General features: G+C 28.1%; 4 protein-coding genes across 6 annotated transcripts; all 4 read left to right on the top strand.

Moving 5' to 3' along the window:
- Positions 1-3,302: 3,302 nt before the first annotated feature.
- On the top strand, positions 3,303-9,908 carry LOC145828714 (uncharacterized). The gene is made up of 9 exons (XM_082936470.1): positions 3,303-3,591; positions 4,644-4,785; positions 5,780-6,012; positions 6,483-6,595; positions 6,821-7,051; positions 7,600-7,713; positions 7,989-8,084; positions 8,390-8,573; positions 8,820-9,908. The coding sequence occupies exons 1-9, from the start codon at positions 3,331-3,333 to the stop codon at positions 9,906-9,908; spliced, it is 2,463 nt and encodes an 820-aa protein (XP_082792596.1). The 5' UTR covers positions 3,303-3,330.
- Positions 9,909-19,893: 9,985 nt separating this feature from the next.
- LOC145828713 (solute carrier family 60 member 1-like) lies at positions 19,894-23,603 on the top strand. Its single transcript, XM_082936468.1, has 5 exons — positions 19,894-19,975; positions 20,315-20,414; positions 21,537-21,628; positions 22,490-22,673; positions 23,423-23,603. Exons 1-5 carry the CDS (start codon positions 19,894-19,896, stop codon positions 23,601-23,603), a joined length of 639 nt encoding a protein of 212 aa, XP_082792594.1.
- A 7,691-nt stretch (positions 23,604-31,294) lies between these two features.
- LOC145829911 (ATP-dependent chromatin remodeler CHD3-like) lies at positions 31,295-58,166 on the top strand. Of its 3 annotated transcripts, none has more exons than XM_082937786.1 (39): positions 31,295-31,339; positions 31,985-32,049; positions 32,861-32,932; positions 34,080-34,160; positions 35,688-35,916; positions 36,254-36,345; positions 36,648-36,822; positions 37,093-37,268; positions 37,926-38,024; positions 38,627-38,797; positions 39,232-39,438; positions 40,321-40,484; positions 41,063-41,197; positions 41,537-41,606; positions 42,052-42,159; positions 42,427-42,510; positions 42,728-42,928; positions 43,869-44,014; positions 44,260-44,373; positions 44,722-44,839; positions 45,047-45,114; positions 45,236-45,365; positions 45,665-45,796; positions 46,036-46,153; positions 46,436-46,653; positions 47,091-47,229; positions 47,579-47,748; positions 48,122-48,265; positions 48,532-48,640; positions 49,877-49,962; positions 50,693-50,826; positions 53,193-53,334; positions 53,584-53,701; positions 54,205-54,433; positions 55,376-55,481; positions 55,727-55,949; positions 56,443-56,591; positions 57,034-57,088; positions 57,930-58,166. In XM_082937786.1, exons 1-39 carry the CDS (start codon positions 31,312-31,314, stop codon positions 58,028-58,030), a joined length of 5,106 nt encoding a protein of 1,701 aa, XP_082793912.1. In that variant the 5' UTR covers positions 31,295-31,311; the 3' UTR covers positions 58,031-58,166. The 3 variants fall into 3 exon arrangements, with proteins under 3 accessions (XP_082793912.1, XP_082793911.1, XP_082793910.1); XM_082937785.1 differs by having other exon boundaries at positions 32,861-32,953; positions 36,660-36,822; XM_082937784.1 differs by having other exon boundaries at positions 32,861-32,953.
- A 10,622-nt stretch (positions 58,167-68,788) lies between these two features.
- Positions 68,789-70,084, top strand: LOC145828712 (ubiquitin recognition factor in ER-associated degradation protein 1-like). The gene is made up of 3 exons (XM_082936467.1): positions 68,789-69,098; positions 69,225-69,402; positions 69,628-70,084. Exons 1-3 carry the CDS (start codon positions 68,789-68,791, stop codon positions 70,082-70,084), a joined length of 945 nt encoding a protein of 314 aa, XP_082792593.1.
- The last annotated feature ends 2,005 nt before the right edge of the window (positions 70,085-72,089 follow it).

The raw sequence follows: 72,089 nt of genomic DNA, 5'->3' as shown, positions 1-72,089 counted from the left end.
AAGCTTTTTACGCTCAGATGTAACCTACGTGTTAATCGACCTTTGAAGTTCAACTTGCGTTGTTTATCTTTCTTCTTTCTTTTTTATATGTTTAAAGTTATACATTTTCTAACACATTATGAATTATAATTATTTTATTTAATAGTCAAAGTTGTCAATGCCATAAAATACACGAGGTAAGATTTAAAATAAAACATGTTAAACACATTGAAACAAAGTTTTGTGTGGTTTTTTGATTTTGATTTTTTTTTAGTACCTTTAACCTAGTATTCTCTTAATTTTTTTTTCATATACTACAGTTTTTTAAATAGTATAATTTTTGTTAGACGGTTAATTTTCCAAAAATAAACTGAAAATGCTAAAAGATTTTCTTAAATTCTTATATAATGTGATAGGTCAATACGACAATTGTGTTTCTAAAAATTATAAACTAAACTTATAAATTTTCATATGTTGTTTATAAATTTATTATTAAGTTTACTAACCGATAGAATAACACTACTTAAATTTATGTCGACAGAGTTTATATTTACTTGCCAGAGCTAAAATTACCACAAGATTTTTTTCTAGTAAACGATAATCAGTCGCTAAATTGAAAGAAACTTTGAGTGCTTTATCTTATAAAGGAGAAAAAAACACGCTTAAAGTTCTTGAAAGTATTGTTTATAAAGTATCCATCAAACTTGTAATGATGTGCGTTTAGTTTTTAATTGTAAAATGGATTGTTCAGAATTTTACTGATGCGTTTTTAGTTTGATAAGTTGTTATGATCCGTACTAACAAGTAGACATAAATGGAAATAAAGAAAAGCTATTATTAAATCCAACAAAGAGAATATTTTTTAAGTAAAAATAGTAACTAGTAGATAATTACAAACGGTGTTTAATTTATATATTTTTAAAAATAATGATTATTACAAAAAAAATAAACACGCATCAAAACAAAAAAAAAACTTTTAGGCCAATTCCGATTTCTTATTACAATGGTTATTAAAACTCACCTAGTTGAAATTATACTTAATAAAATCTATTATCTCAAGTGCTATACACAACAATGGATTGTAAACAAGCTGACGAAATGATATAAGTTGCATCCTTCATTAAAATTTGTTATTGTGCAGGTGTTTAGTTTGATCCGAGCAATAACGCTCACAGTCACGATTTTTCATCGAAACTAACGAATTTATGGTTATTTGACCGTGTCACCGTTTTTGTGACGCAATAATCCTGCCAAATGATGCTTTCAGTAGCTTTCAAAAAATTTCTTGCTAACTATTTTAAAGTAGCTTTATAAGCTATAAAAAAAATTATTATACTTTTTTTAAACATTACTAAAAATGGATACAACCTTAAAAAATTCAAACCATTTTAAAGTTGTGTTTTGTTATGAGAAAAACTTTTTTCTTAAAGTAGGTAACGATGCTAGTAATTATTTTATGAATAAAAAATGAAGCAATTAAGCAAGTTTCAAGAGGTCACTACCGATTATTGAACAGCGGATATATTAAGTGCACAATATACTTTCTCTTTATTTGAAATAAACTTATAATTTATGAGTATGGACAAATACACACCTTTAGAATAACAGCTACTTTCGAAAAGCGCATGTTAAATTAACAGAATTAAATTAAAGAAAAAATTACCTTTTCGAATTAACGTTGGGCTCTTGCAACCACAGCAAGGTGTAAATATTTAGAGTTCGGCGCTCAGAATTTCTGACGAGCAGCTTTTGATCCGAGAACATGTTGTTTGAAGGCACGCACTTGTTTTGCGCTGCTTACGCGATGCTGACTGCATTCATCCCGGTGTTTATTTACAGTTGCTTTCAACAAGCTCAGCGCTGTCGGATTAATGGCTGGCATATTCGACGCGCTAAGCGAGGTTCGCAGTTCTTTTATCTAGCCAGTGAGATGCAGGCGTTTAACTTTAGAATTGAGTTGTTGCGTCCAGCAGCCTACAGACCAAAAGTGTACTCTTTTTGTTGTGGTGTAAAATTTAGTATTTAATTTGAAAAAAAAAATATCAAAATGAGCAACTTAATTATTGTTTTAAGATGTATTTCTTAAATTTTAAAACCAAAAACAGACTTTATAACGAAATAGACTAAGTACATAAGTTTTTCAGGTATTAAGAAAAAATATTGGAAAATGTTGCTTTGGTTAACTTTTATATAACTGTTTTAAAATTGCAAAAAATAATGTTTTCGGTCTTTGAAAATATTTATAAAGCATAAAATTTTAAAAATTTCAAGTGCCATGGTGTTCTAAGCTCTAAAAATTTCCTTTAAGTTTACAAAATAGTTTGTTTTTGTTTTGAATGGTTGATGTAAATAAACCAAAAAAATGACATGTATTTTTATATATATATTTAAATTAGTCTAGCTTTTAATTTTTTTTTGATGTTGTTAAGTTTTTTAAGAAGCTAAACTAAATCAGCATAGTGGAAAAAAGTTAGTACTTTAAGATGTAGGATGCTATTGTTTTTATGTGTAGAAAAATATATATGTCATGGTTAGCATTTCATCAAATTTCACACTTGCGTACATAACTTTTTTCAATTTAAATGTAAAAAAAAACAATGTTCTATATTATACAACGGATACGAAAAGAATTTTTGAGAACGTCTTAAAACAATTATTCTGCAGACACTTGCGCAAGCTAAGCTCACCGGAGAGAAGAGATTTTGAAAAAAAGACTTTTCACAAAGACAAGCTTTTCAGTGAACGTTCGTGGAAGCACTATTGTTGCTGGCTTCAGTCTCAGCTTCCGATTCAGCTTTACATTTTAAATCGAATCTGCGCTTGTCAGCGAGCCAAGATTTTTCTAATTGTTTTAAAATTGCAAGAGCTGCTAAGTTGCTCGGCTCGTTTAACAATGTTTTGCACATAGTTGTTTTTTCAGCAGCGCTTTGTTTTCGTTTGGACGTTTTGTTGAACTTACATTTAGTTACCGATAGAAAAGTTAATTGATAACGCTCGTGTACAATAAGCTTTTTTGGTTACTTTAGTTATTGTTTAAGGTATTATGTTATTAACTTTAGCAGCTTAATATCACAGTTATTTAGATTTGTCTTAAATACTAAAACAACCGAAAATTTTATTTGACTAGTAAACTATTCTACATTATATATAGATTTTTTGTAAAGTTGATGACAAAGTTTATAAACAATTTATTGCTTTATTCAAACCTTATTTATGAGACTTAAAACTTAAACAAAAGCTAAAAATGTCATTAAAATTTATTTTTGTTCGCAATAGAAGCTTAAAAAACTTTAACAAACAAAACCAAACTTTTCAGCGATTTAGCTAAACTGAATTAAACTTGTATAATCTATGGTCTTATTTTCCCAAGCGACTATGAATTCAGCCTGCAAAAACCGCTTCAGTTTCCGAAGTTTGTCTCTTTTCGTTGTAGTGTCACTCTTGATTGTTTGCAATGTCACCGCTGACGAATGCACCATTTCATCTGGCCACACTTTTTGCGAAAACCTGGAAATGACCACTTTCAAAGATGACCTTCCCGATTCGAGCTTCATATACATTTACCAAACGAACATGACCAGAATTCCGGACGAGAGCTTGAAAAGACACACGGTAACAGTTGTTAATGTTTTAGAGTTAATTGACTTGACTGTATTGATTTTTTTTTAATTTATTTAAGAAAAATAAACCGCTTTGTGTTAAAGTTTTAATTTCAGGCATAAAAATAGTATTTTTATAGCTTCCTATAAACTAATACGTGTTGAAAAGATCAATTTTAGATAAAAAAATAACCGTGTTAAAAACGTAGTACAAGTAAAGTTTAATCTTTAAACAAAAAAATCATAATACTTTTATATTTTATATTTTTATTCGAAAATATTTTAAATTTCAGTTTAAAATACTAAGTTTACGTACAACAAGTGTTCATTGTCATATTTTATAACCCATTGTATAAAAACTAATCTTAAGTTAAACACATTAACTTTTTTTTTGCACAATGCAAATGTTCAGTCGTAAATTTTTAAAATTAAACGTGATTAAACTCAACTTAAGCCAGACTAAAACTTTATTTCTGCTAAAGACTCTCATAAACTTTTGTATGCTCAGTTTAATGACTAAATTTACGGTTAAACTACAAGTGCTCAATCCAACTTAACTAAAAGCTTTTAAACAAACGCTTAATGCGCAATTGAATTGAAAATATTTTTTTATTATTTAATGTTAACAAATTCAATTTATACAGATGCGTAATATTTTTTTTTCTAGTTAAAAGTTTTTAAGTATTTTTTTTACTGTCGATTTTAGTGTATTTTTCTACTTAACTTAAGTTTTTATATAAAAAATGTAGTCAAAATAATACAAAGTATAAGTTATTTGTAAGTAGCCATCAGAAAACGTAAAGCAAAATTTTCGGACTTACTTATAATAAATTAAAAACGTTTTTAAAAACAATATAAATAAAAAACTATATCACTTTATCAATTTTTTAAATGGAAAAACTATTGAACAACGTAGAATATTTCTTGATCGTTAATGCTGAAATATGCTTTACACAAACTTTTTACTTAGCTTTATGAGCTAGAACATGTCTTATTAGATAAAAAATTTATTTAAGATAAATATCGATACCGTTTTCTTTTTTATAACTTTAATTTGTCCATCAGAACTGTGAATCGCTGTACATATTGAGAAATCAGTTGAACTTCAAAAGTCTGGGCCAAAAGGGCTTCAAGCAACTCACAAAGCTGACCACCCTTGATCTGAGTCACAACAAGTTTGAAAGTATTAGGCCTCAACTAGTATCAGGTAAAACTTTTAAATCATTTTAAAAAGTTATTAAAAAGTTTTAGATAAAATATATTCGTCTTGTTTTACATATGTTTAAAAATACACTACAAGAGTACTTTTAAAAGCATATAAAGTTTTTAAAACAGTTGTTAATCAATTAAAATAATATTAAAGATGTATTGTAAAACTTTACAAGTACTTATGCGTTGCATGAATGTTTGTTTTTCATGACATTGTCATACCTTTTATAAAGAAGCATTAAATATGTAGTATAATCCGAAAAGTCTAACGAAACAAAAATTAAACGTTTGTGGAAAAGTAGTTTAAGTAGCGACTGTTTAAAAGACATAAACTAATCCGTCAAGCTGAGAATTTCAAGTACTGAGGCTCAAACAAGGGAAGTAGAAAGTTTGTAATGAAGTTTGTAATCGAAAAGCCCTCAAATTAAACTGCTCTACTTTCAGTCTGAAGCTTGTTAATTGAAAGCTCCTTTTCTTTCCCCTTTTTTTCCTATGGCGCATATGGCGAGTGAATTCGACTCGTAATCTTATAAGTATGTAGTTAGCTCACTAATTTGCCGCGACCGTTATGAAACATTGCTTCGCATTACGACTTTGTGTGCTTTATTTTATACCGTATATCGCTCATGGAAATATTCAATTGTTGAATAATTAATGCAAATGAAGTTTGTTTCTAAAAAAAATTGAAAAAAAGAGTTTAGTTTAAATTGATTTTTACGAATAATTGTTTGGAATTGTTGGGAAATATTAAGCTCACTATCTAAATTAATTATTTTATAAAGTTTATCTATATTTTTTTTTATTTGAATCCTAAAAATTTCCCTTTTAATTATATTCGTTTAAATCCATTGATAACTGACAAACTTTGAATTTTTTTAAGTCAAAACTCAAAATACAAAACCAAAAAGATTCATGTCTAAAAACCTAAATTAGAATATAAAGTTTTTGTATTATTAAAAAACTGCAGACAGACAAAAGCATCTTTTTTTTAGGAATGGTGAACCTGAAGATACTCAAGATGAATAACAACAAGATAAGCCGCATTTGGACAAACGCCTTCGTCAACATGACCGGGTTGGTCGAGCTTCATTTGAGCGGGAACCGATTGGAGTCCATTCCCCAGCTGATCGGGATTCCCCTAGTTGAAAAGCTGACGCTGGACAACAACAACATCAAGTCGCTCACCTACAGCTTCACTAAAATGCTCAGCCTGAACACTTTGGCGGTTCGTTGTTTTTTATTGTTACATAACAATTGAAAAGTAATATATATTTGTGTTGTGGCCGTTAGAATTTTTTTTTTAAGAATTTGAATTGTTGAAACTTGATTAGTCCTACGCCCGTAGACTTAGTCTTATTCACAACAGAACTTAATTAGTCTTTAACTTGTAAGTCTTTGTTAAAGTATGCGTTTATTTGTTTATGTATAAAAATAACATAATAGTTAAGCAGGGAAAAGATTCATAAGATTGTACGCTGAAAACATAATACAAGACTTAAAAAAATATTTCTTATAAATAAACATAATTCAGATATTATACTTTTATTGTTTGTCAACAGTTTTCGAAGTGTTACAAATTATTTTTTTTTTTTAATTTGCTACATGTTTGGAAATGGTTGATTTCAAATGGAAATACTCTATAAATAAAACATAATACACGTAAAATTTTGTTTGTTTACGTTTTATTAATTACAGCTTGGAAACAACAAACTAAAGTTACTGAAATTGGACTCATTTTCAAGATACGACACTCTCATATCTCTTGACTTGAAACGAAATGGGCTTGACACTGTGCCTTCTGCTATAAAGTAAGCTTTAAGAACAAAAATATAATATTTGTCCCTATATAGTATAATAAAATGTTCCTTTTAAGCTTTTTTGTGCAGCTTTTTCAAATCAAATATTTAAAAATATTAATTTTACTTAAAAAAATAAACTGTGTATTTCAATCACTCTTTTTTAATAATAAATAACACAATTACTCTATTTAAAAATTAGAAATCAACCTCAAACACCTAAACTCTACATTTCAGAAACTTCACAAAGCTTCAGCAACTCTTGCTGGAAGGAAACCCGATTTCCGCGTTCCCCTCAGACCTGCTCGCCAACCTTCCCGACCTGAGGGAACTGGACATTTCCAACATGAGGTTGTCCGCACTGCCACGTGATTGGCTGCCCACACTGCACAAGGCCAACATAGTGGACCTGAAGGGAAACCAGTGGGACTGCGGCTGCAGCATCGCCAGTGTTGCGAAACACTACGGGTTTGTGTTTGACTTTTTTGGACTTTAATAAAAGTATTTTACAAAAATATTGTTTTGTACTTGATTTTCGCTGTTTATTTCAATGCTATTTTAAGTTACAACAAATAAAAAAAAAATTAAGTTCATTTAAAATGTAATAGAATATATGCTGAACTAACATGCTTTATAATATAAAAATGTTTAAAAATTTTATATAGACCTGGTTTAAGTTTTGCTGTTTATTTCAATGAAATTTTAAGTTACAACTAATTTAAAGTTTTTTTAAGTTCAATTAAAATGTAATAGAATATATGCTGAACTAACATGCTTTATAATATAAAAATGTTTAGAAATTTTATATAGACCTGATTTAAGTAGTTTTATAATATGACTTGATTAAACTAAAATTTTGAGTATTTTTTTTTATAATTAGTTGCTTTTTATAAGAAACTTAAAAGTATAATTTTCAAACAAAAAACTATTTTTAATTCAAACACTAAAAAATACTTTATTAAACAAAAAAAAAAGTATTATGGCTAGTATGATTATGTAGCTACACCTTTTTACAGGGTTTTTAAGGGGTTCTACAACTTAGAAAAAACGTTTTGTGCAAATCCTACCCAGATGAGGGGGAAAAGCCTGGTAGCTGCGATTAAAAGTTACTCAGTTGAGAATTGTGGACCGTGAGTTTAAAGATTATAACTATTGTATTGAAAAAGTTTTAATTACTGTGTATAAAAAAACGTTGACTTTGTTTTACGTTATAAATAGATATATAAGCTAATAGTGAAAATTTTTGTGTTTAATTTGTTTTTACGTTATCATTTAACAACGTACCAAACACCTAAAATTTATTTACCTTTTGTGTGGTATAAAAATTTATTATGCAGTAAATAATACTAATTTCTAAACCTGCTTATATTTTGTTTATTTTTATTGTACTTTTTAATATTTTTAGGCTTACTAACATTGAACACAATTATGAAAAACCGGTTTGTTCAAAATTGTGCAAAAACGGAGGCACCTGCCAGTTTTCACCGTACCAAACTTGCAGGTATGTTTATATAAATAAAAACTAAAGTTTTTAAGAAGTTAATTAACTTATAATTGTTTCACGTTTGCACGATGATCACAACATAATAAACTGATAAGTGACAGCGGATATTTACTTTATATAGTATTAATTTAGTATTTAGAAAATTGAGTAGTTTAAAATAAATTTAGTGTTTGTGTTCAGTAATTAAGTTTCAAAAACAGTTGCTTTGAATTTTTCATACTAAAAGTAGTGTTTAAGATAAAATTAGAACAAACGCTCAGAATTCAAACAGCTTTGTATTTTCACACGCTCAAAATTTAAAGGTGCTTGAAAGGGTACACCGGATCGAGCTGCGAAAAGGAGCTGAACCCTTCTGCTTTCGACCTTCCCGATCCGATCTTGCCGGGTAAGGAAGGTCCTTCCTCCCTGCACATCAACCAGGACTCCTTGACCGAGTCGTCCGTGTACATAACGCTGCCACGAGTCTATATCGAGTACTTGGTACAAGTAAGTAGAAAAATATGTTGTTTTTATATCAAAAGTTACAAAATTGAATTAATTTTTAATTTTTTGTTGATTGTATTTTGGCTGAAACTACAACTTCAAACAGCTGTCGTTGTGTGAGTTAGCGCTTAAAACAAATTAAAACTAATTGGATAACAATTTTTCAGGTGGAGTAACTAAAATACTACGTTTTCTAAATTAGATAAAATAAACGAATTTTAATTTTAATTGAAACTTTTCTAAATGCAGGTTTCAAAGGAGCTGCAAGACGGCACTTACCTGCAAGAGCAGCACTTCTACAAGGTTATGAACTCGCGAACTTACAAGATCGAGGGCTTGAACGAATCCGGGAGCACCTACAAGATCTGCATCTGCCCCCCGAAGCAGTGCAAGGAGGATCAGATGTGCAACTTGGTCACCACCAAAGTTACCGAAATTGTAACCACAACCAGAAATGATTTAGACGTTGAAAAACAGACCGAAAAGCAACACGAAATCGAAGATAGAGTCGAATTGCGAGAAACAGTTGCAAGAGAAGAGACGATTCTAGACTACAGTAGCAACTACAACTACTTGGACAACAGCTACCAGCCTGCGTTCGGGGTCTCGACCCATGACCAGGACCGAAACGAAAAGAGCCCCTCGGTCTACCTGGCGGTCGGCGCCGTTCTGAGCATCCTGATCATTTTCGTCGTCGGAGCGGCGATGTTCGTCTTTCTGAAGCGCAAGAAAGGCAAGCTGGCTGAAAACCGAAACATGCCAGCAAGGAGCTCGGTCCAAGTGAGGTTCAGCCGAAAGTACAGCGTCGACAGGGGGGAGGTCGCGCCTCTTCAGAACGAGAGCGGCGCGAGGAGGAGCAACGGCTCGGCATTCTACAAGCCGCCGGTCAAGGGAATCAGTGCGCAGCGCAGGGACCCGGTGTACCAGACGATAGACAGCCAGAAGTTCAGGAGAAGCGGGTACAACGTACAGGTGGACGGCAGCAGACCGGGATCACGCGTGAACGTCAACGGCAGGAGCGGTCGGTCGAGTCAGATCGAATGGAACCGGAACAGTCTGACCCGCAACGGACACACGGACCCTTCAACTCTTTCAAACGAAATATTGGAGTACGCGGCGCTGCCAAAACCGAGCGTGAACGAGTTGAGCATTGAAAGTCCATCTTCAGAAACTTTCAGTCGTAGTTTTAATTACGCGGGCTGCAACAGGCCCGTGTTGCCGCAGCAATCGTACAAACAAGAAAACAATGTTGTTTACAGCGACCAGCCTTACAGTGAAAGTAGGGTTTACACTTTGTACGGTAACCATAGAGACTATGAGCAAATTATTGAATGTTGATGAACTTTTTGAATTGTAAAATTTTACATTTAGTTCTATCTTAATTAGTATTTTTTTTTTAAATAAACGCTGACACAATTTTTTACAAAAAAATTCTATAACTTTAATTAAAACTTACAGATTTTTAAAAACTGTTTGTTAGAATTAATGGTTGTTTTATTATGTTTTCACTGCCATTTTATAGAAAAATGTCATTTTGTTACACGCATTTCTTTATATTGTAATACAATTTCTTGCTACTTACTTGATTTAGGTTATTTTCAACTTTTACTAAAAGTCATTGCTATTTAATTTTTTTTATTTAGAATGGAATATTTTTTCAAAGAAGTTCATATACCTAATTTAATTCGTATTTTTATTTTATAATTTCTACAGTTTTTTTTTCAAAAATATTACAAAACTTAAATGTAGAGCTAATTAAATTTTGCTTCAAAACTTAAATACTACTATGCTTATCAAATAAATATGATGAAAATTAACGACGTTCAACTTGTTACCACTTTTATATGAATAAAAAAAATAATTTTACATTTAAGGTTTTTAATGGCTACATTTTTTTTCAAATTTCTAAGTGTTAAAGTATTATTCCAAATTACCACTTGAATTACAGTCTTCGTTCTAACGAGCTTTAAGATAGCTAAAAACCTTTAAAGTGCTTGAATAATGAAAGTTAAGACTATTTTTATTTCAAGACACTTTAATGCTTATAAGTGCATTTAAGTGAAGCTTGAATTTATAAGTTTAATTTTTCTTCTAGTACAAGTTTTATAAATTACACGTTACTAACTTGGCTACAATTGGTTTTCAATTAATTACAGAAATGTATAAATGACAACTAGACTAGTTGCATAGTCAACGCTTGTCTTATGCGTCAAATGTTCAAAAACATTTAATTTTGTGTTTATAGGAAACTGAAAAATATTGCTTCTCAAACTCAAGAAAATAGCGCTCCAAACATTCATTAAAAGTCCACATAAAATCCGCCTCATTAAAACTTGCTTCAAACACGGGCAGCTAACCGTGCAGCAAATATTTATTCGAAGCCAAACAATCATTGAAAACCATCGTTGTCGCAAACCGCAATGCTCGGCCCCACCTCTCAAAAGAGACGAAAATTCAGTAAAAATAACGAGCAATGCACAAATCTCGCGTCTCATTAAAACGCGTTCCCTCACTACATTATTGTTTTGTTACGTCACAATAAAGGCGAAAGTCTTCTGATAATGCAAACATTCAGCCGCCCGTCCGGCATAATGAATTGGAGTTTGTTTAATCCGCCAACGACATAATAAATTAGTTTGCTTTGTTGTGCATCGAAATTTCCCTTTTTTTCTGCTTTTTGCTGCCAGACGTTTCCTGAGAATTTTGAGAAATGAAAACTTTCGGTGATGGATCAAATGGGTGGCTTTATTGTTTGGGTTGGTAATAAAAACCGGCCGACTGTTTTAGTCGTTGGCGAAGCTTGGCTGGTTAAACCAACGATCTGAAGAAAGAGTAGACAACAAAAATAGTTTAACACTTTATTAATTATGTTTGTGAGCATAGGTGTAAATATCTTGCTCAGAAAAGTTAAGAAACAAGTTTTTAAACAAGTTTTGCTCAACTATGAAATCGTCAATTACGTCTACAACTTTTGAAAAACAAAACTATTTTAAATTATAAACATCATTCTTATGCGTAAAACTTTAAAAAGAGCTTTTTAAGATTTTAAATTAACTAATTAATTTTTGTAAAATTAATAATTGAGCATTGTATAATTAGGTTTAGGTTTGTTGAGGAATTTTAAAAGTTTTTAAAAGACAGGTGCAAGGGAAAATAATAATGAAATTCTTTCTGGCTTAGCGTTTTATTAGCGCTAGTTGTGTAGAATATTTTAATTAAAGCTGCCTAGCTTGCTTTTAGCGCTGTTAAGATTATTAGTTTTAAAGATTAAACAGCGCTCTTGCGTCGGCAGCCTGTTTTCAATCAAGTTTGAATAAAAAACCAAACAATGTACAATGGTTGACTAGATAGAAGTTTTCGTTAAAATCAGGATTTAAAGATTTTTTCTAAAAAAAATTCAAATATTAGATTACACGTTGTTAAGTGTTTTTTTTTTTTGAAACTCATCAGCTTAATAATGTAACATTTAGTGTTCAATTTAGTCTAAAAGGATGTTTCAAGTATTTTCACATACTTCGAGGTGCTTTCGAGGACATTTTTGAACGTTTTAAATTTTTTTAAATATTGTTTATACTTTAAACGGATAAATCATCTGCGAAATCAAGCGCCTAGAGGCTAATGCTCTGAAATGAAGCAGATTTAAGGTGCAGCTCTCTGGTGTGTCTGTAAACTTTGTATGCAATAATAAACATGCAAATTTTTTGCGCCACCATATCAAAACCACCTTAATTCGCGTTTGAATTTAAGATTTCTCGATAAAGTTCGAATAAATAACTTTATTGTTTCTATGCGTAAAAAATGTTTTGCAATTTTTTAACAATTAACTTATTATTTTTAATATAAACATGGTTGGTTAAAAATTAATTTTAAAATTATAAATTCATAACTAATCTCGAAGTATAACAAAATTAATTCATTACTGTTTATTTTATATATACATTCTAAATAATTTAATCTGTTTTTATTTAATGAACCTATGGACATTTTCAGCTAATCATAACAACTTAGTCTAAATACTTTCAACCAATACTAATCACTTTTTGATTTAGCATTTATTCGTGTTTTATAAGGCAATTACTAATACCTAAGCCTTATAACTGGATTAATTTTCGAAACTGATAATCTTATTAATTACTATCTGAGATGCTAAAGATACAGCTAATCATTTTTGTTGCATCCGGATTTGGTTATTAGTCAACGACATTAGCTAATTAGATTTAAATCGATCAGCGGTCGCAAAATTAATAAAAAATCAGTTTGACGGTCGCCTAGGTTAACTTATTTCAATCAAATTTTCTGCAGCTAATCAAGTTATTTTGTTTTAAAACCTTAACTGGAAAAATATTGAAACTTTTTGATTATGATTCAATTAACTAATTCTCGAGGGGTGTTATCAATATTTTTAGAAATAAATTAGAATTTAACTGATTAATTTTGGAATATTTTTAGCATATTTTAAATTTATATTTTTGTACCAACTAATTAACACACAGTTTTGTCCAGTTTTAAATCTATTTTATAAATTTATAGTCTGTTTACGTTAACAAACTTTAAAAAATAAAACATACTTTTGCTAAAAATCAATTTTAAATTACTCTAAGATAATACGCGCTAATGTTTAAAAAGTCCAATCATTCATATATTTCGCCATTAACGATTTTCGTGATCTTTTTAACAGATCTTTTATCTAATCTTGAAAATCTGTTTGGTTTACATGAATGACAGCTAAGCACGTGTTTAAAACAACTATATGTAGTTACATTTACAAAAACAACAATGCCATTAAAAAAAAAGTTTTTTTTTTTTTTAAATAAAATTTAATATACATACGGTAAAATATCCTTACATAAATTTAATTCTAATACTGTTAAAATCTTAACACATACTTAAATTTTTTACTGCTTAAAAATTATTTTTTCCACCTTTGTTAAGATTTTTTAACATCTTGAAAAATGGTAGTAAAACTAAAAAACTATAGACGTTTAAAAAATACACTCGTTAAAAATTTAATTGAATATTTTTGAAAACCTAACGCTTTAAGCTTAACAACGATTGACATATATTAATTTACGCTTTTTCTTATGAATCGAAACTAAATAACTTTTAATTCTTAAAGCAAAACAAACGATTATGTTAAATTTTTATGCGAAAGACTATTTTATGGCCTGCGGTCGTTTTTTCTCACACAACAAAATTTTATCGTGTTTATGCTAATTGCAGTTATATTTTTTTCGTAAGTTTTTAAGACGACTTATTGTTCTAATTATAAAACTTTGATATGAAAGTAGCCAGTAATTAACGATCTGTAAACCAAGTAATCAATAAATGCTCGAAAGTATGGTACTGTTTGTTTTTGTTCTTTAACTTTTATAGTGACTTCTTTATTTAATAAATATACACAGTGAGGAATGATACGAAGTCTATAGAAGAATGAAACAGTTTTATGAAAAACTAAATCATCAATAGCAAAAAAAAGCAAGTAAAAATTTGTTCTGTCCCAGAAATCATTTGATTAGTTATTAAGCATAAACTTTTAGTCATATATTTCAAACTTTTATGCAAAACTAAAACTAATATCATCTTACTATAAACTATTTTAACAAGTTTTTTTAGATTATTGAATGGAGTGTCAAAATAAATGTATAATTGTTTTATGGTCTAAAATTATGCTTCGGTAAAAAAGTTGACAAAACAGTTATAAAAAGGACGATAAAAATCAGTCTTCTATTTTTCGTACTTTTTATAAAACTTAAAGTAAAACAAAATTTGTTTAGTGGTGATATGCTAATACTAAACTTACATAGAAAAAAAATTTCAATGTAACACATTTGGTAAAAACAACATTAAAATACAACTTAGTAACAACACAGTAATAATTAATTTATTTTTTTTATTTTACATTTTATCTATAACTATAAGATATAACCGTTATATCTATAATAACAAAACAAGTCATGGACAAGACATTCAACTGTTTCCAAATAGTTTATGACTAGATAACTAAAAGTTTTTTTGGAAACCAGGTCTTAGGACTAATTTTTATGAGCGCTTTTTTTGTCAATTAATAAAGATTATTATATATTTTAACCAAATTAAAAAAAAACAAATGTACATTTTTATTTTACATATAAATCCAACCAGTTAACTTATTAAATTAAAATATTTATATTCAGCCTAATATGAATACATAAGCTTTTTAAATAAAATATTTTTTTAACTTTCTTATTAACTTGTTTAGCCCTTTAAGACGTTTAATAACAGTTAATTTATCATGAAACTTTGTAGACGTAAATACTTTTTTTAGTAAAGAATAAGATACAAACAAATTATTCGTACAAAAAGTATTGGAATTTAAATTTTACAAACCAATGCTTATTAAAAGTTGCTTGTTGAAATTTTTAGCATAAAAATAAGTTACTTTATTTTACCAACTTTTAATGATTAACTTAGTATTGTTTTTTCTTCAAATAACCGTTTTGATGACTGTAAGATTATAATAAATTTTATACTTACTTGTGTAAAGCTCGGTTTTTTCTTTTAAAAACACTGTACTTGTCTGTATTTTGGAAGTTATGTAAGTTTGAATACGGCCGGTTTTTATTATACTACAGTTTAAGCAATTGAAGCAAAAAAGAAAAACAAAACTAGCTTTGAAATAATAAATATGTTTCTATCTTACTAAAATGATATGTGCTTTGATTATTGAAAACCAAAAAAGCTATTTCGACAAAAGACCTTTGTTTGTGCTCTTCAACAAAAGCCCTAATATATCTAGTGGAGTTTCGAGCTTTTCATTAAACTCTTTCGGAACCAAAGCCTCGAGAAACAATAACTAACAGCAGAGTGTCTCCAACTACGATTGACATTTGTTCAACCAATGTGAACTTTCCAGCACCTCTTTCCGGTTTTGAAGCAAAAGCGAAAGTGACGACATAATTGTTGCTTCAAAACTAGTACTCAAGGTACCTCCGGGCTTCTAGCCAATCACTAAAGTTATTGATAAATCTTCTGAGCACCCAAAACTGGCTAATTGCAATGACAATTGCACCGCAACTCCTAAAGTATCCACATTATTAAAATTACCACCTGGATTTGGGAGCATTAAAAAGCCGGATACAAACTTAACAGCTGTGTAACACCTCAATCAGTAGCGTTGCTGACAACAACACCTGGTTTTGAGTGAGTTAACTCGCAATCAGCATTAAGCAAAGCTGTGAAAGCTCACACTTCTAGATCAGCTACATTCTGATTGCCTCCGGGTGCTAAAAGTAAAACCATTATCTCCACTAATGCACAAAGACTAAAAAAAGACCCAGATAGCATCTTTAAAGAACTTTGGGTGCAGCGGCTCAAGGCCGCTTGAATTCGATAACAGGTTTAAGAGACAAAAACAGCAAAATTTATCAGCAGCTTTGAGAAAACAAACTCAATTTTTAAAGCTTACAATCGATAAATGGATGACTTTGAAACAAACTTTCGTTTATTACGTATCATTTATTAAAATATTTACGGTCCATCCTCCTAGTTTACATTGTAACAATATCATTAGTATTTCAAACAGCTTTAAAAACACAGTTAAGATTGTACAATTTGTTTTTTGTGACTTTAAAGAAAATAATTGAAAAAGTCAAGAATGCAATCACTAGTAGTACACCAGTCTCACAGTGTCATTCTTCATACTTAAAATATCAACTAAAACTAATAAGTATATTAAAGCTGACAGGATTTTTTTAAAGGGGTATTTAAAGGGCGAAACCAACCTCTCTAAAAAACCATTAGTTTTAGATAGTAAGTTAATTTTTTATTAACGATTTCGCCTAAAAGTGAGCAATATTGATTACTTTTAAAATACTTGTTTTACTTAAATTTTTAAAGTTTCAATTACTAATGTTGTGAAAATAGTTTTTGCAGCAAAGTTTACTTTTTTTAATTGTGTTACAAAATAGAATATATATTTGTATATATTTACTTGGGCTTAAACTAATTTATTGAATAAAGTTTCACGAGGTTTTAAACTCCCGCCTACTCATACAGTTACTAATAGCCAAAACGCTCAAGTTAACAAGCTTGAGCTTAGTAAGTTTCATTGAGCTGCCTTATAATTGCGTGGTTGGCTATTAAACCATATGTAACAGCACTTACTGTAAAAATAACTAGTCGTATTTGTTTATACACGTAAAAGTACAAAAGATAGTAAAACGATAGTGCGTACTTTTAGCAAAAGCAAGAATTTAGCAACCATACAGATTAAAATTTATCTGAGAGGAAGAGTGAACTTTTTAAATAGTTTTTATCATAAAGTCTTTTAAAGTAGAAAAGCTGTTTCAGTAAGGCTTATATGTTTTTGTTTATTTTACTTCTAGACAACATGAAGTTTTTTTTTTTTTTGAGTTACGTTCTATTTGTTATACAGTAACTTAATAGTTCAAAAATTAGTATTTAAAGAAATACGAGCTAACTCGAAAACTTATAAAATGATTCATTTAAATATTTTATACACTTGTTATAATAAAATATACCAATTCATTATTAATACTAATGATGACTGACTTATAAAAATTTTTAAACCTTGTATAAAAATACCAAGTAGTAGTTATGTTTAAGTTTAATTAGTAGTATTGTTTTATTGATGTACAGCAACGTGTGCTCTGACTTTTATGCTTTTTACAAAATAGTTAGGTTTAGCTCTTAATTTTACAAAGCCAAGTAAGTCTTAATTTGTAGCAGTTATGTTCTATTTTTAAAAACTATATTTTTCGTTTACGTATAAAAATGTTTTCCATGATTTGTAATTTGACATCTTCTATATTTTTGTTAGGTTTAAACATGTATTTTTATACGTTTAAACAAATAAAAAACAAAAAAGTAATTATGTCTTACTTGAGACTTTAATGTAACTACTGAAATTCTTGATAAAGTGTTACTCATAATTAAGCTAATAAAAGTTTTTACTTAAAGGTATTTTAAGTTATACTAGTTTATGATATTTTAAAAACTATATTTTAAGTGAAGTACAAAAGTTTCTGTACAAAAACTTGTTTCCTAGCTGTCGTAGGTACAACACCATATAAAAAGTAGTTATTCTGTGAAAAAATGTTTGAAATCTTACTACTTTTTGTAGATTTTGTATAGGTTGTTAGCAGAATTCAAAACAATAAAATCATGCGCTACAAGAATGAGCTACATCTTGTTAATTTCAAAACTTTTGCAGTTAGTTGTGCCTTTTTTTGCTCGGTAAGTTTTACTTTTGTTTTTTTTTTACATTTTAAAAAGTTAGTTTATCGTAACAAAATTTTGACCTATTAAGTTCGAATGTTTAACTTTGATTTTTTTCCATGTGATTAATAACATTGTTAAGTTAAAGATTGAGCTTCTATAAAATGATTTAAATTTCAAGTTGGGTTACCATTGGTAAAATAACTAAACAGGGTTGTCATGACAGCTGTCAAAAAACTGCAGTCCGCGGGCTACATTTAATACTTTTTTCGGTTTATTAATTAAAATTTTGCTAATTAAGAGAACCTTTTTGTTTTTTAAACTTTATATAATTCTTATTAGAAATTATTTTATTTCATGGTGTGATTTTTCTCAAAAGTTCCGGCCTAAACTATATTTCAAAAAAGCAATTACAGAAAGCTAGTTTTAAACTCTACCGAGTTTTTAAACCTCTGGTCTAGGAAATAATCATTTTCAATGTTAGATTATAGTTTACGCTCGTTTGATCAGTTAGTAAGTAGCAATATTTTACAAAGATACTCACAAAAAACAGTCATATGAAATCAAAACAGTTATCAAATTTAACTTGACATGCTTGTTGAAGTATTTGTCTTTTATGTACTTAAAAAGTCAGTCCAAACACTAAAAAAACTTACAAAGGCTTAATTAAAACTAAGACTGACATTTGTAAATTCAGAAAGATAGTTATTGTTTTCACTAAGTATTTCAAATACAATAAGAAATCGACGATTAAAAATTTTGGTTTAGGTACCTGGCAAATAGAAAGATGTTTGGTCATCGATCAAAGTGATCTAAGTGAATATTAAAGGATCATAAAAAGATATAGTCTAATTTTTATAAGTATATATTGATCCTGCCCGGGTTTCTAAATTAATTAAAGTTTTTCTTTAAATTTTCTATTTTTCTCAATACTTGTTTTAAAAATAAATTACTCGCCAGGTGTGTGATAAAAACTAGTATATTTATCTAACCTTTGTAAGGGACTTACATGGTAAATTGTATGTTAAACAAGGTAACAAATAAAGTTTTACACAAATTAGTAAAAAAAGACTTTAGAGTAAATAAAGTGAGAGAATAAAACTATAATCAATGTAGTAAAAACAAACTACAAAATAAAGTTTATATTTAACGAAAACGACATTTTACCTGATTAAAACTAACTTAAACTTAAATTTATCTTGTTTACATAATTCAGGCTTTTAATTTTATGCAAACTACTTGCATCTTAATAAAACCACTCATATTAAGACGCTTATGTAATACTTTGAATTTTGTTACTTTATAGTTTTTATACAAACAAGATGTTAATTATTTAGTATTAGAGTATGGACTTTTTTCTACTGTTATTTGGGTTTCTGATTGGGTAGACATTTTTCCTTTTCAAGAATTAAAAAAAATACTTTGGTTTATGTTTTGAGTAAAAACTTATATACTAAAATTCTTTCACTTTTATAAAAATAAAGACGATTGAAGTTTAAAAAATCTAGTAAAATCTAGCGGATCAAAGATAGGAAGTTTTATTTATAAACAGTCATGAAATCAGGTAGTTTCAGTTTATAGTTGTTTGGAAAACCTTGTACTATAGTTATATTTTATTCTCACACTAAAAACCATTTTATTCACTAACTGTACTTTAAAACCTTAAATAAGTGTTTTAAATTTATCAAAAAGCATCTTAAAGATAATTTACAAATACTTTTCTATAGAACATGGCGGTAGCCTTGTTAGGTCCAACAATGTCAACATTAGCATTCAATCTTCAGTCAAATGTAGCTGACTTATGGTTTATACTACCAGCAAATGGTATTGGTTACATACTTGGTTCTTTTGTAACTCAACTGGTATACAAGTAAATTGTTTTAAAAAGGTTTAATTTTCAAAATAAAATAATACTATGAATTTTATTTTATTTGGCATGAAAGTGGTTATTAGACGCTGATTATAAACTTTAAATTGATTTTACTTTTCTTATTGTAACATTTCAAATAAATTAAATTGTGCATTTTGTAAAAATGAATAAATATACAGAAAATGCGACTGTTCGTTACTTTTATTTTTGTGTTTGTTCATAACTGGTGTTGAAAAAATGCTAATTCCTTTTCTTTATCCAGTTTTACTTGGAATAGTAACTTCTAGTATCGGGTTTTCCATGGGTTTGCTACAAACAGGTTACTTGGTTTACGGTTTTAAACAAAAAAAAATTAACAGGCAGTACGTTCAAAATAAACTTTTTAAGACAACAGATATAAATTTACTACAAATCACTATAAGTTATTTAAAAATGTGATATTTTCGAATTAAAAGTTTTAAAAGTCTCTTTAAACTATTTTAGTTTATAGAACATATATAAAGATTTGACTTTGTAAAACTTTAACATTTTTTTGAGTTAAATAAATCTTTTTAATTAGTTGAAAGAGTATTCCTTTAAAATTAAAATACTTCAAAAGTAATGAGGACTTTAAGCAATGTTAAAATGCAGTCTATTGAAAAATAAAGTTTGAAAAAAGGAGGAAATGTATTTATGAAAGAGATGTGGAAAGAAAACTCAGCTCCTTACATTCAACTCCTGAACTTTTCGTTCGCTTTAGGCGGTGTGATCACTCCACTGTTAGCTGAGCCATTCATCAAATCAACTTCCCTGCTCAACAACTTTAACTCAACTGCAGTTACAAGTATGTGATAAATATTAGTTCAGCTACAGAGTTATCACACATGATTTACTTTGTCATTTTTATGAAAAAAATATTAGTCTTAATGTAAAAGTTGTTTGACAACATTTAAAAACTTCCTAAATTATACAAAACTCTTAAACTGTTGTTAGACTTAACTTACCCTCTCTTTTTATCTAGCAGCTTCGTCCATTAGCAAAACGAGTTTTATTTTTCCCGATGTAGCATGGGCCTATTTTATTTGTGCTTGGACAACACTTTTAGTGTCATTTTGCTTTCTGTTTATATACATTAAATCGGTTGTAAATAAATTTTGCACGGAATTTGAGGACGAGAAATTACAATTAAACAATAATAATGATATAAAACTGAAAACATCCAGGTATGTTTTAAGTTGGTTGGTACAAATTATTTGATTTTGTTTTTCTTTATATAAAAAATGGATTCGTTTTAAGATAATAAAAAGGTGATACAAATAACAAAACGTTTCTTAAGGTTTTTATATAATGAATAAGTGAGTGATAAACATTAAGTTTTTTATTTTTATTAAGAAAAAGTATATAAAGTATGTATAATATTTTGTAATCATATTAACTTTTGTTTAAGATTAGTTTTCTACAATAATTTTCCTTTAACAAACTTATATTTAATTTTTCTATAGTGTATATATTTCATTTTAGTAATGTTTTCTTTTATTTTTTTGCTAAATGCGTGACCTTAACAAAATTCAAGCTTAGATTCATCAAGTTCTGTTATATAAAGTGGTCCTTGACAAGACATTAAAGTGTATCCGTGGTGTATAACTTGATAGCCGAAAGGTTTTTTTTTTTGTTTACCAGGTTCTAAGACCAATTATTTTTATCGGTGATTTTTTCATTTAATAAACAGTATATTTAACTAAAAGCCAAAGAAAGATGACACAAAAAACTATTTATTATATAGCAATCTTAGTTTGTATTAAAAGTTACTGATGGAAACTTAGCATTCATGATAAATAAATAAGTGTACAAATTGAATCAAGATTTTTATAATGAGGTAAATAAAAAAAAATTATTTCCAGAAACTACATTTTGGGTTTATTGTTTGTTTTCTATTTCGTATACATTGGAATTGAAGCTGGTTTTAGTTCGTATCTCTACACTATGGTGACCAGTAAGCCTAATTTTCATATGGACGCTTTCCAGGGAACAACTATAAATTCATTTTTTTGGATCTTTTTTACTGTTGGTGGCTTATATGGCATTTTTGTGTCTATCAAACTCTCACCCACAAGTTTGAATTTGTTTAGATTTAAAACTTTTTTTTTTCAAACGAAAAATTACATACTTGATTATTAAAAAAGTTTATATTCAATTTAGTTCTATTGTGTTAAGTATGAAATAGTCAAAACACTTTTTGTAAAGCTTAGTTCAATTAAATGTAGATGGTATGTATAGTTCAATAGCTTTCATATACATTAATTTTTGACCTAACAAAATTTTAACTCTTGGAAACATTAGTTGAAAAATTTATATTCTAAATATTTAAAGTATTTTTGTGTTTTCGATATTTTTTTGAAAACTATTTGTTACACAACATTTAAAAAAAAACTTTACCTTTAGACTTTTGTTTAATCATAAATATAAAACGTGAGTGTTCGTCAAATGACACCAAGGGTTTTGTTTTCCTTTCAAAAGATAGTTTTTTTTGACATCTTACTTATAAAAAATTAAATTTAATAGCTAGTTATTATTTTTAAAACTCTTGTATTAAAGTTTTTTTGTACATTTTAGAGTTAAAAAAAATGTTTACTTTAAAACAAGTATTTACTACTTGTAAGTAGTTTTCTTACTAGTTAAAAACTTTTTAGAAACTTTAATGAAACTTTTTTTTTTATTTATTTTTTTGTTTGTTATGCTCATCAAAAAAAAACAATTTGTGTCTATTCATAACTTGAAATACCACACAGCAACAAATAGATAAACAAAACAGATGCAATAACATATATACTTTATCAGATAAGTTTATTAACAGGTATGATAGTGATAAACCTGTTACTGATCGCAACTTCCTCGTGCAGTTTGTTGTTCTACCCGTACTTTGCTGCAAACTGCCGCCCGATGATTTGGGCTACCGTGGCTGTTTACGGGCTTGGACTTGCCAACATGTATCCCACGATGATGTCTTGGGGTGGCCAGTATACTAAAATTGATGAAAAGTATGTTGACTGTTATTTATAATAAAGTTCCGTACATAAATATTATTGTATATACGTTTTTGTATTGTATTAGTATGATTGAATGTAAAAGTTTAAGTTTTATAGTATATATAGTAACTTGCTGTAGAGATGGTTAATAAAAATAGTACTTTTAAGTTTTTATTTTTTAATTACTTCATCTAAAATATTATTATTAAATAACTGTTAAAATCGTCTTATATTTTGGATAAAATCTTACACAATAAAATTAACTTTTGAAAAAAAATACCCCTCTTTTAAACACTTTTAAAAGTACCGATAAAAGCAAAATTTCAAATGTCAGTTGAAAGTAGGCGTTACTTTTTTCTAACTTTAATTACTTAGCTAATACATAGTTTTTAAATTTGAATGAAAGGCATGCAAAAATTTACTTATAGCAATTTTACTATAAATACAGTTTTTAGGCATTAAAATTTAAATATGTTTGTGTGTACTTTTGGTTTTTTAAACAAGGTTTCACTAAAATGGAAAATTACTTACATAAAAAATCCTAAAAACTTTTTTTTAAGTAAAAGAAAGCTTGTTGATTAAAACTTATTTTCAAATAAACTATATAAATCAAACTCAACTTTTTTTCTCTATTTTTTAAGATGAGCACTAAAGTTGTTCGATTAAACACAGTTGTTTTAAAACATACAGTCTTTATTAACTACTATAGCTATCGAAATTAAAATCTTAATATTATTTTCACTAAACAACTTCTTTTGCAGAGCTGCGTCGATTATTGTCATTGGTGCTGGGTCAGGAAAAATGGTGATTCCCCCTTTAATTTCTTTGTACGTAGAGAAAACCCCAATGAGCTTGGCACACATAAACTTAGTATGCATATTTTCCTTGGCTATAATTTTCTTCATTCTTTACTGCGTAGCTGAAAAACAAGGAAAAATATAAATTGAATAGTTATTACTTTTGTTAAAATTTATATTCTTGCTTTTAGTTTCTTATCTTTTATTTCTATAGAGTTGTTAAGTAGTTCTTATTTTTGCGGCTTTAGCATTGTGACTTTACCTGACACTATTCTTTTTTAACAAAGTTTCTAGTGTAGTTTGATTGTAATTGGAACAATTTTTTTTCAGTTATTGAAATACTAATAATAAAACACGATTAAAAATTTCTTTTTCTAAGCATTGAACAACTTTATTTGATGAGTTTTGTTTTATTGACTTTATGCACTGTTTGATAATTAATTTCGCCTCTTAGACGGCTTGTGACTATTGGTTTTCTATAAACACTTAAGAGTAGTTGTTTCGATAGTTGCTTTACTTTAAAGTTTAGAAACGTTAGTTTACCGTCAATAAAAGTCTTAACAGTAAGTTGTAAGTTTGGGTGTATATTCACCTCATGATAGAAGTTGCTTTAATCAGTGTTCTTTTCTTGAGTTCAATTATACCTTCTATATATATATTATGTTTTATTCTAAAGTTTGTTTATAAGTGGTATTATTTTTTTGATGTTACAAGCCTGTTGACCAGTATTAGGGATAATGTGTCCATTGCAACACCGTGTATTTGTTTGTAGACTTTTTCGCCGTTGAAAAGAATTTTTTAGCATACTTATAAAAACGAGTTGCTTTAAATACTCGAGTGTAACTTTTTATTTGAAACATAAAAAGTATATTACGCTACAGTGCTTAATTGACTTAATAGCATTAGTATTTTAATAACTCTGTTTGGAGAAAAGTTGTAAAAAACTTTATGATATATTTTTAGTAGATTGGATTTATTTAAAAATTGGAATTTTATTTGTGCCGTAAATTGTTGTTGATATGTCTTTGATTACTTTTTTTAAGTTAAATTTTAGTAAAAAGACTTTTATGTCAAAAATAGCAAAAACGTTTGTATAAAATAAAAATTTAAAACAAAAAGAAAGTTATTAAATTTTGTTTTTATATTTTGTATTGCGAACTGCATCTTAAAAGTAAAAAAAAACTTTTCAAATATATAAAGAAATAATCAAATTATACTAAAATTGAATATGGTTCTAGCTTAAGCAATTTTATTCTACGATAAAGTTTGATAGTTGTAAAAAAATAGCTTGTTATGTGTATTTTTCTATTTAAAAGTAATAGATATTTTTTACATAGTTTAAATAAAGTTAGTATATAATTGATGTAAATAGTTTAATATATTTTGAATACAGTGTAGAAATACTGAATGTAATAAAAGTCGTTTACATGATTTATTCAATTTATTTTTGTTAATAGCAATTAATTGGTATCTTAAACAATGTTTCTATAACTTGAATCTATTTTATCTAGAGCTTGTACATAATATGAGTAATTTATTTGTAGATATTTTGATCACAGGAAGTCAGCAACAATACCAAAAAAGTATTTTAAAAGTATTTTTTTAAATTAGTGGGTAAAAAGATAAGTTTCCAGTGAATTTAGCATTTTAGCCAAACTTTAAAAATTCCGGCTACAAAAGAAGTTATGCCCCTCGAGACTATTTGAAAAGTTTATGAATAATACCAGTTTAATGACTTCGAAATTAAAATAATAAATGTTAAATGTAAAATTCTTTAAAATTTATCTGAACTAAAAAACTTAAAATATTTTTTTTTGTTTTAAGTACAATTTTTATAGAAAGAAAGTAATCTTTAATTTTTTCAGTTTCGTTAAATTTATAGGATGCAAAAAAAGTTAAAATATGTCTTATCTTATTACATTTAGCAAAATACTATTCAAAAACTATTTACTTTTTGTGTTTATTCGGTCAGAATTAAAAGACATGGCATGTTTTTTTAAAGGTTTGTTTTATCTTTATATTTGTTTTTGTGAGAACTTAAGTTTCTAAAATATAAAATAGTTTTATATAGAACTTTTCAATAGGCTAAAAAGTTAAAGTAAATAATGAGCTGTCTAGTGTGTACCCCATCGACTGAAAGATCTTTCTACACATTTCGGTACTTTGACAAAATTTTGTAGCTTCGAATTCTTTATTGTGATCAATAAACTTAAACTATACAGAATGTTAAGAATTGCATAGCTGGGACATTTTAAATGTATATATTAAAATAATACTCCAAATTTGTATATCTGTCGAGTCGAGTCAACTTACAATCTTTTAACTTAAAGAGCTTACACAGCAGTCATTAGAACCCGTACGCTATTCGGTTATAAAAAATATAAACTTGTCCCCGTTTACCCTTAATTGTACTTTGTAGAGTTTTTTTTAAATATTAGCCGCTATGACGACATATAACTTGTTCTGGACAAGACATTAAACTTTTTCAGTGGTTCATGACTTAATAACCGATAAGTTTGTTGTACACCAGGTCCTTCGACTATATATTTTAAGCGCCATTTTTTGTCATTTAATAAACAACTATTCCTCTATCAAATCTTTATGAAAAATGAAGTAGAACTTTTTTAACCGTAAAAGTTTCTGTTTTACAGCTTTAAACATCTCCAAGCTGTTATATAAAAAAAAAAAAAACTCAACTGAAACATAAGCTTGACTTGTTCTTTTTAAGTTTTAAATAAACCTTTGTTTTTAAGAAATATGCATACAGTAATTACTAAGTATATTTAATAAAGGTACTACTTAAAGTTTGATAACTTTTATTCTAATATATTTTAAGACTTAAAAAAAAATCTCAATATGCATAAGATTCGCTACACTAAAATTTGATATTTGAAAATATTTACCAAAAGAGAGTTTTTTTAAACAAATCATCACCTATTTCGAATTTAACACGATTTAGTAGTGCTGCGTAGACCTGGAATTTCTTAAACAATGCTTATCAAAAAAAAGCTATTCTGTAAACATCAAAACCAGAAGAGGACTAATATGGTAAAAAAAACTTAAATTTTTTCAATGTTTTAGTAGTTATAAGGAGAAGTCTATTCCATAGACTTGGATTGCACCTTTGTAATTACCCCCTATAGTAAAACAAGTTTAACTGTCATTTTACAAGCTAATGTAAACATTTAATGAAAACAAAACTAGCTTTAAGTTTTTCTATGGTATTTATTTGTGAAATATTCTATTATATTGCAGTAAAATTATAAATATTAAAATACAATAGAATTTATTTTCAGTATTAACTTAAAATATTTTTTAGTGTTTTACCAAAATAGTATAAGGACCTTTTTATTTTTTGTTTTTTATTAAAGATGTTGCACTTGATTCTTGCACAAATCAAAAATCAATGTTTTTCAGTTTAATCTTAACTTAATAATAAACAATCCTGATGTGAAGTCATTAAAGTTTTGAGAATTTTTTTTTTTTTGAAAAATAAAAATATTAAATTTTTTTTTTAACCCTTGGTCATAGAATTACATATTATTACTTTGTTTATTTTTATTCTTTACAACAGGATTTTTTTTATAATGCTAGAAACATTTCCTAATATTTTGAGGTCAATAGCTTAAGAAATTAAGTAGATTATAATTTTTAATGAAATTTTAAAATTATGAGTAAATTGAAATTTAAAAAATTGTAATCATAAATTTTTACAAAATTGACTATACAAAAATTAATTTTTTTTTTCTTCTATAAAAACAGACTTATATTTCATATTTATAGATTTAATATGACAGCCAATATTATTATTAGTAAAAAAACCTTAACCTCTCCTATGCTCTAACTGAATAATATTTATTTGGTTATAAATTTAGAAGATGTTTGCTAAAGTGTCTTATTTAAAAAGATTAATGTAATCAAAAACTTTTAATTGGGTTCGTATTTTGCTTAGTAATTTGATTATAATAAAATAATTAAAATTTGTCAAAAAATAAAAAGATAATTAAAAGTTGTAGTTTTTTTTTATACACAAGTTAATTTTTATTTATTATATATTTTATTTATTTTTTATACCTTTTGTTTATTTATCTAATTTTTTTTTCCAGATTTATTTGTAACAACTGATTATCTCTTATACAATAACATATTATTGAAATTGTTTATTGAATGATAAAAAAAAAGTGCTGAAAAAGTTTGGTCAAAGGAACGTTTCGGGTATCAAGCATTACACCACAGATAAGAGTGAAACATCGTTTTGTTGACAATAAATTAATAAATAAAATATATAACTAATCTCCTTAATAATCTCAACTTAAGTAGTCTTAAGGAGATTACTTATATATTTTATTTATTACTTATTATATTCTCAACTTGAGAACTTTCTATTGTTTGATTTAAAGCAAACTACAATATTATTATTTACTGAACAACAAAAAAGACTTTTGAATTATTTGGTCCTGGGACCTAAACGTTTTAAAATAAAACTGCTAAAACGCTTTAAAGATAAGAAATTATGAAACCTATCAAACAAACTATTAATTTTTTTAACCTAATATTCTTAAATTTAACATTTATGTAATTAAATCACTGCTCTAAAAACAGAACATCTGTCAAAATGTTTTTTCTGAATTTACTAAATTTTTTTTTTTAATAATATTAAGCTCGCATGATGGATCAGTCAAAATCCCAATCAACTAGGACTGTTGAAAAGATTGATTCATTAAATAAATTTAGTTTAATATGGCAAGCATACTTTATCATAAAAAAAAACTACTTAAATTTCAAGCTTATATTTGTTTAGTTAATAGAATCTACCCTTAAACTATATAATAAGTTTGAAGTTGTACTTTTATATTGTTGAAACCCTATTTTTGTTTCTGTATAATAATCTATTCTAAAATTTCATTCCTTCTGCTTGAGTACACACTTTTGAGTACCCACTATTCGTGTGTTCAAATTCACTGTTTTTACAATTATTATGAAAACAATTATTTTAGCATTTTAGATAATTGAAAAGTGATGTAATAGTCTGTAAACTTTTGTGGTTATTAAAATGTTTGTACTATTATGTTATTAATAACCAGGAGGCGTGCAGTGGTGTTCAAAGTTAAAATGCGTACTCCAGAAAGTTACTCTAATCAAAAAAAGAATCAGAATAAAGCAATCAGGATACAAAAAAAAAAGAATCAATTTGTTTAATTGACTTACTAAATTCTTAGTATTATTTTACAAAAAAATAATATTTACAATACATTTTGAAATTTTGAAGACGTTTGGGGTCAGAAGTTTTGAGTTGGACCCCATAAAACTATAAGACATTTTGGGTTTTTTATAAATAACTTTTTCACTATATAAAAGGTTTTCAAAGTTTTTAAACTTAATTAATTTTTTTCTATTTACTATATTCAAGTAAACTATTTTTTTTCTGGTAATGGTTTTTGTACAGTTTTTATAGTGTTTAAGTTATCATATGATTACTAGGATATATCAGGCTCATAGTTATTTCTTTAGTAGAAGGATATTTATCTAAACACATTAAACTTGTTTTTTAACTTTGTAAAACTATTAAGTTTATTCATGGTATTAAACATTAATTAATTTAGTATGTGCATAAAAATAATATTACCAAAAGGTAAAACAAAAATAGATGCTTACTTAAGTTATTAGTTAATTTGCCAATCTTAAATTTTCTGATCAGATCTCTTTTGTTGACTCCAATTAATTTTCTGACAATTTAATAAATTCTTGGTAAAAATTATTGTTTGTTTGTAACAAGATTGCAACACACTCAAGTTAGCTTGAAATATTAAAAATGATAAAAACTCCAGGTGATTCAGGCTAGTTTGAATCTTTTTCCACCTGTATCTCAAGCTCTTTTTGTTTTATTAAAAATCTTGGTAATTACCTAGGATGATGTTGCACCAATATTAAACTGAAAATATATTATATGTGATGTCTTTTTAATCTTGTTTTTAGGATAAAAATTTATTTTTTATAAATACATAAGTAAAATTAAACTTGTTTATCTTAAACTAATAAAACTTAAACATTTAATCTCTTTCATTTGACAATATAAAGCGATTATAACAATACAATAATTTATAATGATTACTGTATTGTAAAATAAAGTTGATTAAATATTTTAGTTTATCATAAATAAATTTTATTTTATTATGTATTTATATAGCTTGTTTAAAACAAAGTATCTTTTTAGATTAAACATATTAGGCTTAAATCATTTATTTTTAGCCTATAATTATGTTAAAAAAACAAATATATATATTTTCATTTTGATATTGGTGCGACTGCATCCTAGGTAATTACATAAAGCTTTTAATTTTCCTGAAAATTATGTATTAGTCAGTTTATTACTTTTTTTTAGTTTTTAAGGTTAAAAAAGTACATTATTTCAGTTTTTGGCTTATTTTAATTATTGTTTTCAAATTTTTTACAAACTACAGGGTTTCCTCAGGCTCAGGATATCTCTAGATATTTTAAATTTTAAAAAAATATCAGGTTGATTCAGGATAGTTTTTTTAACTGATAATAATTTTAAGATTTTTTAAATATCAGGACATGTTAAAGCTAGATCTTGAATGAGATTTAGTTGATCCAGTTTCAATATTTTATAATTTTATATAACCTTCTTTGTTCAAGAACATGATTTTTATTGATCTTAAAATAATTATTAAATTATTTTATTTTGCGGCTAGCTCTTTACTACTAAGAATAACATTGTAAATTTTTTTAAATCTGAAATTAATATTTAATATGATTTAAAATTATGTTATACAGAAACACAGGGTGGTCACAAAGCCTGAAATCCTGGATAAACCTGGAATTTTAGAAACTTTGAAAAAACTTTGAAACTTTGAAAAAAACATGGAACACTTATAATTTTGAACAGTTTTTACATATTAAGTAGTATAATTTTGACTTGCCACGAAAAATCTATCATTTAGATAAAAAATATCAATGGCAGTATTAAATTATTTTAATTAATAACTTTTTTTTAATTTAAATATAATTCTTTAAAAATCCTTAGCTTAAGAAATAAAAAAATTAAAAACAACCTATTATTTTACTAAACTTGATACCTTAAAATGTAGTTTTTGTGTTTTTTTTGTCTGGAAATAAAATACTTAGTTCAAGTTTTTGTACAGTTTTAATCTAACAATTTTTTTACTTTTACAATAGGTTTTTTGGAAACTTTATAAATGATTATTTTTTAATTCTATGGAATCAAGTTACTTTATAAAAATAAAAAACCATAATTTTATTTTTTTTTTTCTTATCTTTGCTTAAAGCAGGTACTCCCTACTTTTTAGTCATACAATTTACTTAAGTATATAGTTTTTTCCGTTTTCAAATTTTTGTAAATTAATATAAATTACTCATGTTATTTTAACCATAAACCATCTTTACTGATTATTAACAGTAATTTCAGTAATGAATTTTTTTTTTTTTAATTTTTCTTAAATTTTCAATTTAATCTCGAGTTCTTAACTTTCTTTCACATACTTTAAATATAGAATTGAAGTATTAGATTTAAGGACAACTTAAAATGTATTAGTTAAAAAAATACTGATTTTAGCCCTAATAGTATTGAAGTATTTGTATATGATAAAGTTTTAACTCATGTCTAGTTTAAATATATCTTTAAAAACTTTGGATAATTTTTAGAACTTTAATAAAGTTTAGTCTGTCCACTTCTTGGTATTTTGTTATTTATATTTAACTTAAATAGTTTAATTCTAATGATTTTATGCTGTTGATTTCAATCATCAGGCAATCTGTTTTTATAACTTACTGTTTTAGAAGTAAACTTTTTTTTTCAGTATTAATTAAAAGTTATGAGTACCAATGAAACAGAAACGGAAGGTTAGTTTAAGACTTAGTCTTAAAATTTAATTTAAGTTTTATAGTTGTTTTCGATTTAAGTTGTTGTCTTATTTGTGGATGACTTAAAACCAATTTTTGCTTTAAACTGTTTCAACCTTATACTCAGGGTTGCCAATTTACCTGGAATCCTGGAAAAACCTGGAATTTGACAAATTAGGCAAAAATAACCTGGAAAAATCTGGAATTTAAGAAATTTTGAAAAAAACCTTGAAAAACCTGGAATTTTAAACAAAAAACCTGGGAAAACCTGGAATTTTTTAGAATTTTAACATGTTCAGTAGTAAAATTTCAGTTTGACTCAAAAAATTTATCATATAGATAAAAAATTTTTGTCATCACCAAAAATTTTTTATTAAAAAACACGTTTTAAGTAGCTTTACAGTACCTTTTCAATCTTTTTATACCATTTTACACAGTTTCTTACCTTTAATTTAACTTAAGACTAAAAATAGATCCAAAAATGTGTAAAAAATGTACTTTTAAAAACCTGGAAGAAATTTGGAAAACCTGGAAATTTTTTTGAAAAAACGAGTGGCAACCCTGTATACTGTCTGAACAGCTAATATACTTAATGCAATTTTTAAAAGAAATTCTAAAAAGAAATAGAACACTATTTTTTTACAGTTGCTGAATTAAGCCCTGATATCAGTCTTGACGAAGAAGACAAAAAAAGTGGAACAAAGAGAAAGGTATATAAGTAATTGTTAATAAAAAGTTTTAGTTTTATTTATGAATTGAAAAAATATTTGCTCTGATAGTGTCTCTGTAGTTTTAACTTAAGTTTTTATAACATTGTTTAGAAAACCCAAGTATAATATATTATTTACAAATTCATGACATTAATGGCAGTTTTAAAGTAAAATAACTGTAAAAATGGGATGGCCAATAAAATCATAAATATTCAAATTACTTGTTTCTTGCTTTAAACAGGGGAAAGGCAAAACAAAACTTAAACAAATGTAAAAATGTTTAATGAGAACTGTAAACATTTTTTTAAATCTAGTTTGGACAACTTCAGAGTAAAAGAAAATGTTACTTCTTGCAACAATTAAACTATATCTCCAACTAAAAAACAAAAGAGTATAAACATATATTGAAACATTAATGCTATTTGTACTAGAGTTAAAACTAAAACCAAACTATTATTGTGTCTTCTTTTTTATGTTTAAAACAATAAATAAATATAAACATTTCAAAAGGCTGTTCTTGTTCAACCTACAAAATTGTACTTAATATATATAATATTTAAACCATACAGTTTGTAACAAAAGAGACAAAAATCTTATTTTTATGAATCAACGGTTATATCATCTTTTGATATTCGCCAACTACCAAAAACAAAGTTTGAAAAATGTGAAGTACCAGTGAATTAAAAGGAAAATAAGATTAAGGAAAGTTAGAATAAACAAACTATACAAAGTTGAACATCTTATAATATAACATACAATAGTCATCACAAGTCTAGTGGTCAAACTTCCTTTAATTATTTTATTTTTTTAGGCTGAAAGTGAAGATGACGAAGGAAAAGAAAAATCCAAAGTTGCCACGGTTCAGGCGAAAAAGCTCCGGAAAGTTTGTTGCATGTTATTTCATGTTTGTGTTTGCTGTTATTTCTTGTGTTAGAAATTGAAGTTATTATTTACAGGGTTGCCAAAAAACCTGGACTTTGACAATTATGAAATGAAAACCTGAATTTTAAAGAACTTTTACATTTAAAGTAATAAAATTTCGATTCAATACAGAAAATCTATCATATAGAAAAGAAAAAATTCATCATTAAAAAAGTAGTTAAGTAGCTTTCCAGTATATTTTCAATTGTGTTATATTATTTAACACATATTTTTACATTAAGTTTAATTTTATACTTAAAATGAAGCAAAAAACTTCTTAAAAAAGCCTGGAAGAAATTTAGAAAACGTTTAAAATTGTTTAGAAGACTTTTGGCAGGCTTGTTAAGTGATTAAGTGATAGTTAATTGATTTATTTTTGTGGTTTTGAAATGCAGTTTATAGAATGTAAATAAAATGAATTGTTTTGAGTAAAGAAAATATTTAATAAGTGATACTTGGTTGATTTATTTTCATTCTTTCAAATTCTAGTTTATAGATAAAAAGAATAACGTTTATAAAAAAGCAATGATAAAGTATTTTGTTATTTCTAAAAATAAATACAAGTAAAAACTTTGGTGAATAATATTAAACTTAAATATGCTGATTCTGATAAATTAGAATAAGTATAGTTTTTGAAATAAAATATTAGATATTGTTATATAAAACAACACAGTAAAAATTAAAGATTGAAATTCACTTAAATTGAATAAAAAGTCAAAATATTATCCTTAGAACTTTATTTTGATTTTCAAGTTATTTGTAAACTTTGTACATATATAAATATAATTTTATTTATTTTTTATTAAAAATGTAAAATTATTTGTATAAAACTTAGTTAGCTCTGTTAAAAAAAATTACAAAGTTCTTCAACTTATAAAAAATAAAAGTGGTCAAAGTTCAAAATGTTTGAGGAAATTGACAAAAATACACTTTATATTAAAAATATTAAGTTTTTGTATTGCGTGTTGGTAAAAGCAAATTTTTATAAAACAATATAGTATCGAACCAGCTTGCATTAAAATCAATAATAAAATAAGATTTCAAAATTTTATAAATGTATACTAATAATTTTGTACAGTTGTGTTTTTTAACAGCCTCTTTGTTTTTAGACTACTTCCAAAGAACTGCTTGCTGAGTGGGAATTTTCTCCTTACAAAAGCAATTGTACAGCCAAAGACCTGAAGGAGAAGGTAAATAATAAAAGTATAAATGATATATTTCTTGCTAAAATAATATTTTTAGAAGTTAACATTTAATTGACAACTGTATAGTTAATCTACTTTTTCAAATTGCCTAAAGTTGTTGCCTTAAAAAGATTAATGAAATTTCCCTAATAATTTTTTTTTACTAAGTAGTCAGTTACTATTTTACTATTCCTGGTTCTTTTTATAAACAAACAAATTTCATATATTATTTAAATTTACTAATTTTTTAATAACTGTATTTTTAATATTGCAAATAATAAATTTAGAATTATATTTTTCATCAATAATTTATTTTCTTGAATTAAAAAAAATAATGTAAAATTGTTAAAGTTTTTTTTTTGTATTACAGAACTGCCACACTCTCAGGAAACTCGGAATATAATTTTTTTTTTTGAAATTATTTGGACACCTCAGGATAACTCCAAATGTTTTGATTTTTTTTAAAACTCAGGCTTACTCAGGATAGTTTTAGTTTTTTACAAATAAAAAACTCAAGAAAGTTGATGTTTTAACAATCTTATAACAGTTTTTTATTATATTTAGAATGGGATTTAGTTGATTTAGTCGCAATATTTGTTATTTTATAACTAATTTTGTTGAAAAACTTGACTTCTATTAATTTTGATAATTAATAAATTTTATTTTAAGGATTTAAAAAACTCCAGAGGACTCAAGACAGTATTTTGACTCAAAGAGTGGCAACCCTGGCTTTACTTAAAAACATTAAAAAATATCTATTTTTTATGCAGATAATTTTAATTATAGATTGAAAAAAAACTTTAGAAAAATAACAGTTTTTTAATATTTGAAACTTCATTTTTATACTTTTCATTTAATATTTTAAACTTGTTGTACTTTTTGCTTTTTTGTCTGAGTTATGTTTTAAACTTATCAAAAAATAATGATTCAAAATAAGTCATATAAATATTCATTCAGAATAATTTCATACTAAAAAAACTTAATTAAAAAAAAATTGTTTATACAAATTAAACATTTTTAGATGAAAAACACTTATTTTCCTTTTGTAAAGCTTTGGCTTAAATCGAATGTAGTAAAAAGTTTTAACAAATTTGAAATGTATTCAGAGTTACGTAACTATAGAGCGGAATGAAAATACTTAATATTTCTATTTTTATTAGTTAGTTAAGTATTTTTGGTTGAAAGAAATTATGTCAATATTTATAGAACTCCTACTTATACCTGTAAAACACAATATTGTTATTTAAGATATTTTTTGAAGTTATAAAATTGACTTTTATATGAGACTATAAGCTTAGTGTCTTACGTCTTATTGAACAAATTTGAGATAGAAGCTATAAAACCCATCTGAAAATTGTCAGTTAAGTTTTCTTTTGATTTGATCTTGAAACTTCAGTACAGGGAAATCATGAAAAGAAAAGTAGCGCAATAAAACATTTCACTTTCAGTCAGCGTAACACAAAACATTCTGATAAAAATGCTTACCGTTCGAGCTCTCTCATGCACAAACTTGTAAGATTTTTTTTCGCGCAGCAACTCGACGACGTGGATAGTTTCAGGGATCACGTGCAAGCCAACATTGAGCAGCAGTACCCTGACATGAGCGAGGATCAGACGAGCCGGCTGGTCGCCGCTTTGTACGAGGAACTGACCAACGAGACGCCCACCAGTGCGAGCGGCAGGCCCCTGAGAGCTCCTGCGAGCAAGAATTACAGCCTCGACCAGCAGTACCTCGTGACGCCTGAGAAGCCTGAAAGGAAAAGTTTGTTTTGCGTTTGACGTGGTTTGCTGATTGTTATGAAAGTTTGTTAAAGAACAAACAGGCGTTAACAGTAATATGAATTTTTTTTAAAGAATAAACAGCTTAAATTTTCATGTTACTTAAAATTAAGCTAAACGCTTAAAATTTAATATTTTGTTTTAATTGGTTATAAAATATAATAAGCTGTCCTGGTGATTGCTGTAACTTTAGTTGTAGTTTAAAAATTAGCCACATGATTTTTATTGCTAAACCTATTTTATTATTTTCCTTATAAAAACAGTTTTAAGAATAAACTAGTTCTGTTTATCTATTTCAAAAAAATGCAATTTATTTTTAGAGCTTAAGTCCAAAAAGGAGAAAAAAGTAGCTCCCTTGCGTATAAAACTTCCTGTAAAGAAGAAACAAAATGCCAACAAGAAAAATGCTACTGTAAGTTGTTATTTATTTTGATAGTTAATTTAACGAAGAAAAACCAAATAGTTATCAAAGTATTTATTTAGCTAAAACATATAAATTTTGAAATAAGTTGTATACACAAAAGTGGTGTATTAATTAATTAATTTATTTTAACTTAAACCAACACGCACTTTAAATGTTATATAAAATAATTAATACACTAAAAAATGGCCATAGATATATATTATTTAGAAAATATTTTTCATTAAAACTAACTTGCAAACTGTACTCATCCAGCTGAAAACAAATCAATAACTCAAATTTCGTGTAAATAGAAAGTAACACAGGACGACGACGACCTTTCGAGCGACAACTCGGACGAAGAAGTGAATGTCCCCACCCCGTCCTCAACCTCATCTGGAAGATCCTCAAGCAGGAAGAAGACTCCCCAAGCCAGCAAGCAGGTATCAAGGCCCAACAGGAAGAAAAAGCCCGCAGCCAAAGCTAAAAGTGGGTTGTGTTTTTTGAAGTTTAATTTAAGTGCACTGTAACAAGTAGATTCCACCATTAGATTGTTAATCTTGATTTACAATCTATTATTGGAACCTAATTAAGTTTAAGCCATAAAATTGGCTATAAAATTGGCAATAAAACTAGTCTTTCATTGAAAAAAAACTGCCCGGAGTTAAGTTAAAACAAACAAAGCTGTAGGCCAATATTAGACTGGTAACAAACTAGTTTTTAACACATTTTGTTCAAGATTGATAACAAACCTAACAGCTTCATCGCCTCCATCGGAGGAGGATGGTTACGACACGGATCACCAGGATTACTGCGAGGTTTGCCGGCAGGGAGGGGAAATCATACTGTGCGATTTCTGCCCCAAAGCCTACCACCTCATCTGTCTCGACCCACCGCTGGACGAAGCGCCCGACGTGTGGCCCTGCCCCACTTGTGTTAGTAATTTGTGTGTTTACGTTTTTTATCTGTACATTACAAGTTTAGTATGCAAAAAGCAAGCTTTTGCCTTTAATTGGTACGTACAAAAATAGGAAGTCTGTATTATCAACTAAGGACTTTATAAGAAAGTTTTTTTAGGTCAAAACATCTGACACTAGATGATTTGATGATTGTTATGTAGTTTAAGCAAGTGCAAATCTTATAAGCAGTTATAGATAAACTATTTTTTCATAGTCTAATGTTTAATTATCTGTGTAACTAAGCCTTACAAATTTTAGAATAAACTACATAGTAATAAAAGATTATGTAGATTTTTTTACTATTAATTTTTTTTTAATGTCAGTATTCAAAAAAATTAACCTGTTGTAACAAGAGTAGAAGTATTAAGTTGTTGCTTCTAATTTTCAACAACAGGAAAATTAAAATCAAATCTATTGAAAACTCATACTGAGACATGTATGTTGTTTTAAAGGCGATTTGTGACATTGCATAAAAGCGTAATCAAGTTGATAGTTATAATTTTATACATGCTAGCTAATAAAATAACAAGAATTTTAAGCTAAAGAATGGTTAAAATTTGTTACATTGCATAAAATAGTCAAATAGATAGTTGTAACTTGATACATGTTGATTTTAATCTAAATAACGAACAGGTAAAGAACGGTGTTGACATCACAAAACCGAGGAAGAGCAAGTCTCAAGATTCGCAAGATGTAAATGAAGATGAGGAGATGGATGTTGAAGATGAAGAAGTTTGTTATTTTGTTATATAAATACAAGGTTGACTAAAACCCTGAAAAACTTGGTATTTTGAACAAAAATCGCTATAAAACTTTGAAAAAATTGGAGCTTTAAACAATTTTTACGAGTAAAATAACAAAACTTAGATTAGATACAAAAAATCTACCATATATATACAACATTTTTTGTATTACTTAAATTTTTTCAATTGTAAAACACATTTTAAGTACCATTACAGTATCTTTACAATGTTTTTATACCATTTGAGACCTTTAGTTGAAATTTATACTAAAAATGGACTAATACACTTGTACTTTGAAAAACCTGGAAGAAATTTAAAAGAATTTGGAAGAAAATTTCAAATATTTTTGGCAGCCTTGTAAATATTCCAAGACTGTTTTATATGACATCAATTTATTTATAATTCATCTAATTATCAACTAATTATACAACTTGAATTAGTTTAACAATAGTAAATTAGATGTTAAAACTCATTTTTAAAAATAAATCATTTTTGCAGTGAATATTGTTTTTATCGCTTGTGTGGCATTTATAACTGCATTTTGATAATTTTTACAACTTAATGTGTATTTATTATCAAACTTTCACGCAGGAATACAGCGAGGAGGGCGAGGGTGACGAGCACCAGGAGTATTGCGCGAAGTGCATGGACGGCGGAAACTTGTACATTTGCGACTCGTGCCCCAAATCCTGGCATCTCAAGTGCCTCAACCCGCCCGTGAAGGAGCTTCCGGAAGGCGACTGGAACTGCCCCTACTGCACCGTTCGTTTGATTGTATTATATAATCGAGATGCAACTAATTGAAATTTAGAAAGATACGAGGTGTTGATACGTAGGTGTAAATTGAATGATACGGGTAAAGCCTACCCGTATCATTTTAAGTGTTTATGAGGTTTCTCATACCATTGCTTTATTGTTTAAAAAATAAACCTTAATAAATTTTAAGCTCTTTTGATTGATCGTTTAAACCAAAAAAAAAACTATGTAAACTAAGTTACACTATCTAAAATAACATTTCTGTTTGGTATAAAAATTTTAAGTTGATCTAAAGTTTATTTTAACTCACGGTTATAAGTTTTCCCAATTGTTTTTCCACTGCTAATTTTATAGAATATCTTAACCACAAGTTTTACTGTACTAAAGACATTGTAGTATGATTTAAATTTGAAGTAAAAAAAATCTTCCACATTTTACAGTGTCCAGCGTTGAAAGCGAAGGTGGAGAAGATATTCGCGTGGAGATGGAGGGAAGCCCCCTACACCGAAATTACGGACGAAAATGGACTTGTGAAGAAGTTGAACGGGTACAAGGAGAGGGAGTTTTACGTGAAGTACCGCGGCCACTCCTATGTCGACCTGGAATGGGTGTCCCAGATGCGGATGGAAATATACTCCATTCATCAGGTGCCATGTTGACTTTTGTTTGTATCCACGATTAGAAATAAGTTTTTAAATTGCCATCTCGATTTGAAGAAGAATATTATTACAAGAAATCTGTACAGTCAATTTTATGTTGTTTAGTTGGAAAAATAAGTTGATGAGGTTTGTTATGTCTGCAGAGGGAGCTTAACCAATAGGCACAAAAGTTAACAAAGTACAATTTGTTATGGTTTAGAAATAGGCAAAAAGTTTTAAAACATTTACTCTACTACAAATTGTACTTTATATTTTTTAGTTCTTAAGTTTAAAAAGTTCTTCCAGAAAATAGAGTACAGTTTATTATACTAGAAAAACTAAAAAAATATTTTTTGTAAAATACTGTATTTTTTCTAAATTAAATAAGCTATTACTCACTATGGGATTGTTTAAATGAAAAAGTTAATTTATTAAAGTTTTAATTATGTTAGAGATCAAATACTGTTTTATATTAAGAACTTCACTTAAATCATGTTTAGAAAAAATCTATTATATGACAAAAACTAACTGCCTATTAGTAAACTTAAGTTTTTATTTTTGTTTGCATATACTTTTGTATCTACAAGAGTAAAGCTGACATGGAAAATCTAACCGATTTACTAAATGTTTGTTAAATTTGTTCTAGATAGAACACCATGGGCAAATTGTTTTGAGCGTTATGTAAAATATTTATAATTATATTTTATACTGTTGTGATTATTAAGTTAACAAAGAGTTTTGCTTGACCAGATTATCAAAACATTTTTATCAACTTAAATGATACATGAAATTACAACTGTCATTACTGCAAAGTTAAGTTCTTAATCGTTAACTAATTATTTATATTTAAACAATTCGCAGAGTTTTAAAGAGTTTAAATTTTTTAAACAGTTTCGCAATTACCAACGCAAAGTGGACATGGAAATTCCGACAAAGTTCGTGGAAGACGACGACGCCAGCACCAAGGATTCCAACTACAAGGAACTGTTTGACAAGTATTTGAAGTACGGGATCAAGCAGGAGTGGCTCACCATTTGGAGGATCATCAGTCAGAGGTGAGCGTTTCAGTGCTAAACAAATATGCGTTTGCACTTTTAAAAGTTGTGTTTTTATTGCTCCTCATAAACATTTTGAACAAGTAACTTTTTGATTTTTCAATGCTTGTTTATAAGTTTTATCTTTCAACATAAAACAGTCTTTATTGTAATCAAGTTGAGGTTAATTTTTAAATTTAATATAAAGTTTCAAAATTTGTAAGTATGTTATAACTTTATTAATGTGATACTATTTTCCCTATAAAACTATTCACTTAATTCTACGGATTCTGCACAATAAGAAAAACATTTACTAAGTAGTGCTTAAATATACCTTAAGTTTTAAATTAAATATAAGTACTTCTATTATATACTGTTTTGTTTTTTAAGAATTCCAGACATTACTTGCAATGAATTATAAGTTATTTCTAGTTATAGTGTTTATCTTATCTTCATGCAAACCAAAAAGTTTAACCATTGTACCATTAACTTGTCATCAAATAATGCATGATTTTTTAATGGCCATAGCTCAATGAAATAATACAAAAAAAAAGAAAAATAAGTCAGGTTTATTTGAACGTTTCAAACTGAAAACACAGGAAAGTTGGTCGCAGCGGCAAGGTCGAGTACTTGGTCAAGTGGAAGGGCCTGGATTACCATGCGTGCACTTGGGAGAGCACCAGCAAGAAAATACAAGACATGGACGTCCACATCAAAAAGTTCAAGGAGCACAAGTACGTAGGTTTTAAAGATAAGCAGGGTAGATGGTTAAAATACTTTTAAGATCAATACATGAAACGTTTAAGATTGAAAGTAGTGCTTTTTTTCTGTTTAATACGAGTTTTTATTTAGCTTTTAAATAACTTTATTAATAGTTGTTAAAAATATTGTAAGTTCAATGGTTGAAGTAGTTGAGTTTAATGTTAAGTATATTTTTCTTCATTAAGTTAAAAATCAAATAATGTTATGGTCGGTTATAAAGATTTTTTTAGCCTTGAGCAGGTTAACATGATAAAGTCATCATAAATGTTTTAGCTCAATAAAGTAGTACTTAATTTATCTCATTAAACTAGAGCCATGGTTGAAGCTGATAAAAAAGAGAAGAATAAAAAGGGCAAAAAGAAAACCAAGTCTAAAGTTAATGTAAGTTTAATTTTAATTTTAGACTAAGGACTTGAAAATGAATATGCAAAAATAAGTTGCAGATATATATATATGTATTTATTATACAAAGGTTTTTTAACTACTGATTTTTTTTGTAAAACTATGAATGTTTTGATATATTTTGTGAAAATTAGTAAAATAAACCTGTTGTAACAAGGGTAGAAGCATTAAACGGTTGCTTCTATTTTTCGACAACAAGAAAATCATAATCAAATCTTTTGAAAACTCATGCTGAGATTTGTGTGTTGTTTTAAAGGCGATTTGTGACAGTTATTAATTTGCTATGTAAACTAGTTTTACTATTTTTCTTTCACTAATGGAACATCTAAGTTAAAAAATAAAACTACCCATTAGCAAGTCAGTTCTATGAAGAGGTTTAAATAAAATACTTGTTCATTTTAACTGACATAAACAATTAAAACAGCCATCGAAGAAATACACGGACCAACCGAAGTTCATCACGAATCTCGGCTTGTCGCTCCATCCTTATCAGCTGGAAGGTCTCAACTGGCTCAGGTTTTCCTGGTCACAAGTGAGTTGCTGTTAATTTGATGTACAGTTGCTATTTTTGTAATGGCTTCATCGCCACAACTGAGTTCGTTTTCAAAGTAGGGCCGTTATAAATAAGACTGTTTTAGTCCTAGCGGCTCTAAAGTTTTGATCTTTTTGAGCTTAAATCGCGAAACAATAAAGGCTTGAGAACTTAACTGTATGAAAGCAAAGCAATTAGGTTATTAAAAACTCTCATATATAGGCATTGTGGCGATCCCAGTAGTAATATTTTTTGTAATTCAAACAGCACACGGACACTATACTGGCTGATGAGATGGGTCTCGGAAAAACAATCCAAACAATCGTATTTCTCAAGTCACTTGTGCAAGAGGTAGGAAGATTTTTATTAAAACTTTACTATAACCAATGTTTGTTTTGAATTTTTTAATTATTAGAGTACGGATAAAATTCCTTTATGTTTATAAATTTTTACAATATATTTAATTGTTTCTATGTTAAATCAACAACTAATGATCAAGTTCAAAATTGCAATAAGTTTAAGCGAAATGTTAATCCTAAACTTCACTGTTTTCTCACACTTTTGTTAGGGTCACACGAAAGGTCCTTTCCTGGTCTCGGTGCCCCTGTCGACGATGATCAACTGGGAGCGCGAGTTCGAGCTGTGGGCGCCCGAGCTGTACGTGGTGTCGTACCAGGGCAACAAGGACTCCAGGGCCATGATCAGGGAGCACGAGTTCAGTTACGACGATGGAGCCATCAGGGGCGGGCCGAAAGCCACCAGGATGAGGGTATGAAGTTGTTGACATTTGTCGAGTTTGTTGTAAATAAAGTTTGGTTAATTGTTTTGTTAGACGAGCGAAATTTATAAATGTTTCACAGTAAAAAGTTGTTTTGACCACACTTCCATTTATAACAAATTAAGTTCTGGTGGATCAAAAGTTTTACTGTGATTTACATTGAGTTTCAACTTTGCAGCTGTTTGAAGAGAAATATAGTTTGAACTTTTATTGAATCAATACTCATGTAACATATACTTGAGACTGATAAAGTTTAAAAAAAGTTTTTAAACTGCTAAAATAAAAAAAAAACTTGTAAAGTGTGCCAATGAAAAAGGGTGATAATTTTTTTATTTAAGATGGAACTGTGCAACTCAGATAAGTGTACAAACAGATTCATATTCAAACTATTGTAAATAAAACAAATAGTATGCTTAATATATTATTAGAATAAACCTGTTGTAACAAGAGTAGAAGTATTAAATAGTTGCTTCTAATTTTCAACAACAGGAAAATCAATATCAAATCTATTGAAAACTCATACTTAGACATGTATGTTGTTTTAAAGGCGATTTGTGACATTTTTCAACCCAAAGTTAGTAAATAAGTTGCTTTTTGTGACTTTTTTATCTATTCAGCTATATTAAAGTTCAAAATTTGTTATTATAATTAAGGTTTTTATTTTTTTTTAATGTACATAAACTGAACATGACATACAAGCTTAACAGTCCAGTAATTTCGACCATGCAGTTTGATATGATAAAAATTCAATCATGTGTTTATAAATACAATGTGTATTTTTCACAGGCCTTGAATTATTATTAAGGTTTGTCGTTTGTTAAAATGTACTTAAACTGTCCAAGTTGTGCGAACTGTCAAGTAATTTTAACCAAACATTTCGACGTAATAATAATCAACACTTTTACATTAGGCAAAATGAACATTGTAACAGGCCGGGTGCCACGTGAAGTTCAACGTGTTGCTGACGTCATACGAGTTTTGCACGCAGGATTCCGGCACGCTAAGTTCGCTCAACTGGGCCATGCTGTGCATTGACGAGGCGCACAGGCTGAAAAACAACCAGTCCAAGTTTTTCAGGTTGGAGTTTTGAATATTTTTCAATGGATAGTATTGAATTTTATGATTTTTGTTGTTATTTTGCTCAATTTTAATTTGTAAACTTAATCTGTGCTTGATCAGCACATTGTATATATTTTTGATGCTTTACTAAAATATTTCATTAATGAGCTCATTTTAAATGATAATTAATTTTTATTTCATTTTATTTGTAGTTTGAGTATACTTTATTTATCAATTCAAAAATAAGTTTTTTTTTACAACAGGGTGCTGATGGAATATCAATTCAAACACAAGTTGCTGCTCACTGGAACTCCCCTTCAAAACAACCTCGAAGAATTATTCCACTTGCTCAATTTCCTCTGCCCAACTAAATTCACGTTAGTTGAAAGTTTTACATTTTAACCAAACAATATTTGTTATATGCACTTTTAGATGTGTATTTGTGCTAAAATTCATATGTTTGTTTTATAACATATTTGTTAGTACTATTAAAACAATTAATTTACTTAAACCTGTTGTAACAAGAGTAGAAGTATTAAATAGTTGCTTCTGTTTTTCAACAACAGGAAAATCAATATCAAATCTTTTGAAAACTCAAACCGAGACATGTATGTTGTTTTAAAGGCGATTTGTGACAAGCTTTTTAATTAAACCAAACGTTCTTAATTTATATTTAATTAAGCTAATGACTTTTAACAATTTAAATTCAATAAAATAATTAACAGTGATATGGAGGGCTTCTTGAACGAGTTTGCGGAGATAGCGAAGGAAGACCAAGTGAAGAAACTGCACGACATGCTCGGAGCTCACATGCTCAGAAGGCTGAAGGCAGACGTGCTCACTGTTGGTTGCATTTTTCTAAATTCGCTTTTATTATTTATTTGTATTTATTATTTGATTGTACGAGTTAAAACTAATTTAACTTCGTGTTTAAAAAGTGTTCAATAAGCTCAGTTATAACTTAAGATGAAAATAAAAAAATGCATTGATCAAAATTTTACTTTTTGTAGATGAGTACTAAAAATTTAAAATAAAATTCACTTTAAACAGGGGTTCGTGGGCAAGAAAGAATTTTTGGTGCGTGTCAACCTGACTCCCATGCAGCGTAAACTCTACAGGTTATTTTTTATTTAGGCAAAATGTTGTATATATGCTTTGTAAATGACAAAATTAAACAGTATTAAGCTATTCTAAATGTTAAAAAAAAGAACTTTAGGGAATTTTTTTTTTGTGCCACAGGTTCGTGCTGGCAAGAAACTTTGAAGGGTTAAATTCCCGAGGGGGACCGAACAACTCGTCACTTTTGAATATAATGATGGATCTGAAAAAGTGCTGCAACCATCCGTTTCTGTTCACTAAGGCGGCAGATGTGAGCTTTTTGTATTGTTTTGATAACTGTTTGGTATTTTATTATGATGCATTTGTGTTTTAATATAAAGAAAAATGTTAGGGTTAAATGTTTTGCCATTCTAGAATAGCTATTGAGATTGTATTCTTATTAATTTGTTGCTCGAAGATAGTTTAATTTTATTTTAGGATTGTGTTGTAAAAGTTATAAATAAAAATAATTTCAATCAAATCTATCTACGGGAAAGGTGAACAATAATACATTCTTTATAGTGAACAGGAAAAAATGTAAAACAAACTAATAAAGTTTTTTGTTCACAGGAAGCACCGAAGTCGGTGAACGGAGCGTTTGAAATAAGCGAGTTGGTGAAGAACAGCGGCAAGCTGGTGGTCATGCAGAAGATGATGAGGAAGTTGAAGCAGAGAGGCCACCGCGTTCTCATATTCTCACAGGTCGGTTGTTGCGGTGAAAAATACTTGTTTTGGTTTGTAACTACTTGCATAATATTATTTTCACAAAAACAAAGTATAAGCACAAGCTACCAGCATAATTATTAGAACAAAAACATAAGTAAAATATATAATAGAAAAAAAATTGTTGCAGTAACTTTTGAAAGATTAATTTTTTTGTTTTTAAAAATGGGCTACCTGCATAATAACTTAAAAAAGAGTTACAATAAAAAATGTTTCAGATGACGCGAGTTCTGGATATCTTGGAAGATTTTCTGGAGGGGGAAGGGTACAGGTACGAGAGAATAGACGGAGGCATCACCGGAGGAACCAGGCAGGAGGCAATCGACAGATTCAACGGTATTTGACGTTGTTGCACTTTTTAGAATTTGTTGCCAATGATTTTTTATTTTGTTACCAAGTTAAAGAAAATAATTGTCTTACTTCAAAAATATATTGATAAATCAAAAAACCTTATAAAGTTGGATATTTTTACGTTTAAGTTGAACTGCAAGTGATTAGAAATCGTTTGAATATACTGTACACAGCATCCGGTAGCTTGAGTATTTATGTATAAAGAATATTAAATTTCAAAAAAGCGTTTACCTCCTATGCCCTTATCTAAATACAAACCTCACACAGCGCCCGGATCGCAACACTTCGCCTTCCTGCTTTCAACCAGGGCGGGCGGCCTGGGCATCAACTTGGCCACGGCGGACACCGTCTTCATATACGACTCGGACTGGAACCCGCACAACGACATACAGGCGTTCAGCAGGGCCCACAGGCTGGGGCAGAAGAACAAAGTTTTGATTTACCGCTTCGTCACCAAGAACTCCGTGGAAGAAAGAGTGGCCGAGGTTGGGAAACCTTTCGAATATACCTTTTTAATAACATAAAATGTAATGGAAAGCCTTCAAAAACATACATACATATACAAATTTTTAATATGTTAAGTATAGAAAAAAGTATTTTACCTTGGACAGCTGTATCAGCGCGTTTACAGTAATTTAAGTATAAATGTTTAGTATTTAAGTTTTAATATATGTACTTTTAGTATATAATGTAGAACACTGAAAAAAAAAATTACTACTTTGTACCCTTAGACCAATGAGAATAGTTTTTATGTTAGTTAAGTTTAAAAAGCAAAGTTGTAAACAACTGTGAACAACTGTTTTACCTTACAAATCCTCAGCTATTTAAAGTTTAAAATTAAGGCTCAAACCATACAAAACAGAAGAATTTGATGATGTACAACTAATTGAAGTACAAGATCAAAAACAAACTTTTTACACAGGTAGCAAAGAAGAAGATGATGCTCACCCACTTGGTGGTCCGTCCGGGGATGGGGTCTTCGAAGACGGCTTCGATGAGCAAGCAGGAACTGGACGACATCCTCAAGTTCGGAACTGAATCCCTCTTCAAAGACGACGACGGTGTGTTCAAACTTTTAAAATATAAGATTGCTTGTTTGATGTAATATTATTGCAAATACAAATTATTAGATTGCTAATACGGTTCATAAATAAGATCCAAACGAAACAATTTCGTTTGGATCTGACAAAAAATAATTTCAAAGCACTTATGCACGTTTCTCTTTTTAAAACTTTTAACATTTTCCACGGAGTTCTGGAAAACACAAGTACTTCTAAGAATAGAAGATAAAAAAAAAGTCTTGTTATGTTTAGAACTAAACTTACAACAAATACATAAAGAAGATAACAAAAAGTCTTGGAAAATTCAGAACTTAGATTTACCTGTTAACAATAAAAATACTGAAAGCAGACGCGGAAGGAGCGGACTTCATCCACTACGACGACAAGATGATCGAGGCGCTGCTCGACCGCAACAGGGAGGAAAAGGAGGAGGAGGAGAAGGAAGGGGAGGACGGGAAGGGGATGAACGAGTACCTGTCGAGCTTCAAAGTGGCCACCTACGAGTACACCGACAAGGAGGTAGTGTTTAGAAATAAGTTGGAATTTCAGTTTTGCATTACTGAGTTTTTACGGGTACAGTGATAAAAAGTAACACTTGAAATAATAATAAGTTGATGTTCTAATAATTTTTTTTTTCGTTCAAACTTACGAGTTCACTGAATAAGAAGGTAACATTTTACTTTTAAAAAAATTGAAGTTATAACCAGTTTTTTTAAGTCAAAAAACACGAGTTTGCCGACAAATAGGTTATAATGTTAATGATAAGCTAGAGATTTGTGCCAAGATTGAACTTGTACTGTCAAAATGACACATGTACGCTAAACACTAATTAACTTGACTATTTTTTTTGCTTTTGTTTTCCACCAAAAAAAAGACCTTCATGAAAACGCAGCCGGAGCCTGAACGTGAGGTTATAAAGGAGCAGATGGACAAGGACGACCCGCAGTACTGGGAGAAGTTGCTGAAGGCGCACTACCAGCAGCACCAAGCCGAAGAAGCGCAAACCATGGGCAAGGGAAAGAGGGTGAGAAAGCAGGTAGGTAGAATTTATTCGTTGTTTAATACTAACTTAATTTGATTTGTTCATATTTATCTTAGAACTAGTTTTTTTTTAATGATTTTCATTATAGTATTTAAATAGAGTAAGAGCTCATGCTTTTCTGTTTATTTACTTTCCGTCTAGAGTTAACAATTTCGTACTTGACTCATCTATAAATTTTACAAATTGAGTTATTTTTATTGAATATCCAAACGAACAACAATTTATTCTTCATATCTAATCATAAGGTTAATTATTATAAGGTGCGGTACTACGAGCAGAACGTGATCCAGGAAGCGGACCAAGACACCGATTATGACGTCAACGATGATGTGGGCAAGTACGAGCGTGATGACGAGTTCGACAATGACGGTAGCAGTTTTTTATTTTGTAGTTTTTTCTTTCGATAGCTTGTGAGAGAGGCGCGTGCAGTGTGTAGATAAGGAGTAGAGCATAGTGGTATTATCTTGTAAAATCTGAATTAAACTGGCAGTAAATATTAGTTATTTGTTTATTTTCAATTAGTCATCTTATTGGTGAACTTGAAAGAAGGTGTTTTTTGTTAATTTTTTTTTTTTTGTTTATTTGAAAGAGAGGTTCAGGAAACAATTATAGCTTAGCTTTAGTGAAATGTTATGAGGAATTTATATTTTTTACTTTACAGGTTATAATGCATCTTGCATGGAGTTTACTTAAAGCTCTTATTTTTAAGTATGCGTACTTTTAAGAGTAGATTATTGATTTTCAGAAACGGAAGGTACAAAGTTGTTAACTTTAGACGGCAAAGTAAGGAAAAGAGTAGGAAAATATGAAAGAGACGAAGAGTTTAACAATGACGGTTTAAATTAATATCAAATAAATTTTTTGGTTTTATGTAACAACATAGTTTTTTAATATGTCTTATAAGAACAAGGTTCTAGAATCGCTATTGAATACATTGGTGTTGTTTTAAAAAAATCAATTAGTTTTAGAAAAGATAAATTGAAAAATCTCAAGTTTTATGATTTAAAAAAAAATCAGTGAAAGTTGTAGACAATTTTTTCTTTAAATAAACCTAGATAAACAGTGCTTTAAAATGAATTGATTTGAAAAGAAATACTAAAATAAACTCAGATAATGAAATTGAGTAAAAAAGTATGAATATTATTTTGATCTAATTTTTAGTTTTGTTCTTTAAAAAGCAACAGTATCAAGTTTGTTTTATATTAAATTAAAAGTGAAAATATTGTGAATATTGTGAAAATAAATACAGCAGTACAGCCCAAAACTAGTCATATTACAAGCGAGAACCCAGTGAAAGAAGTTAAAGAACCTGCTAGTCAGTTTTATTTTATTAAATATTTTAACACATTTTAAGTTGCAATTTTTACTTCGTTTGTTACATTAGCTAATTTGTGTGAAGGAAGTTAAAAAAAATATTCGAGTTCAAGTAGAACTAAGTAAATATTTTTACAACGCAGTTTTACGTTTATTAAAAGTATTAACATAAACACTACCATACCACAAAATAATATTATTGTTAACCAAGTTGTTTAATTAAAATTATATTAAAATCCAAAACAATACTAACGGTATATTTTGTTTTGTACTTATAAGGACTTTATGTAGCGGCGAGGAAGCGGAACAGGAACCGACAGTACGACAAGGACCGGCCGTTGCCACCCATGCTGTCTAAAGTTGCCGGGCATCTTGAGGTTTGTTTTATTCAGGGTTGTCTGAAAACATGGAGTTTGAAAATTTAGGCTAAAAAACCTGGAACTTACAAAAGTTACTAAAAAAACTTGGAATTTCAACATGTTCAGTAGTAAAATTTAGATTCGACACAAAAAATCTATCATATAGATAAAAAAACACATTTAAAGTAGCTTTACAGTATATTTTCAATGTTTTTATACTACTTACTTTTATACTATAATACAACTTAGTTTCTTAAACTTTAGTTTCTTACCTTAAATTTAGCTTTAAACTAAAAATAGACCCAAACATGTGTACTTTTAAAAACCTGGAAGAAATTTTAGTAACCTGGAGAATAGTTGCCAAAAGCATTTGGCAACTCTGTTTATTGTATAATTTTTTCCGTATGATATGCAACGCAGCTTTTTAGTGAGTAATAGGGCGTTACTGTTATAAGGATTCAATAAAAAATAGTTTTGAGATAACTGGTATCACAAATATTGTAGTTTTTATACTTTCATTGAAGAATTTAAAAAGTTTTATATCTAGTATTACTAATTTAGTAGAAGTAATATTAAACTATTCTCACAAGGCTAAATAATTTTTAAGTATCACAAAAAATTCAAATTACAATTTGTATGACTCTACTTCAAAATTGTCAAAAAGGCCTTTAAAAAAAATTTTTTTCAAGTAAAATTTATACAAAGTTATATAGCAATGTCATTCGAAAATAAAATGTTAACTTACAAGGTGTTGGGCTTCACTGCGCGACAACGCAAAACATTTGCAACATATGTAATGAGGTACGGAATGCCCCCTGATGAAAACTACCAAACAAAATGGCTCACCAGGGATCTGAAGAACAAAAGCGAAAAAGAGTTTAAGTTTGTGATTTTTGAATACTGATGTTTACTATATTAATATTTTAAACAACTTGAACTTTCTTTCTAGTTTGTGTTTTGTTTTCAAACAATTTTAATTTGTGATACAATTAATTTCTATTTAGAAGATCTTAAATTTTCTTCAAGTTTGCTTTTGGTTTGATAAAAAAATAATCTAATCAGAACCGTTTAATTATCTTTAGTGATGTACTGGACTCACTATCCGGGTCCGGCCGGATATTGCCATTTTTGTCTGATGTCCGGATCCGGCCGGATTCTAATTTGAAAATAAAGTCCGGATCTGGTTCCGGCCGGACTCTAATTTGAAAAAAAAGTCCGGTTCCGGCCGGATTCTAATTTGAGAAAAAATTCCGGACCCGTATCTAGTTAGTAAAAAAGAGCATACTGAAAAGTATTTTTTTCAAAAACAAACCCTGTGAAAATTAATAAGAGTCATTTTCGTCAGCTAAAATTAAACACCTACCGTGATTGGCTCATTTTGTACACGTGACTAATTTACATTTGTTTACATTTAAACTATAAATAAACATTTCATGAAATGCAACTCTTTACATATGTTGTAAAATTGAAAACTTTGGAATGATAACTTGCATTATTTATTGTTTAAAGTTGAGCTCAGAGAATATTTAGAGTTAATGTACGAGTCAATGAAAATCATATGACGAAATGTTTCAAACAAAATACTGATGCAACAAAACATCAGAACATGACAGGCAGTTTATATGTAAGCAGTTAGTTAGTTTGGTGTGTAGCTTGAAGCAACAAAATATCTTGAACGTTTTTGTGAATGCTTATTGTAAGTAGTGTTTTGTCTTAAAAGTGAATATTTCAACAGGTGTTTAATTGTTTAAATAATTAAGCCAGGTTTATAGTTTATTAGTTTATTAAAAATTTTACAGTTTCTTGTTTACTAAAAGTTTTATTTACTTTTTAGTTTTTTGTTTTAAGTCTTTTGATATAGATTTAAATAGCTTCCAGTTTTTAAAGTGTTACCAAAGTAATTAATAATTTTGTATATGCTAGTATTTCTTGTTGTGTTTTATATAAAAGATCCATCACTCAAAACTGACGTGTCTGATTATAGAAAGTAGTCTCAGTTAGAATTCAGTATTTGTTAGATATTAATTAAATAAGGTAGGATTTAATTATGATGGGTAGTACTAATAAGTTAAGTGTACCACAATCAGTCCACAACTTTACTACCAAATTGTCAACCTTTGCTAGCTGTTCTACTGATTATTAGATTAAAGTAATTTTTCAGTTTTTAAAAACCTCATTCTGACTCAGGCTTGTTTATACTCACTCTAGCTAGTTTTATTGACTTAAACAGTGGCAACCCTGCTAGTTTGAAAATTTTTGGGAATTTTAGAAAATCTTGGACTGCCTCAGGCTAGTTTAGTTTTTTATAAAAACTCAGGCTAGTTTTCTTTTAGATTTTGAATGAGTTTGAGCTGATCCAGTTTTTAATATTTTGTAATTTTCTAGTGTATTTTGTTCAAGAACTTGATTTCAGATTTTTAATTGTAAATAACACCTAAATTTGTAAACCTTGTGGCTAGCTGTTCTACTTATTATTAGATAAAAGTTCTTTTTTTTCAGTTTTTAAAAACCTCATTCTGACTCAGGCTAGTTTATTCTAGTGATGTACCGGACTCACTATCCGGGTACGGCCGGATATTGCCATTTTTGTCTGATGTCCGGATCCGGCCGGATTCTAATTTGAAAAAAAAGTCCGGATCCGGTTCCGGCCGGATTCTAGTTTGAAAAAAAAGTCCGGATCCGGTTCCGGCCGGATTCTAGTTTGAAAAAAAAGTCCGGGTCCGGTACATCACTAATTATCTTTTGGTTGAAAAATAACATCTATCAAATTTTATAGGTTACATGACAAAAACTAATTTAGAGTATTGTTGATTTTTTTCATTAAACTAGATCATTATATAGTCATCCAAATGACCATTAAATACCTCTTAAGATATCATAGTTATATCGACTTGAACATTTTACATTATTATTAAATTTCTATTACTTTAAAATCCACACTTTTTACCACTCACTCAAGCTCTAGTTAAATCTTTGAAAAACTCTGATTAGCATTTTATTTTTTGAGAAGCTTACACTGGTATAAAAGTTTTTAAATTCACTCAGGCTTTTTCAAACTTAAATGGAAAAAAAAATTGTTTAGTTTTCTTTATTTTTAATCCTTAGTATATAATTTGCCATTAACTATTGTTATTTAATAGATTAATCAGTTTTAATCAGTTAATTGAAAATTAACAAATGATATTTGTGTATTTTATTAAATTGATAAAATATTATTGCTGCACCAAACGATGATAATTTTTATACAGAGCCTACACTCAACTGTTCATGAGCCATTTGTGCGAACCATCAGAAAAAACTGAAACTTTCACCGATGGTGTTCCGAAAGAAGGTCTTTCCAGAACTCACACTCTTACCAGGATCGGCGTAATGTCTCTGATCAACAAGAAAGTATGGCAAAGTTTTTGAGACAACCAAAAGTTTTTGATATAGTTAACATTATAGAGTTGACCACAAAAACAGTTTTAAATTATTATTTAGGTAGTTTAATTTGTTTCAGTGTAATAAGAATTTTTTTTTTTTTCTAATTAAACAAATAAGCTTATTTTTGATTTGCTTTCACCTCTATAGTTATTAGTTGCTCCTCTGAATGATAAGTTAAACTAAATTCAACTGAAAATAAAAATTAAACATTTTCAGGTAGCAGAGTTTTCATCGGTCAACGGCGAATGGAGCTTGGAGTCGATGAGGAAAAAGATGCAGGCCATAGAGGAGCAGGCCAAGCAGAACGCCAAGAAGCAGGCTGAAGCAGATCAACGTTTGTTTAAATTAATTCATCTCAAATAATAGTACAACAAAATAAAGTAGTTAACTCGCACTTGTATCTTTATTTAAATAAGCTTTTTGTCCAGTAAATTAAGCAATTTTAATATAGTCAACCGAACATTTATATGAATTAATTTCTATAAACACAATAAAGTTTGAAACTTACATAAGCTTTTCAACGTAAGTTTTGTAGTTAATTTTATTGTTATTTCATCATTTAAATCGGGTAAACGTTGGTTTTGAATTCCATTAATGATACTGATTACAATCAGCTGAGTTCTTTACAGTCAAATCACCTTTCATAAATACTTATATTGATTAATATTAAAAAGCTGATCTCAAGTTAGAAATTGATAAAAAATTCTATGTTCACTTAAATATTAATATTTCAATCTTAAATAAAAATGATAAGTAACCTGTGTTGCTCAACACTGTTTATCTTTCTTTTGATACAAAAACTATTACTTAAATTTATCATACTTGATCATCAAACAGCCGGAACGTCGGAAGAAAAACCCGCCGAGGCGGAAGAAGTGAAGAAGGAGGAGGCGGTGAAGCGTGAAGTTCGCGAGCCCGCGCAATTCCTCTTCAACATCGCCGACGGGGGATTCACCGAACTGCACACGCTGTGGCTGACCGAGGAAATCGCGGCGGTGCAGTCGGGAAGGTTGGACGAGATTTGGCACCGCAAACACGATTACTGGCTGCTCGCCGGCATGGCTCAGTTGGTTTCACATTTGTATTGATAATTGTTTGTAATATGTATCTAACGTTTCAATTAACTTGTCATAATTTCTAATGTATATGGTTGCCACTTTACCTGGAAAAACCTTGAATTTGACATTTTAGGCAAAAAAAATGGAATTTGAGAAATTTTGAATAAAAGCTGGAATTTTGAACAAAAGTCACTGAAAAACCTGAAATTTTAAACAATTTTAACATTTTTGGTAGAAAAATTTAATTTGACACAAAAAATCTACCATATAGATAAAAAAAAATTGTCATTATCAAAATTTTTTTATTAAAAAACATATTTAAAGTAGCTTTACACTATCTTTTCAATGTTTTTATAATATTTAACACAGTTTTTTACCTTAAATTTAAGTTTATACTAAAAAGAGACCCAAAAACAAGTACATTAAAAAACCTGGAGAAAATTTTCCAAAGGTCTGTGGCAACCCTATAATGTAGTTTGTGTGCAGTATAAATGCAAAGTGTTCAGTTAATTTACTAGTATTAATTGAAAGAGTTGGAATTAATTGGCTTATTAGAACAATAATCTTTTTTTTTTGTTTGAATAAAGAGCCTTCGAGTAACATTTATCTTGTGGTTAATTTGTATGCAACCTATACTTTTTGTTAAGTACTATATTATTTTTGAATACGGTATAAGTGTAAATAAACTTAACAGCACTAACCAATAGATGGTATGGAATTAGTTTTGCACAACCATAAAAAACTAATCTGGTTTTATTAGAATTGTACTACATGTATAATTGTAATGTTATTTATTTACAACTGAAAACTATTTTGTTTTGTTTACTTATAAAAATCGTTTAAAAGGAGTACTGTAAAACAAGTTATAAACTATTTGTTAGTTTCATCTAATAAACGCTAAGTTTTAAATGAACAACTTTTTACTAATAACAAGACAAAATCAACAACAGACACGGATATGCGAGGTGGCCGGATATACAGAACGACATGAAGTTCAGTATTGTGAATGAGCCATTCAGGGCCATGAGCGATCGCGGAAACTTCGCTGAAATGCAGGTTTGTTTACTACATTGGAATAAACTGTAAATAACTGTTACTATAAGTATATGAAAAATTATTTGTGAATTTACTATCGACTGACAATAAAAAATTATGTAGATTTTACGCACACTTACAAATGGCTTAAACTGTCATGTAGGTAGACACATAACAGCAAACATCAACTAAAATCTCATAATCAATCGCTAATAAAAAGATGTAGTTTTATAACAAACTAATTCAAATTTTTTCAATTTCGACAGAACAAGTTCCTGTCGCGGAGGTACAAGCTGCTGGAGCAGGCCCTGATCATAGAGGAGCAGTTGAGAAGAGCTTCGAACCTGGGAATTACCCAGAACCGCGACCACACCGCCATGTCGCTCAACAAGCGCTTCAGCGAGGTGGAGTGTCTGGCGGAGTCTCACCAGCACTTGAGCAAGGAGAGTTTGGCGGGAAACAAGCCCGCCAACGCCGTCTTGCACAAAGGTTTGAGTTTTTTAAAACTCCACTGGATAGTTAAGTCTTAAAATATGTTGATTTTATTTTGTTTGTATGTTTTATAATATAGTTGATATTATTACTAAACCATTTTTCATATCATAGTTGGAGTTAATTTTTTTGGTTAAAATGTTTTTTATTAAGACTATTTTGTTTCTAATCAGACAGACAATGCAATATTTTGAAAAAATTTATATTTAAGCGTTATTTCACAGCTCTCATTTAGTAAAGATATGAACGTTTTCACAGAACCATCTTATTTAAACCGTAAAGAAAATTATAACAAATAAATAATTTTCACACATGTTTAGACTTAACCCTGAAACTCATGTGAACTGGTTCACGTTTGAAAAACACAGTGAAATTGAGTTGTTCCCCATATGTATTTTACAAGACTCTTGTTCAGCTATTTACCACAACCCTTCTGCGAACATCTGAAGCGTTTTTCATTCTGATAATTTTTTTTCAAACATTTCCTCAGTGTTGAACCAGCTGGAGGGGCTGCTGGCCGAAATGAAGGCGGACGTGGCCAAGCTGCCCAACTCGCTGATGAAAATTCACACGGTGAGCACCCGGCTGCGGATGAACGAGAGGTCCATCATAAGCCGCCTCTTGCCCAATCAGCCGGAAGTATGTGCTTTTTTGTCTGCTTTACAAAGCAGTAGTTAAGAATAAAAATAGTTGATATTTTGTAAAATATAAAAAAATTATTAGAAGTACTGTTCTGCCTTACTCATCAGTGTTTGACTCCTAGTTTGACTTGCTGTGATAACTTGAAAGTTTGAACATATAAAAGTACTTTTGTTTACATTTAAAACATGCATTTCTATTTTCTCATCTTTAATTTTTTGAATCCTGGTTTAAATTGCTGTAATAACTTTAAAGTTTTTATTTGAATATAGAAAAGTTTTTCTTTTTATTTGCTTATATTTACTAAAATGTTAATAACATCTTGCTGTGTATTATAATGGATAAACCGTTGTTACATTTCAAATATGCGTTTGTAAACTATTGAAAAACAAACAAAATAATCAACATTAGTAAAATTTTTAATGATTGTTTATTATTACAGAACCAGCAGTTTATTCCGATGTACAGCGAGATGCCAACCGGACCTTTTCTTTCAGGTTAACTACATAATATTTTAGTTTTATCAAATTAAACATGTTTCTAAATATATATAAAAGAATGATATTTATTGGAATATAAAATTCCCCGTCAATGCGCATTTAAATGTTCTTTTGTTATTACACGTTAATTGATTTTAAATGAAAATAAAGTAGCCTGTTAATTCAAGACTTTTTAGTTCTTTAAATTTTTTTTTTATTATAGTTTGAAAACTGTTTCAATTATATTTCGGTCTCTCTTTAAAAAGTGTTGTTAGTTATTAAATGCCAATAAAAATTAAGAACCCAATCTGTTAGTGTTATTTTTCTATTTTGTTAAACATCAACCGAAACAAGAAGCAAACAATTTTGTTAAAATTTACTAACTAAACCCCACGATATTTTGTTCTAAATATTAAGTTTATTTTGGAAACTGAAGGTTTTAAAATTATGTATTTAGAATAACTACTATAGTATTCGTATATTACACACAAGTCAGTATTCATGTTCTTGCAATCAAGTTGACATATCATCCGTTACTTCTTACAATTGATTTATCATATCATAGTTTAGCTTGAAGAAATATTATTATATTGGGTTAATTGTTTATAACAATAATAAGTTAGCGCATTTTATAATTTTTTTAACTGAACAACTTTTGCTAAAAAAATGAAAGGTAACAGTGTTTTTATATCGAAATTTAAGAATTTTCTTTTAAATTTAAGCTTAAAAAAAGTATTTGTTCAAATAATTAGTGTTTGAAATAGTTTTAAAACATAGTTGACTAAGAAACCAAGTTTAACATAAACCTTTAAAAGTAATTGTTAACTGACTACCTACAAAATATTCAATTTATTTTTAGGTGCTTCCACCACCCCCAACCCCTGTTTGTTCGGGTTAAGTGGGAAGAAAGAGGAAGAGAAGCCGGTGGCCAGCAGCAGTGTTATAACAATTGAAGATTGAAATTAGCTTGCTTGTATTCAATGTCAATTCTTTTGTTTTTCGTTCTAGTTAACCTTTGTATGTTGTAATTTTTTATGTTGTGTGTCGTGTTTATTGAATTCGATGTCTCGTGACAAATAAACTTATAAACGGATAATTTAGTTTTTTAAATAGTGTTGCGTATTTAAGATATGAAGTTTTAGCGTTGAAAAATGAAATTATAAACTCAAAGGAGGTTTAGAGGAGGTTAAAGAAACCAAACGAATTTTATGTTCATTCTCAATTGAGAGTTTGTTTTAGCCAGAGTGTAGAACAGGGTTGCCACTCTACCTGGAATCCTGGAAAAACCTGGAATTTGACAATTTAGGCAAAAATAACCTGGAATTTAAGAAAATTTGAAAAAAACCTTTAATTTTGAACAAAATATCTGGAGAAACCTGTAATTTTTAAGAATTTTAGGATGTTCAGTAGTGAAATTTCGGTTTGACTCAAAAAATGTTTATTATAAATGAAAAATTTTTGTCATCACCAAATTTTTTTATTAAAAAACACATTTTAAGTAGCTTTACAGTATCTTTTTATACTATTTAACACTGTTTCTTACCTTAAATTTAACTTGAAACTAAAAATAAACCAAAAAATGTGTACTTTTAAAAATTTTGAAAAAATGAGTGGCAACCCTGGTAGAAGCAAGTTTCGTTTTATTTTACTGCTCGAATTTCAGGAGATAAAACCGTCTTTTCCTAAAATAAACATTCTAATTGTAATTTCAACAATTCACAAATGGTTCTATTGTCCATGTTCATTGTCCTATGTTTCATTCAACCTCCCTTTACAACGAAGAACTTCTACACCCTAAATTGTGAAATATCGTTGGTAAATTGATAAAATATATTTTTAGAGTAGCACTGGTCCGTATAAACTTGATATCTCTCAATTGCTTACGTTAAATTTTAAAAACACAACATGCAGCTAAAACGTGTAGGCAATAAACCTAGTATGCGGCTCTCAAAACAAAATCTTTGGCCCGCGAGGTACTTTTTAGCTAAAAACATACTTAAAAAAAAAAAAAAGGTTTTCTAATAGAAACTTAGATTTAGGCTCTCAGTTTAGTAAATACTTTTTGCTAGTGCTTATCGTATTTGGTTTAAGACATTATTTTTGTAATGATTATTACAACTGTTGCAAAATAAGTGCGACCTTTGAAGACTTTTTCTAAACAGTGCTGCCCGCGAGCAATTTTTTCTATAAAAATTGGCCCGCGAGTCACTAAAGGCTGTCGACCCCTGGGGTAGACTAATCAACCGACTTTCTATTGATGGGTAACTAAGTCAATGAGTAACATAATAACTTTTACTCACTTTTTGGTACATTTAAAATAAACTTTTTATAAAATTGTCAAATACGAACGTAATAAACTGCATTTCTTAAGATTAGTATTTTCTCTGAATACAATACCAAGCGCTTGCTCTAAAAATGTTTAGTTTTTAATATTACTAAGAGTATAAATATACCACTGTAAAAAATTAAAAGTATTTTTTTATAATCTATAACTGGATTTAAAAAGTAGTATTTAGTTAGCCCGTTTAAAAACTTTATAAACTTTTGCTGTTAGTATCAAACTTTAAACAGGTAAAGCTCAATTGATAAAGAAAAATTAATAGGTGATAAAGTTTATTTTAACGTCTAAACACTTGGAAAAAAAAGAAAACATCAAACAAACTTTTATAATATTACTTACTTAAGAACTACGAAGATATTAAACGAACCTGTTTAAATCACGCCTTTTTCCTTTAACTGACTTAAAACAGAAGATTTTTTTTTAATTAAGTTAATCTTTTATCAGTTGATTAAAACTATAATGTTCTTAAAGTCTATATTCATTTTTTAAGTTAAAAGTTCAAACAGTTAACTCTCGTTTTAGTTAATACCAGGGTTTCTTTGTAAAGTATATTAAATAGCACTTTAACTGTTTAAATTTTATTGAAAACTTTTAGCTAAAATCCTAGCTCATCCAAGGGTTTAAGAGAAAGCTCGCAAGGCAAGTTTTATACTGATGCAAGTTTAGATAAGGAGAAAATAAAAAGCAGATAGGAAATTCCTGATGTAATGTTAAATAAAGTTAAGAGCATTGCTATATAAATCAGCCACAGAGAGTGGTGGAGGCATTCTAGCAACAGCCTGCTGCAGTTAACATTTATATTGTTTGATTTTTTGTGTAAAGTTTTTATTTAGCAATGTTTTCTTCTCATAAGTATTTTTATAATTTTTGTTTCCAGCAGTTAATTCTCATTTTTATTTAAATATTCTCAAAGTATAATTACTATTAGATTTAATTCTTGTGTAAAAGTTTAGGACCACAGTTAAATTATTTTCTAATTTTGATGTTCTTATATATTTGTTAGAGTTTGCAATTGTTCTTTAGTACAACATGTTCATTTAGTTTCATGCCTAGCCTTAAATAGAGTAGCCTTAAGTATTATGGTTTTTAGTGTGGTATACACTACATTAGAACCCTACATCCCAAACTTTTTTTTTCAAAATGCCCCCTTTAGAGATATTGAAAAAGCTATTTCAACAATGCGTTTTAAAAAAATACCATTAAACTTACGTTTTTTTGCTCTTCATTATAAACTCCAGACTATCTAGTGTAAGTTTCAATTATGACCTCATGTCCCACCTTTAACTCCTTTACTGCCTATACCCCCTTAGTTTCTGTAATTGCCCCTATGGGGCCACTAAGCCAAGTCAGGGAAACTCTGGTTTATACATTATTAAGATATTTTTTTATTTTATTAAAACTTTGCGTCAAGTTTTTAATTCAATTTAAAGTAATTTCTAAAAAATAAATTTGTTTACATAATTATTTTATTTGTAGTTCTTTAAATAGAACATAACCACTCCTTTAAAATTCCTAGTTTTTACAAAGTAACCTTAAGTATCATTAACTATTAGTTAGGTTTAAATTTAAATATGGTTAAAAGTATAATTGTAAACTATACTATAATCATTCAAATCTTAAATAATGTAACCAAATATATTTATATGGAATAAATAGTTTACATTAACAATATTAAAGATAATTACATTAAACCTAACAATAATTAAATAACACTTAAGGCTTCTTTATATACACTAGACATAAAAAGTTTAGTTGTTACATTATATCATAATATATACAAAAAGATAACATAAAGAACTTTTTTTTTCAAATTATTTTAAATGGTGTCAACACAAGTTATCCAGGTTAAAATGTGTTTTGAGAATATATAAACAAAAACGAGAATTAACTACTTTAACTTTAAATTAAAAAACACTTGTGAAAAAAAAATTCTAAAATAAACACTTTATACTTAAACAATGAAAACAATAAAAAGTTCAATCACTGAAATAGAAAGTGATACTGCTACTTCATTACAAAGTGTTGATGTAAATTAGGCAATGACAAAAACGTATATGATTTATAGTTTTTATAACAATGTTTTAGAACTCTGGTCTAGAACTAACTGGTTTAGAACTCTTTGCAAAAGTTTTTTTTCTAAATTTTTCACAAAATTTAAGCTTTTTAGTTCATTTTAAGTGTTAAACAAATTGTCTTTTTTAGTGTAAAAGTTAAAAAGCCAATTTAGTTTATGTTATAACTTTCTTTATATATATATTTCTATCATTTAAAAAAATACATCTGGTAGTTAGTATTTCAAATAAAGATTAATTTGTTAATGTTTGAATTATCATGCCAAATAACATATAGAATAAAATATATTAAGATGTTTTATTGTTAAATTTTATATTTTATTTAAGGTTTGCACGTGTTTTAAAAAGTTTTTTTTTCGAATACTGTAAAATATATGTATAGATTGCATAGAGTGGTAAATGCTAATTTGCAATAGCATCTAAAAGTTTCATAATTTTATAATTTTTTGTTTATAATTTTAGATAGACAAATGAATTTTGTTAATAGTTAGCAGTTTTTTTTTTTTTATTAGTTCAATATTTTTACTGGTATTTAAAAAAGGTAGTTAAAATTAAGTTAATATTTTAATTTCCACTTTAGGTTACAAATTATAATATTTTTAAAATAGAGAAAATTATTAAAAAAAATTACCTAGGTTAAGGCACGGAAACTAAAAAAAAATACATGGAATAACTGAAAAATTGTTTGCAATAAAGTTAATAAAATTTTGTAGAAAAGTTTTAATTTCTGAATATTGACTTCAAAAAATGTGTCTCTTAAACTTCGGAAGTTGCTTATAGTTGTGCATTTCAAGTTAAATCTAAGTCAGGCTATAGTTTCCATAATTTGAGTACAGCGTCTTAATAATATATTAGTTTAAAAAGTATAAACTTTAGTTTTTGAATAAAGAATAAAGAAAAGTTTACTTAAAATAAAATAAATTAAAATATTTAGAAAAAGCTTCTTGTATTTAAGATATTGTTAACTATAAAGTTGTTTGCATTGTTTTATAAATGATTTAATTTTTATCACGTGAATTTTAACTTTAAAAACTATAATATCCACAAATAAAACTAATTCTTTTACATTAATAAAGATTTAAAAGAAAAACTTTGGGTAAAAGCTTTCAACACTTGACTTTTTATTATCTAGTCAAAATCCACGTGATAAAAAGTTCAATATTCAGAAATAATACTTTTCTGCTAAATTTCATTGACTTTATTGCAAACAATTTTTCAGTTATTCCATGTAATTTTATTAGTTTCCGTGCCTTTACTTAGTAAAAATTTTTTATAAGTTTTCTTTATTTTAAAAGTATCATAATATGTAACAACAAGTGGAAATTAAATTAATAACTAAATTTTGTAAACTAATAACAATTTAAATAATTAGTATTTTTAATTTTATCACATAACAGTGTCTAACAACTTTTAATAACTTTAACCGTGGTTTTTACTTTGATAATAAATACAGCTGCTGATAATAAATAAGACTTTAAAAAAATTTACTGCCAAAGTTTTTTTTTGCTAACTAGTGTATTAAAAACTTATAATTTAATAAATATCCATTTAGCTCATTTATAACAGAGAAATCTTATTACGGTCAACTAAATAAGAAACAGGGCGGCTTCAGGTTTGTTTCTTGGAACCTGTGTTATAAACAGCACTATTTTCATAATATAATGAATGAGTGATGCACACCTTTTAAATGCCTAGTTTTTACAAAGTAGCCTTAAGTATCATCAACTGTTAGTTAGGTTTAAATTTGAATTTGGTTAGTAGTAAAATTTAAAAATATACTCTAACTATTAAAATCTCAAATAATGTAACCTAATATCTTTACATGTTTAAATAGTTTACATTAACAATATTAATGATAATTACATTACACCTAACTATAACTAAATGATACCTAAAGCTAGTTCATTTAAACTAGACATAAAAAATTTATTGTTAAAATAAACACTTTATACTTAAAAAATGAAAACAATGAAAATTAATCATGGAAGTGGCAAGTGAAACTACAACTTCAACAAAGTGTTGACGTAAATTAGGCAATGACAATAAAATAACGTATAGTATTTATATTTTTTATTACAACATTTTAGAACTCTGGTCTAGCTAAACAAAATATATTGCGAAAGTTTTTTTTCTAAATTTTCTCAAAACATAAGCCTTTTAGTTCATTGCAATTGTTAAACAATTTGTCTTTTTTAGTGTAAAAATTAAAAAGCCAATTTAGTTTGTATCAAAGTATTCTTTAAAAATATATTTCTATCATTCCAAAAAAGATCTACATCTGGTAGTTAGTGATTTCAAATAAAGTATAATTTGTTAGTATTTGAAGTATTATGCTAAATAACATATTAAATAAAATATATTATGGTGTGTTATTGTGAAACTTTATGGTTTATTTTAAATTTACACATGTTTTTTAAAAGTTTTTTTTGAGTACTGTAATATATATTTATAGATTGTATACTGTTGTAAATGCTAATTTGTACTAGCATATAAATTTTTCATAATTTTTATAAGTTTTTATTTATAAGTTCAGATATTTAAATGAATTTTGTTAATAATTAGCAGTTTCTTTATTTTAGTAGTTAAATATTTTTACTGGTAATTAAAAAAAGTTTTTAACTTTAAAAACTATTATTTCCACAAATAATACTAACATTTATACATTATTATATATATTTTTTTTACTTGCGTAAAAGCTTCAAAAACTTGATTTTTTATATCTATTTAAAATTCACGTGATAAAATTGAACTTTTATAAAACAATTTGAAAATTTTTATATTTAAAAGTATCTGAAATACAAAAAGTTTTTTCAAACTTTTAAAAATTTATTTCAAATAAACTTTCCTTTATTCTTTTTTTAATTACCAAAGTTTAATTTTTTTCTTATTAATATATTATCAAGACGGTATACTCAAATTATAGCAACTATAAACCTGACTTAGATTTAACTGCATCTGCACAACTTAAAGCAACTTCTGAAGTTTAAAAGATAATTTTTTATATTCAATATTCAGAAATTAGAATGTTTCTACTAAATTTTATTAACTTTTTTTCAAAAAATTTTTCAATTATTCCATGTAATTTTTTTTAGTTTCCTTGCCTTTATCTTGGTAAAATTTTTTAAATGTTTTTTTTTATTTTAAAAGTATCATGATATGTAACAAAAGTGGAAATTAAAGTACTAACTTAATTTTGTAAGTTTATAGTAGTCTTAATAATTATTATAACTTATTTTTATCACATAACAGTCTCTAACAATGTTTAGTAACTTTAAACGTGGTTTTTACTTTGATAATAAATACAGCTGCTGATAATAAATAAGACTTTAAAAAAATTTACTGCCAAAATTTTTTTTTTGCTAACTAGTGTATTAAGAATTTATAATTTAATAAAAATGCATTTATCTCATTTATAACAGAAGAAATCTTATTATGGTCAACTAAATAAGAAACAAGGCGGCTTCAGGTTTGTTTCTTGGAACCTGTGTTATAAGCAGCACTATTTCCATAATATAATAAATGAGTGATGCACAGTGTGTAGAAAATAGAAAAAAGGGCAAGTTTAAAATATTTACTGAATGTGTTTTTATATCAGAAATTTAAGAAATTGTATTTATATATGCATTTATTTCTTTAAAGTTTACTAGACGTAACCATTTACAACAAGTATCACAAAACTTATTAGCACACCTTGAAAACGTCTAAACTAGTTTAAAATTATAAACTGGTTTTGATATCATAGAACATATATAGTTAATAAAAGCCTAATTGATAAACGTAAACCTGCACTTAATATTTTAATAAAAAAGCTAGTAAAAGTTAAGATCATATAGTTATTTTAAATACAATACTGCAAATTTATTTAAAAAATGTCCAATTTTATGTTAATAGTGTTTGATTACAGTTAATTACTTAAAAAAGCGTTATTGTACATCATGTTTTTCAACATACACCACTTTGAAATTAGCTAAAAATGAAACTAAATCCATCACCCATTTTAGGATTTTTTTTACCAGTTTAAGTTTTAATTCATAAAGTTCTTTAAAACTACCCATTCATTTCAGCTAGTCGACTAATTTAATTGGATAGTGGTTTTCTAGGTAATCTCTAAATTAAAAAAAAAAAAAAGCTTTAACACTGTTATTGGTAAATTTATAAAATTTTATTATGGTGACATTTAACAAAATTCATAACTCCAAACACGGTTTTTAAAATAAGTCCGAATGGCAAAAGCTTATTAAAAACAAAGTTTAAAAAAGGTAATACTTGAATAAAAAGTTCAGTAAAAACTACCAAGACTTAATTTAATGTTTAATCTTTTAGTATCTTGATTTTATAACAGTACTTAGTTTTAAGATATTTTATTTGAAACTTTGATGCAAAATGACGTAAAAATTAATATATTTACACTGTTAGTTTCAACTTAGGAAATGCAAATATTATAATTTGCTCTCTTTGCTTTGAATTAAAAACTAATTAAAATTAAAAAAACTACTTATAATTAACGAGCAAAAAAAAGTGTCATTCTGCATCAGAGGTTAAAAAAATATTGTTTGGTTAAACCATAGTGTAAAAATACTTAAATCTTATGTAAAGCAGTCTGTATGTTGTGTATAGTTGGCAAGAGTAGGTTGCCAAAACCTCAAATTAGTTTGATTTTGATTTTTAATTCAGGCTAATTTAAAACTTTGAATATTTTTTGAAAAACTCAGGGAAGTTTTTAAATGTTTTAATATAATTATGCTAGTTTTATGTTACAACTTCTATTTGTTATTGTTCGTGTGTAAAACTTTTTGACTTCATTTTGATTAATACTTGGTTATTTATTGATTAATGAAGTATAGTATTGAAATTTTAACTAACAAAAAGTTTTTTTTGACAAGTTTTCATAGTTTTATCTTTAAAATTAACAAAAACAAACTAATAGTCATTGAGTCACATAAGATAAAGTTGTAAAATTTCTTGAAAAAAATCAGTCACAACTTAAATGTTTTTTTTGCGAACAGAAATATTATAATCATTCTATTTAAAACATTTAATACGCTAAGTACCTTATAAACTGAAAAACCCTGGAAAAGTGAAAAATAGGAAACATTAAAATACTTTAAAAACTTACTATCCAACACATTACTGTTTTGTTTTTTTCAGGTCACGAAACTTTTTTTAAGTTGTCTGGATATTTTGTCTAACAAACAAGCTCTAATAGTTATTACTAATTTAATGCTAGTAATAATGACTTTTTTCTTAACATTTTTAATATCAGGTGCGTTTATATAATTTAGATTATTTAAGTAGTTTAGTTTTGTTGATATTTTTAATATGTAACATAAATCTTAAAAGTATCAGGCTACTCTTTTTGTTAATAAAATGGAATTAAATTATAGTATACTCTTTGAAACACTTAAAGAACTAAATACTAAGTGTTTTAAATTATGCATTAATTATAAATCACTAAGTACTCTAATCAAGAATGATCCTGGAATGAAACTGTACTCCAGTAGAAATTTTTTAAATCAGTTGTGAATAAAGTGCTAGGAGTAAAATCTTGGAGTAGCATGGTTATTTTAAAAATTGTAAAAACACTTTAAAAGCTTAATGTTTTTAGTAAAAATTTAGTTGATTTGCAGTTTTTTGCAAAATTCAGGTTACTCTGGGTTTTTATTTGAGTTATCAAGCAGATAGTTTTTATGAACTAAATTTTTTTTAAATATATTCTCGTGTAACATTCAGGCGAAAACAAAGTTTTATTTAGTTTTTATTCCATTTGCAACAGAATTACTGTATTAAAAACAGTATTTATATTATGTTGTAAGTATTTCTACTTTTAAGCCTTTTAGTATTTACTTAAAAAATTACATACAAAGTTTATCGTTTTAAAGTCTACTAAGTTAATTACCATAATACTTTTCAGCATTTAATTCCAGTTTTTTAAGCAAAAAAAATTTAAAAACTGGCTAAGTCTATCTTGATATTATATTAACTTGTTTGAGATGATAAGCAGCTGCTTTGAGTATTAAGAGTAGTTTTGGAAAGAAAGTAGTTTAGTATAAGTATAAGTCAACATTAATTTTGTTGTAAAACAACTCAGAACTTTTTTTCTTCAAGGAAAACAAAAACAAATATGTTTAAAATGACTGATTAATGCATAAACATGTGGTTGTTAAAATAAGTTTTTATTCTTCTGTTTTTTAATTAGTACATGTTTTATTGAATTATTATTATTTGCGGTAAAAAACTGCACTTGCATAGAGCAGTCCTACGAATTCAGCCAACATTTTGGAGCTGCCCGACAAACATATAGTTTGCAAGCTGAAATAAGTTTAAAACAAAAACACCAGTAGCTAGAAAGTAAATTAGTTAAATTTTCTATCTATTATATTTATATATAAATCAACATGTACGTTGCTACTTAAAATGTCTAGTTCAATACGATAGCTCCATTTATTATTTCAGCACTAACTGCATAATTTTTTTTTTATTCAAGCTAGCTGATTTTTAGAAAGTGGCGTGTCTTAAAAAAAAATTGATTAAAATCATCTAACCTTGCTAAGATATTTTAAGTGTTTTGAAATATGCACTAACTGGAACTACTTAGGAACTTTAATCTGAAAAATTTCGGAGGTAAAACTGCATTGTAGTAAAAGGTATTCTAGCAAATCAGTTGTAGCTAAGAAAGTTGGGAGTAACAACTTCGGATGTAATAATAAAAATGATTTTATATAATAAAGGATTAAGTTAATTTTTCAAAATAAGCTGTTTGACTATTTTAAATATTAACTATATGATTGCGTAAGTATGTTAGAATGTAATTATTAAAAATAGCTGTTACTTTTAGCTACTGTCAAATATATTTATTTTACAGCACTGACTCACTTTTTTAACAGTTTTTTTTAAATACCTTTATCTGGTTTAAAGCAAAAAAAAAATAAGAACCATATTTAAAGATATTTAAAAAGTTACTTACATCATTAATTATATTTTTCACTTTTACCAGTTGAATTTTTTGCCTAGATAGTTTCAGAAACGTCAAATAAAAATATTTTATTAAGTTTATGCGTGATGTATAAGTTGAACTTAAGTACATTTTTGATCACTTTAAACTTAACAACAGTATTAAAACTAAAGCATTTTTACAATCTTTATGTTAATTTTATATATTTTTAAGATTTTATGTGTTTGATTTTAGTGAATAGTACCTTTGTTTTGTCAGCTGTACATTACCAAAATTACATTTTTTTGATTTTTATTGTACATTGTAGTATTAATTTTTAACGCAGGTAAACTATTAAAACAAAAACAATAAACATGACCTATGTGCCACCATACCCCGGAACGTACCAAGCAGTCCTCAATTGCTACCCACCAATATTCACCGACTTGTCCGAAAGAAAACAGCGGGAACTCTCGCAAGGAGGCAAGATCCTGATGCCTCCCTCCGAGCTGCAACGCCTCATGAACATCCCCGACGTCTCCTACCCGATGATGTTCAGAGCTCGAAAGGACTCGCAGTTGCGAACCACAGTTGCGAGTCACTGCGGCGTCCTGGAGTTCACTGCCCCGGACAACATGGTAATCTTTCCGCAGTGGATGATGGACAACCTCGGCGTTTCAGCTGGTGAGGGGACGACTTAATTTTTTTTTTAGTTTTTTAACTGGCAGTAATTATTTTTTGATAAAAATGAAAACTTTTCTCTTTTTCAGAGTAAATTTCTATTTAAGTAAAGTATTTTTTTACTCATAGGCGAAGAAGTGGTTCTTTCCAACTACACCCTCCCGACCGGAACCTACGCCAAATTTGTACCGGAAAGCGGGAAATTTTTCCAGGAAGTTTCCAGCCATAAAGCGGTGCTGGAAACCGCATTGAGAAACTACTCCGCCCTGACCAGGGGTGACAAGATCGCCGTGTTTTACAATGACAGGTGAATATATGCCTTATGTGTAATTTTTATAAAGCTAAAATAGTATAGCATTAACATTCGGTGCCCATGAGCACAATTTTCGAGTGGGTATTGAACCAAAGGCTGCATTTTGAATGAATTTATTTAACGTGTGTAGAGAGTATTAATAAATAACAGCTTGCAAGAATTGTAAGTTTAAAAGTTGAATAAATTTCACAAAAATATTAAACTATACTTGCACAAAAGGCAGTACGACATACTGGTGAAGCAACTGAAGCCGTCAAACTGCGTCAACATCGTCAGCTGCGACCTTCTGATGGACATCGAGGCACCCGACTCGTACAAGGAGCAGCTCTCAAGGATGGCTCAGCAGAACAAGCAGAAGAAGGAGGAATCTAACGTGGATCAGAACCGCGAAGTGCAGGATAAGTTGAGGGAGTACGCGAGGAAGCACGTGCCTTCTTTCGGCTCAGGTAGCACAGGCTACCGAATCAGGAATGGGAAGAAGAAGGTTGAGAAGATGGACGATGACTTCACGGTTGATCTTCCCAGGGGAGTCCCCGACTACGAGTGGGAGTTCGGCACGCTGAACTTCATCAGGGGCAGCGAGCCTCCCAGCAAGAAGGGGGAAGGGAATAGCGAAGACGCTTTCAAAGCTTTCGAAGGTAAGGGCAATAAGTTAAAGCCCAAGAAGCGGTTTTAATGTAACTTCTTAAAACAACTATATAAACAGAAAATAGCATTTTGTTATTTTTTGCAATAAAAAATATATTTTTTATGTTTTTTAAATACGTAGAACCTATTTTAAGTGCCTAGTTTTTTAAGCTTTTAATAAATTAAATCTTCAGTAAAATATGATGTTTTATGTTCTATTACGTACGAAAAATCAAATTAATAGCAAGTTTGAATAGCGAATTTGTTAAAAAAAAAACAGTCAGTTTCTTTACACAAGTTTGTTCAACATTTGTCTCACGCTAGAGGTTTCTGCTCGGCGGGTTAGGTCCAACCAATTGGTCGAAAGGTGCCTGTTCCTTTAAGATTTTAAAGTAGCTATTAATGAAGTGAAGTTAAGCATAACTGGATAATTAACTTTTAGTTTATAAAGTTTGCTGTTTTATAAAAATTTACACAAACAAAGATTAGAAAAAAACTTGTTTGAACAAATATTTAAAAGTATAATGGAATTATAAACTAAATTGAGCATAAAATTGGTAATAAATTTATTGTTATAACTTTGTTGCGAAAAAATTAATAACTCTGCTTCAGTAAAAAACAAAGTGGAGTGTTAGCAAACACATTGCTTCAAAACAACTTGGGGATTTTAAGTATTAAATGTACTCTACAAATCACAATGAACATAACTATTTCTACTAATAGGTAATGAATCTTCAAATCAATCAAAAAAGCTTACCATGGTTGTACAAAAATGAGGTCGTGATTACTATTTATACATTACTTTTTATTATATTCACTTTTGTTATATTCTTAACTCTAAAAAATAATAAGTAGATTAACATTTATAAAAATATAAAAGAAACAAAAAGAAACGATTAAGATAAAGATTAAAATATAACACTGCCATTAATATAAAAGTAATTTATGACTATGTTTTTATGTAAGAATTGGCTGAATTTACGCATCTTCTGATTACTTCTAATCTGAAATAAAATAAATTTTAAATGTGGGCAAATGCTTAATCTATATATTCAACGTTATAGAAAATATATTTGTCCTGGATGAACTTAAAAACAATATTGGCAAAAAGTTCTTAAACCAAAGTTTCCTCAAAATTTGCGTTTTCATAAAAAAACCGTTTACAAATGTATGCCAAAGTTAGAATTAATCAACATAAACTTTTAATAGATTCAGTATTTTAAACAAAGAACACTGAATTCTAAAGGAATACTATCCGATCTCTCTTTACAAATTTATGCGAAATTGTTTTAGTTACTATTTGAGATACTCCGAAAATTTACAATTTTAAAGTGATTAAAGCCTAGTAATTTATGTTTCCTGCAAATAAACTTGTACATCATAATGATAATACTTATTGGGAAGTATCGAAATCACTTCATACAGTACTTTTATGTCTAAAAAGAACTCTGTAAAACAATAAATCTTTAACTTTACTGTCACATTTAGTTTTGTCTTTAAAAAGCTTTTAAATGTTATCAACAGTATAATGAGAAACGATAAGTTATTTTCAAATATAACACTAAAGTTTTATTCATTGGTCTTGAAAATAGTTTTTTAAGCTTTGTGTTTAACCTAGTAATCTACCAGCTCTGGATTTTTAAAAATTAAGATCCGATCTTGGCAAAAAATAGCAGTTCTTTGATATAGTAGGTCAATAGACAATAGTCTGAAATGTAATCTAAACATAGAGTTCTTAGATTTGCTGCTTCTGATAGATTGAAAGAAAAAAAAAACTTTAAAAAAAACTTATAGTCAAACTTAGAAAAATATCGCCACGTTTAAAACTAAAAATTTATAGTTATAAAATGTTAACGTAACGATTTTAAACCGTATAATATATTTTTTTTGAATAGGAATTTTCATTTAAAATAGATTGTTTCACAGTTCCTCAACAATGTACAGTTAAATTTTCAGACTAATTATAAAATAAATATAACTTGGTTATAAAATTAAAGACTATGAAGTAGCACGAAAAACGATAAAATTTAAAAAGCTGTATACAAGATTTACCT

This window comes from Thalia democratica, chromosome 2 (assembly GCF_965202585.1).
Source record: "Thalia democratica chromosome 2, ktThaDemo2.hap1.1, whole genome shotgun sequence".
In the NCBI taxonomy this organism is placed as follows: domain Eukaryota; kingdom Metazoa; phylum Chordata; class Thaliacea; order Salpida; family Salpidae; genus Thalia; species Thalia democratica.
The sequence above is the reverse complement of the archived record's forward strand: the minus strand, read 5'-3'. Positions and strand labels throughout refer to the sequence as shown.

Coding starts and splice junctions, on each gene's coding strand:
- LOC145829911 (XM_082937784.1), top strand. CDS start 31,312: ATGAGTACCAATGAAACAGAAACGGAAG. Junction 47,749..48,121: donor ACGAGTACACCGACAAGGAG/GTAGTGTTTAGA, acceptor ATGAAAACGCAG/CCGGAGCCTGAACGTGAGGT. Junction 48,641..49,876: donor TGACGAGTTCGACAATGACG/GTAGCAGTTTTT, acceptor GACTTTATGTAG/CGGCGAGGAAGCGGAACAGG.
- LOC145828713 (XM_082936468.1), top strand. CDS start 19,894: ATGCTAATTCCTTTTCTTTATCCAGTTTTACTTGGAATAGTAACTTCT. Junction 21,629..22,489: donor TCTCTACACTATGGTGACCA/GTAAGCCTAATT, acceptor GTTTATTAACAG/GTATGATAGTGATAAACCTG. Junction 22,674..23,422: donor TATACTAAAATTGATGAAAA/GTATGTTGACTG, acceptor CTTCTTTTGCAG/AGCTGCGTCGATTATTGTCA.
- LOC145828712 (XM_082936467.1), top strand. CDS start 68,789: ATGACCTATGTGCCACCATACCCCGGAACGTACCAAGCAGTCCTCAAT. Junction 69,099..69,224: donor CAACCTCGGCGTTTCAGCTG/GTGAGGGGACGA, acceptor TTTTACTCATAG/GCGAAGAAGTGGTTCTTTCC. Junction 69,403..69,627: donor GCCGTGTTTTACAATGACAG/GTGAATATATGC, acceptor CTTGCACAAAAG/GCAGTACGACATACTGGTGA.
- LOC145828714 (XM_082936470.1), top strand. CDS start 3,331: ATGGTCTTATTTTCCCAAGCGACTATGAATTCAGCCTGCAAAAACCGC. Junction 4,786..5,779: donor TAGGCCTCAACTAGTATCAG/GTAAAACTTTTA, acceptor TCTTTTTTTTAG/GAATGGTGAACCTGAAGATA. Junction 8,574..8,819: donor ATATCGAGTACTTGGTACAA/GTAAGTAGAAAA, acceptor TTCTAAATGCAG/GTTTCAAAGGAGCTGCAAGA.